This window comes from Muntiacus reevesi, chromosome 15 (assembly GCF_963930625.1).
Source record: "Muntiacus reevesi chromosome 15, mMunRee1.1, whole genome shotgun sequence".
Classification (NCBI taxonomy): Eukaryota; Metazoa; Chordata; class Mammalia; order Artiodactyla; family Cervidae; genus Muntiacus; species Muntiacus reevesi.
In genome coordinates this window covers 19,914,621-19,975,568 of record NC_089263.1, presented here as the reverse complement: position 1 = coordinate 19,975,568, position 60,948 = coordinate 19,914,621, and the positions used below count along the sequence as shown (strand labels likewise).

The window sequence follows — 60,948 nt, the reverse complement described above, 5'->3', positions numbered from 1 at the left end:
TCCTTGCGGTTTTAATTTGCATTTGCCTAATGGCTAATGATGATGAACATCTTTTCAGGTGCTTATTTGCCATCCCTATCTCCTCCTTAGTGAAACGTCTGTGGCCCATTTTCTAATTGGACTGTTTTGTATTTTTAATTTACATAAATAGCATTTTGTCATATGCCTCATTCTGGTTTTTTTGTTTGTTTGCTTTTTTGTTCTACAGACCCACCCATACTGCTCTGGACACATCTTTTAAAAAAATTCTTGGGGGGCTCTGCTAGGTGGCTTGGGCTTTGTCACTGCTTGGGCTTTTCTCTAGTTGCGGCGAGCAGGGGCTACTCTCTAGTTGTGGTGCACAGGCTTCTCGCTGCAGCGGCCTCTCTTGTTGCGGAGCATAGCCTCCGGGGCACGCGGGCTCGGCAGCTGTGGCTCCCCGGCTCTGTAGGCGTAGTGCGCTTAGTCGCTCCACTACATGTGGGATCCTCCCAGATCAGGGATTGAACCCTTGTCTCCTGCATTGGCAGGCGGATTCTTTACCACTGAGCCACCAGGAAACCCTGGACACATCTCATCTACTGCATCTAGCTGCTGCGGGGTATTTCAAAGTGTGGATCTGCCGCATTTTATCCATCTACTCCCCGAACTGCCTACAACCTCCCACCCCCATGAAGAAGTCTGCAGTGACTGTCTTCTTCCCTCTTTACCGTATGGGCCATGTGAGAATCTCTTGCAGATTCTTCTAAGGGTATGACTTGCTGTGGGTCACAGGGCACCCTGTCCACATGCACACCAGCCATGGACCCCTGCCCTCTGCCAACTCCTAGCATTATCCAGCTGCCTAACTTTTCCAGTTTAAATGATATGAAGTTTTAACATTGTATTTTTAAATCTCTTTATTATTTCTTTTATTTTAAAAAAGATTATTTATTTTTGGCTGCACTGGGTCTTCACTTTGCTCAGGCTTTGTCTAGTTGTGGTGAACTGGGGCTTCTATTCGCTGTGGTACTCGGGCTTCTCATTTCGGGGGCTTCTCTTGTCTTGGAACATAGGCTCGAGGCACACAGGCTTCAGTAGTTGTGGCTTAGCTGCTCCGCAGCACGTGGAATCCTCCTGGATCAGGGATTGAACCTATGTCTCCTGCATTGGCAGGTGGATTCTTTACCACTGAGCCACCAGGGAAACTGCAACATTTTATTTTTAAAATTAAGTTTGTATGCATGCTAAATCCCTTCAGTGGTATTTCTGACTCTTTGTGAACCTATGGGCTGTAGGGTTCCTCTGTCCATGGGATTCTCCAGGCAAGAATACTGGAGTGGGTTGCCATGCCCTCCTCCAAGTTTACCAAGGCATAATTTACACACAATGATAGTGACACATTTTACACTCATTTCCTTGAATTTTGACAAGTGGATATATCTGTAAACATAAGACAAATCAGTCCCATCAACCCTAAGCGTTCCCTTTGTGATCAGTCTACCCTCCCCATCTCCACAACCAGTGATCTGATTTTTATCACTAAATTTTTCAGCCTCTTCTAGAACTCCATACAAATAGAAGCATACAGTATGTACTCTTGCGTCCAACTGCTTTCACTAAGCATAATGCTTTTGAGAGCTGTATCAATAGTTCATTCTTTATTTTTTAATCACTGAGTAGTATTTATTGTATGAACATCAGTTTGTTTCACCTACTAATGGACATTTGGGTTGTTTCCTCTTTGGGAAGTTTGGGGCTATTATAACTAAAACTGCTAACATCTGTTGCTTTAATTTATATTTCTCTGATTTCCAATACATCTTAACATCTCCTCCTGTATTTGTTAACTTTTAAATTCCTCCTGTAAATCACCTTTTTATCTTTGCCCATTTTCCTGCCATTTGACTTGCAAGAAGATTTTCTTACTGACTTGCAGAAATCACTAGCATATTCTGAATCTAGATATTAGTTCTTTGCTGGCTTTAGATATCATAAATATATTCTCCCAATTTTGTCATTTGTTAACCTTGTCAATGAACTCATACTTGGGCAGTAATCAAATCAATTGATTTTTTTTTGCCTTATGGTTTATGCTTTTGAAATTTTGCTTAATAAGTTAATTCCTATCCCAAGGTCACAAAGATATTCTTCATTATTTTATATTATTAACTTCATAGTCTTCTGGACACATTTATGTCTTTAACCCAAAATTCACTTTTTCATGTGGTGGTAGATTTCATGAGATTCAGTTTTGTTTGTTTTTCATAAGGTGAATCACTTTTCCCACTCTCATATTCCTGTGGCTCTCAAACTTGAACATATATAAAGATCACCAAAACCTTGTTGAAAGCACAGATTGCTTCTCACTCTTGGGCATATACCCAGTGTTCAGTCGCTCAGTCGTGTCCAGCTCCTTATGACCTGATGGACTGCAGCCAGCCAGGTTCTTCTGTCCGTGGAATTTTCCAGGCAAGAATACTGGAGTGGGTTGCCATTTCCTATGCCAGGGGGCATATACCCAGATAAAATTATAATTCAAAAAGATACATGAACCTTTATGTTCATAGAAGCACTACTTCCATTAGCCAAGATATGGGAACAACCTAAATGTCCATGGACAGATGAGTGGATAAAGAAGATGTGATACACACATACAACACACACACAAAGATACACACAATGGAATATTACTCAGCCTTAAAAAGAGTGAAATAATGCCATTTGAAGCAACAGGGATGGACCTAGAGATTTTCATACTAAGCAAAGTCAGTCAAAAAGAGAAAGACAAATGTCATATGATATCACTTATATCAACATATAGAACCTAAAATATGACACAAATGACCTTATTTATGAAACAGAAACAGATTCACAGACATAGAGAGCAGACTTGTCATTGCCAAAGGAGAGGGGGTGGGAGAAGGAAGAACTGGGAGTTTGGGATTAGCAGGTTCAAACTATTGTATATAGGATGGATAAACAAGGCCCTACTGGACAGCACAGGATATTGTCTATTCAATATCCTGTGATAAACCATAGTGGAAAAGAATACAAAAAAGAATATATATATAAAACAGGGTCACTTTACTGTATAGCAGAAATTAACACAACATTGTAAATCAACCATACTTCAGTAGATTTTCTTTTTAAAAAGCACAGATTTCAGAGTTCTCTGGTGGTCCAGTGGTTAAGAATCCACCTGCCAATGCAGGGTACACGGGTCTGATCCCTAGTCTGGGAAGATCCCACATGCCACAGGGAACTAAACCTGTGCACCACAATTACTGACCCCAAGCTCTAGAGCTCACGAGCCTCAACTACTGAAGTCCCTGCACCCCACAGCCATGCTCCACAAGAGAAGTCACCACATTGAGAAGCTCACACACCACAACTAGAGAGTATCCCCCACTCACTGCAACTAGAGAAAGCCCTCACATAGGAACAAAGTCCAAGCCATAAATAAATAAATAAGTAGCACAGATTTCTGGGCTCCACCCAGCTGATAAATTTGGGACCCCAAAATTTACATATCTAATAAGTTTCCAAAAGATGAAACCACTGCTACAGGTGGAAAAAGCAAACTTTGAGAACAACTGCCAAAAGAAAAAAAGTAAGAAAAATAATTTAAAAATAGAAAGAAAAAAAAAAAGAAAGAGAAAGAAACAAATAGGAAAAAAAATGAGAACAACTGCTATATACTTAAAACCTTTACCTCACCGGGTTTTTTTCCCTGCCTCACTGGCATCCTCCATAATACTGGGCACTTCTTGGCTCTCCTCCATCCTGCACAACCTCCCACCCCCCGCCATCTCCCCCGGGTCTCTTGGAACATGAATCCACATCCACACATTTCAGGATCACATCCCCATGGCTCTCCTGAACCACACTCTTCCATCCTCTGGAAATGCCCTGAGGTTGGAGACTTCGGCACGTGGCTCCCCGTTTTTCTCTCCAGCCAAAGCCCTGTCATTGTCCTTGATGACTTCAGCACCCACGTGGGAGACACGTCCTAAATCTGGTTCCTCAAGTCTCCAAGGACCTCTCTCACTCACATCAGCCACCGCGCCCAGTTACTGGAAGTAATTGGCCCCATTACCAAGGTCCTCAGTTCAGGAATCGCTTTCTCTGGCACAGTCTCTTTTCCTTCCAGCTTTCTTCTTTAGCATACTCCCCCTGAGCCTCCTTGGCTTCCCAGGCGGCTCAGGGTTAAAGAATCCACCTGCCAGTGCAGGAGATACAGGAGTCACGGGTTCAGTCCCTGTGTCAGAAAGATCCCCTGGAGAAGGAAATGGCAACCCACTGCAGTATAGTTGCCTGGAGAATTCCATGGACAGAGAAGCTACATGGACTGGTGTGCTATATAGTCCATGAGGCTGAAGAGTCAGACACAATTTAGGGATTAAATGACAGTGACAATCCATGGTTCTATATCCCCATATTCAACCAACCACAGATTATGTAGTATTGTACATATTTATTGAAAAAAATGTGCATATAAGCAGACCTTCACATTTCAAACTCTTGTTGTTGTTCCTGGGTCCACTGTACATGCATACACTAATAGCCTTTGACTCCCATCCCTCCCATTCCACTGCCTGCTCCTTCCCATCCCAGAGCTCTTACCTGGAAGGTTCTCCTCCAGTTTTAAAGTATACCGAGACTGGGAACTCCTAGTTCAACCCTTAGCAACGCTTCTCAAACTTTCATATATAGCCGGATCACCTGGGTATGTGTATCACTGCTAAGTTGCTTCAGTCATGTCCGACATTTTGCAACCCCATGGACTGTAGCCCTCCAGGCTCCTCTGTCCCTGGGATTCTCCAAGCAAGAATACTGCTATGGCTGATTCATATCAATGTATGACAAAACCCACTGAAAAATAAAAATTAAAAAAAAGAATACTGGAGGGAGTAGCCATCTCCAGGGGATCTTCCTGACCCAGGAATCACCTGGGGGATCTGATTAAAATGCAGATTTAGATTCTGAAGATCTGGAGTGGGGACTAAGATCCTGCATTTTAATAAGCTTCTGGGTGCTGCCTGCAGGGGTTGTGCTCAATCATCAAGCAGTAACCCTTTGGACCCCCGCTCCCAGGTCTCAGGAACGCCTCCTCTGACCTTCCCATATTATATCTCCACCATCAGACACCCTTAGCACCATTTGTCTCCTCCCTAGCACTTTACCCTATTGTCATTTGACATTTGAGCTTGTGATTATTTTTTTAACTTTTTTTAAAAAATAAAAAATATATATTTTTAAATTTTTTGACCACATGGCATGTGGGATCTTAGATCCCCAGCCAGGGACTGCACTGGAAGGTGGATTCTTAACCACTGAACCGTCAGGGGGGTCCCCGTGCTTGTGATTATTTCATCACAGCCCACGCCCTCAGAGGGCTTCCCAGGTGGCACAGTAGTAAAGAATCCGCTTGCCAACGCAGCAGATGCAAGAGAAGTGGGTTCGATCCCTGGGTTGGGGAGGTTCCCTGGAGGAGGAAATGGCAACCCACTGCAGGATTCTTGCCTGGGGGGTCCATGGACAGAGGAGTCTGGCGGGCTGCAGTCCATGGGGTCGCAGAGTCGAACACGACTGCCTGACTCAGCACACACACACTCTCCCAGAAAATGAACCTTTCCGAAGGCATAGAACATTTCTCTCTGGGTTTGTTTGCCATTGTGTTGGCCTCGCATCACCTCACTTGCTGCCTGATACCCAGCAGGCGCCCTGCTGTACCCAAATGTAAACTTTCGTAGGAAATATGAGGGCATATACTGTTCAGTCGGTCAGAAGAGCAGTTCCCATTCCCACCCTGAAGTCCCAGGCCCCTTTGTTCTCCTTTCAGCCCCTCTCCTCCCTCTAAGCTCAGGCTCCTGAGACCAGGAACTGAGCAAGTGAGGCAGGAGACTTCTGGGCTCAAAATCTCTGCTCTGCACCCCAGACAATGCCAAGGAGAGAGACCCAACGAACCTTTCCTGTTCCTTGGAAACTGATCTCCTTTTTTGTTGTGGATGTTAGGATTGTTGTCCAGGATTGTGTGGAAAGGGTTAAAGCACTTACAGAAAGGGAAGGACCGCCCTCCAGCCCTGCCTGAGATGCTCTGCGAAAGGTCAGATGTTTCCAGAATCTTAACAGACAGCCTGTGTCTGTTTAAAGGGAAAGACAACAAGTTCTTGGGCTCCCAGCCAGCCCTCGTGGGCAATTTTCGCCCGGTTCTGCAGGCACCCAGCCAGACGCCTGGTCAGAGAGCACACCCACCCACCCGCTGCCCCCTCTAGATGGCCGTGGGCAGGCCAGGAGCTCTCTCCAACCCCCAGCCTGGAGCCCCTTCCCCTGGGGAAGGCTGGCATCTGACAAACAGGGCATGCATACCAACTCTGGGGCCTGTGATACACAAGGAATGATGGGGGAGGGGCGACTTCCTTCAGACACTGAATCTTTTCAGCTGAAAGGGACTGTATTCTGACCCTGTCATTTTAGAGATGAGACTCAGAAAGGGGTGGCTGTGATGTAATGTAAGAATATCCTGACCCAGAATCAGGAAAACCCCGGGTTCAAAATGCAGTTCAGGAGCCATGAGCTGTGTGATCTCAAGTACAAGCCTTTCTATGTGTCTGTATCTATTTGTAAAAAGTTCGTACAAATGCTTCCCATCCCAGGTAGCTTGCCCAAGGTCATACACGGCACACACACACCAAGGTTTTCTGACTCCCAGACAAGGGCCAAGTCCCCTCCGGAGGTGAGCAGGTTACATTAAATGATCACAAAATGTAGCTGGAGACACAGTTAAACTTGGCCTTTTACTACTTAATCATGTTCTTTGTGCGAAGAAAAAAATTCCTACTCTTCCTACTCCCTGGAGGGAATAATCGCTAATATTCTGGTTTTCCTAGTGGCTCAGATGGTAAAGAATTTGCCTGCAATGCAGGAGACCTGACTTCAATCCCTGGGTCTGGAAGATCCCTTGCAGAAGGGAATGGCTACCCCCTCCCGTATTCTTGCCTGGAGAATTCCATGGACAGAGGAATCTGGCGGGCTACAGTTCATGGGGTCACAAAGAGTCGGATATGACTGAAGGACTTTCACTTTCCTACCCCTTGCAGGCAATAATCACTAATATTCTGGCATTTATCCTTTCAGAATGTCAAAGCATATATAAGGTATATATTCTTTTTTTTTTTCCCCCCGAGCTAAGCAGTCTGTGAGATTCAACCTGAAACAGGAATTGAACCTTGGCCCTCAGCAGTGAAAGCATAGTCATCACCACCAAGAAATCACCAGGGAATTCCCTATATATTCTTTTCAACAATGAGATCATAGGAGATCTATCTATCTATGTACTCATCCATCTACACTGTTACATATATATTGCTCTTTCTCATGTAACTTTTCAATGGACAACTGACATCCTTTCATGTCTGGATATAGTTGGATAAACAAAAAGCATTCTATAGTTTGTTTCAACCCCCATGTCAAGACATTTAAGTGTTCAATTTTCCATTATGAGTAGTACAGATCCATCTTTACTCATTTGTTCTGTCATTTTCTTAGGATGAATTCCTCACTGAGGACTGCTGGATCAGAGGGTCTGATACATGCTGCAAAATTGTGCTCAACAAATGCTGTGAGGATCATTATTTCCTGAAACAACAGATTTAATATGAATGCCAGTCCTCCTTTAAATAGAAAGTGTTCTCCCTCACCAGCACACTCAGCTTCAGATGGGAAGCAGCAGAGCCCAGATGGGCTGAATGGGGCCGGTTGATGCAGGGCAGATATTTTGCACCTGACCCTTGGCTACATCTAAGCAGGCAGTAGCCTGGCTAATAAGATGCTCCCATCTCCAAGCCCACAGCATGTCTAGGGCCATGGGATACACAAGAAACTGATCCAGATACTTTCCATCTAATAGATGGAAAGGGGCTTTCTTTCCCCATATTTCCTGGTCCACCTGACCTCCAGCCCACCAAACCACCACCCTCAAGCACTCTTTATTTCCTAGTTAGATAGCACTACTTGTGTAAACTACTGTTTATTACAGGTTTCATTTCCACTATTACATTTCATCTCTACGTTGGCCCGGAAAGCAGGTGCATGCGTGTTCAGTCATGTCCGACTCTTTGCAAGATCATGGACTGTAGCCCGCCAGGCTCCTCTGTCCATGAAATTCTCCAGGTGGAAATACTGGAGTGGGAAGCCATTTCCTTCTCCAAGGAAGCAGGTACAGGTGGGAAAATTGAGTCTTGGGCAGATAAAGATCTTGTCTAAAGGAACACAGCAGGTAATTAACCTACTTGGGATTCAAACCTAGGTCTTACTACTAAACCTGTGTTTTACTTTAAAATTACTGTAGAACTAGTATGTATATCAGTTCAGTCCAGTTCAGTTCAGTTGCTCAGTTGTGTCTGACTCTTTGCGACCCCATGAACTGTAGCACGCCAGGCCTCCCTGTCCATCACCAACTCCAAGAGTTTACCCAAACCCATGTCCATTGAGTCGGTGGTGCCATCCAACCATCTCATTCTCTGTCGTCCCCTTCTCCTGCCCTCAATCTTTCCCAGCATCAGGGTGTTTTCCAATGAGTCAGCTCTTCGCATCAGGTGGCCAAAGTACTGGAGTTTCAGCTTCAACATCAGTCCTTCCAATGAACACCCAGGACTGATCTCCTTTAGGATGGACTGGTTGGATCTCCTTGCAGTCCAACGGACTCTCAAGAGTCTTCTCCAGCACCACAGTTCAAAAGCATCAATTCTTCAGCGCTCAGCTTTCTTTATAGTCCAACTCTCACATCCATACATGACCACTGGAAAAACCATAGCCTTGACTAGACGAACTTGTGTTGGCAAAGTAATGTCTCTGCTTTTTAATATGCTGTCTAGGTTAGCCATAGCTTTCCTTGCAAGGAGTAAGTGTCTTTTAATTTCATGGCTGCAATCACCATCTGCAGTGATTATGGAGCCCAGAAAAATAAGGTCTGTCACTGTTTCCACTGTTTCCCCATCTATTTGCCATGAAGTGATGGGACTGGATGCCAGGATCTTAGTTTTCTGAATGTTGAGCTTTAAGCCAACTTTTCCACTCTCCTCTTTCACTTTCATCAAGAGGCTCTTTAGTTCTTCACTTTCTGCCCTAAGGGTGGTGTCATCTGCATATCTGAGGTTATTGATACATCAACGTAAACACAAAAGCCTCGAAAGATGCAGCTGGTTTGTGGTGGCTAGTAGACATTACAGGGCTCACCAGTATTTCCAGCCTCCTTTTTCTGGATACATAGGAGGACTGTACTCTCTGAAAGTTAGGTGCAGCCACATGACTTGATCTGGCCAGTGAAATGTGAGGGAAAGTGACACATGTCCCTTTGGGGTTGGGGGCGGGATTTGAGAACCCCTGTGCGGTTCTCATGCCTTCTTCCATGGCAGTGGTGAACCCTGAAGCCTCTTGTAGGGATGGTGACTTCATAAAAGTCTAATGATGACTAAGGTGCTGAAAACAAAGTCCTGAGCCTATGCAAGCCACATTGGGAATTCAAGTATGGGCAAGAAATAAATCTTGGTTGTTTTAAGCCAAAGATGTTTAGAGGTGTTTGTTACCACCTATAACCTAGTCTATCCTGACTGCTGCAAGTGATGATGGGACGTTTCATGTCTTGGTCTAAATTCTTCTGTAGTTTTTATCCTTTAACAAGATATCGATTTATAATTTAAAAAAATGAGTCATAAATGGATACCAGGCAAGAACCTACGGTCTAACACAGGGAACTCTGCACAATGTTATAGGGCAGCCTGGATGGGAGGGGAGTTTGGGGAAAAATGGACACATGTATAGATAGCTGAGTCTCTTCCATGTTCACCTGAAACTATTACAACATTGTTAATCATCAATACCCCAATACAAAATGAAAAGTTAAAAAAAGAGTCCTAATACACATTCACACAATTGAGAGCATAATACACACCCTGCTATGCAACTTCTCTTATTCTTTTTTTATTTTTTATTTTATTTTTTGCAGCACTTGGTCTTCCTTGCTGTTCTCGGGCTTTCTCTAGTTGTGGCAAGTGGGGGTTACTCAAGTTACAGCATGTGGGCTTCTCATTGCCGTGGCTTCTCTTATTGTGGAACTAACACTGGCTTAGTTGCTCCGAGGCGTGTGGGATCCTCCTGTACCAGGGATCACACCTGTGTCCCCGGCACTGGTGGATGGATTCTTATCCACTGTGTCACCAGGGAAGTCCCTATTTCATTAATTTTAATGGCTTTATAGTATTCTATTCTCTGAATATACCATAATGTTTTACAACTGACTACTATTGACAAATACGTTGGTTGTTTCTGGTTATTCTCGAAATACATGCTCCAAGCTATAGCTAGGCTGTTGCAACATTTATGAAAAGGAAGGATTACTTTTTACTTTCTCTTTTTTTGGTTCAGATCTTGCGGTTAGTTTCCAGCCTGAGCTCAGCCCTCTTAAGAGGGCTGAGGGCACCTCCTGAAGAGAGATGAATAAGTCAAGCCTGCCCGCACCCCTCCCAGGATGTACGGAGGAGGAGGCTGAAGGGCACCTGTGCGTGTGCATGCGTGAAGGCTGGGTGCTGGCCCGGAAGAGCAGGGCAGGCGAAGCACGTACCGGTACTACCTGGGCTGGACTGACCCTGACTCATATGTTCAGGAAGATAAGTTAACGGCCTGGAAACTCCAGAGCTCTGTGTGAGCTCTGACTCACTGACAACTCTCCATAAACAAGTCATCTCACCTTTCAGTTTTCTTCCCAGTGCCACCACACGATCTTTGGGGAAGGGCTGTGACATACATCCTTAGGAGCTTGAGAAAGATGAGAGCTGTTCAAAGAGAGTGCCAAGAGGGTTAGAATTGTTGGTCTCATTCATTGGAAGGTGTCGAATAACTCATCACATTCGTAATTTTGAATGGCCCCCCAGTGGAGGGTCTATGAGTGGCTGATGCAGGCTTTACCTGCATTACATTCCCAGAGTGATTAGACTGAAAACAATGGTCACATGCCTATCAAGACCTCTTTCCACCCTTTCTCTTCAGTGCGTGAGTGCCAAGTTGCTTCAGCCATGTCCGACTCTTTGAGACCGCGTGGACTGTAGCCCGCCAGGCTCCTCTGTCCATGGAGATTCTCCAGGTGAGAATACTGGAGTGGGTTGCCATGCCCTCCTCCAGGGGATCTTCCCAACCCGAGTCTCTCATGTCTTCTGCAGTAGCAGGTGGATTCTTTACCATTAGCACCATGTGGGAAGCCTGTACTATTTAGAGACACTGCTATAATTCCATGGTAGGGAAGAAACTGGGGTTTCTCAGCCAAGAAAGAGGGCATACTTTAGAGTTTCCCTGGATGTGACTCAGGGTTACATATAGATCACAGAGTTCAAGAAAAACTTAGAATCAACTGTACTTCAATTAAAAAATAATTTCTAAAAAAATAAAATGAAATAAATAAATTAAAAAAAATAAAATGAGGAAAAGAACATTGGAGACCAGAGTACTACCCCCTCATGCAGTAATTCTGAGTATGTGCTTATCTGTAAGACAACCTAAGGGAAAAATAGGTTTGGAATGTGGATTTTTCTCTTTTAAGACATTCTCATATCTGGTCTGGAGTCCTGAAAAGAGTTTCTGAAGTCTCTAGTCCTGGTTTGGCACCTATGACGCATATGACCTTAGGCATGTTCCTTAAGCCTCTGGGCACCTCAATTTTCTCATCTATGAAACGGGGCTTCTGAGCTTGCCCGACCTGTCTTACAGGTAGGTGTGACATGCGGTTTAGATGAGGCACCAGGTAAGAAAGTGTTTTGGAAATCAAAGCAACTTCATATCTGCAGAGCTCCTTCACTGCAGCTCCGGTCCACTGCCCAGACCACAGAGGCATGAGGGACACCGAGACCTTCATTCAAAATGGGTCTTAGGACCTCCCTGGTGGCCCAGTGGCTAAGACGTTGTGCTCCCAGTGCAGGGGGCCTGGGTTTGATCCCTGGACCAGGAACTAGATCCCACATGCTGCAATTAAAATATCCCTTGAGCAGCCAAATAAACAAATAATAATAATAAAAATATTTTAAGTGAGTCTTATATAGGACTTCCCTGGTGGTCCAGTGGCTAAGAGTCCACCTTCCCAGTGCAGGGGGCCTGAGTTTGATCCTTGGTCAGGGAACTAGATCCCACTTGCTGCAACTAAAGATCCTGCATGCTGCAACTAAGACCCAGGACAGCCAAATAAATAAACATATTTTTTAAAGTGAGTTTTACAGAGTGTGTATCTAGAGAGAGTCCCTGAGCACCAGGGACTGTTTTAGAACTGGGGAGGCAGCAGAAAGAAATAAAGACTAGCCCCTTCGCTCTTGGAGTTTATGTTCCAGTGGGGAGGCAGACAACAGAAAGGGAGACAAATTAAAAACAAGGACAGAAGAGCCTGGCAGGCTACAGTCCATGGGGTCGCAAAGAAGTCAGGCCTGACTGAGCGACACACACAGACACACAGCTTCAGAGAGAGGTGAGTGCTTCGAGTGACTGGAACAGGATGAGGTTGTTAGGGAGGGATGAAACAGGGGCTAGGTTAGGGGGTGACCAAAGCAGGCTTCCCTGAGGAGGTGACACCTGAGAACTAGGATCCAAGTGACAAGGACAGCCCTGAGAAGACCCAGAGCACGAAGCGTCCCAGTGCCAAGGGACGGCCAGTGCAAAAGCCCCGAAGCAGGAAGAGACTCCCGTTCACAGAACCTGCAGAAGCTGACGGCTTGGAGCTGCAGTGGGATAGGGCGGGCAGGGCCACAAGCCAGGGCTTGCAGCGTGTTTTCTGGAGAGGGGAATGACACAGGATCTCGTTTTGTGTTGTGCTAAGATCAGCCTCCAAAGGGTTGGGAGTTCTGTCTCTCACAGGCTGTGTTGGGGGCCCTGAGAAATGTTTAGGGCCTTCAAGGGCTTTATCCAGGAACCAGCCCAACTTCCTGAACAGTCCATGGGGTCCCTAGTTCCTACTAGGGAAACTGAGAGGTAGAGAAAAAGTCACTTGCCTAGAGGGACCCACTATTTCCTTCCCCAGCTGGCATTCAACCCCAGGTCTCAGATACTGGCCCCCAGGCCCAGCCTCTCTCTGCCCCACGGGGCCACCCCATAGATGGAGGATGGGAAAGGAGCCAGAAGATGGGCCCAGTGCCCCAAGGCTTCCTGCTTCAGCCAGTGAGATCCCTGGGCTGGGCTCCAGAAAGGAAGGGCCTTGTCCAGCTGGGCCCTGTCCTGCATCACCAGGCCCAGTCCTCAGCCCTCAGCTGGCAGGGATGGGGGGGGGGGGGGCGAGGGGGGGGCAGTCAGCTCCAGGAGCTGAGCCAGCCGAGAGCAACCTGATCGAGCAGGAAACAGGCCTGCCGCCAGACAAAGCATCACCCAGCACCTGGAGCCTTTGTTCTCTAGCTGCCCGTTGCAAACTTTCCCAGGCACCTGCAGCCGGGCCTCAGGAGCACCTGGGCCAGGAAGGGGCTCCCACGGGATCTGGTTTTTCTGCAAAAGGGAGTGGCCTGACTTGTGACCCGGAGGGAGGTCTTGTGACATAATAATAACAACAAACAACAATAGGTCCTCTACGTGTAAGAGGCAATTCATCTAACCCTCCCAACAAACCCAGGAGGTCTCTACTAATTATTCACATACTACAGATTACGAAATGGAAGCACATGGAGATAAAGTGACCTGGGCCAGGTCATGCAGTATCAGGAAGAGAAAATAATATGGGCTTTTAAATCAATGAATCCCAGCCCTTCTTGTGCCTGTGACCCTCGGCAAGGCATTTAAAATTTTCCAAGCTTGTCATCTTGTTCTGGTCTCAGAGGACTGCAGTGCAGATTAAATGATATGAGATATACAAAGTCTCTGGCACATGGCTCCCCATCCAGACAGGTTTTGCTCCCCACCTCCTATAGCTCTGTGACCATGCTACCATCACTGGGCCTCAGTTTCCTCATCAACAAAATAGGTACAATAACATCACCCAATAGGGCTATTGAAAGCCTCATGCTCTTCTGATAGGAGTGCCTCATCTTTTGAAAGGAGGCGACAGAGGATGAGATGGTTGGATGACATCACCAACTCTAAGGACATGAGTTTGGGAGATGGTGAAGGGCAGGAAAGCCTGGCGTGCTGCAGTTTGTGTGGTGGCAAAGAGTCGTGCACGTAACAACTGAACAATATCTTTTCAAAAGGCCCCATTCCTGAGACCATCCTAACAAGACTCCATTTTACAAAATTGCCATCTCTGCTTTTTACCAAAACAAACAAAGAAACACAAATAGAAAAACCAATCTTAGAGCCATTCTCCTTTTTGAGACAAAAAACCAATATTACTCACACTGCTCGGCTTGGAAGATTTTCTCAGAAGGAAAACCAGAAGTCACGGGTTCCAGGATTGTCTCGTTTCACACTCTGAGACCGACGACCCACCCATAGCAGCTGTGACAGGACAGACAGCTCATGCAAAGTGCAGGGAAGATCCACTGGGGATTCCAGCCCAAAACAAAACAAGACACTAAACTCCTTTTCCTGTAAATGAGCCAATATTGACCAAGATTTTGCTATCAGCAAAGGCACTATGTACATGTATGTTTCCCCAGGATCACGGAATATATTGATACGTGAGAACACAGTACCACCACTGTTGTGGATACCCATCAGGGTGGTGGCCTCAGCTCTTCCCAAAGGCCACATCTGTTTTTCTCAATCACCTTTTGGGGGATCAACTGCCCTTTTTCTAGTCCAACTCAGCCAATCATGTAAGGGCTGCCAATCAACCTACCTCACTGCCCCTGGTTAGCGTGACTGGTCCAAGAGAAAGGTAGGGAATAAAAAAAAAAAAAAAATCTAGCAGAGTTTTTACCAGAATTTCAAAATTGGAGCTGGAGAGGAAAATCCTATTCTTCTTGGATTTGGTGAGCTTGAAGGATGTAAGTCCGGACCACTGACAGCCATCTTCTGGATGGAGAAAGCCTGTTTGCAAAAGCAAGGGATAAAGATATCAAAGAGAGAAGCCATTGTGAATAGTAGGGGATCCTGATATAGTCCCAGATTGCTGTTGTCCCCTAAGAAAGTGAAAGTGAAAGTCGCTCAGTCATGCCTGATTCTTTGTGACCCCATGGACTGTAGTCCATGGAATTCTCCAGGCCAGAATGTTGGAGTAGGTAGCCTTTCCCTTCTCCAGGGGATCTTCTCAACCCAGGAATCAAACCGGGGTCTCCTGCACTGCAGGCGAATTCTTTACCAACTGAGCTCTCAGGGAAGCCAGGTCATCCCGTAAGGTAGGCTCAACCCTTCCTGCCCATCTCCTAGTATGTGTTTAAATGAGCCAATAAATTCCTTCCCATCCCTTGTGAGTGAAGAGACCTGCCTAACCCAGCCACAAAGCATCGGGTGGTAATAAACACAGCAGTTGAGTAGGAGAGATGTCACAGGCATACCTGATGACTTGCCAAGTGAAAGTTTTAGGCAATCTGGACTGTGAAATCTGAGACAGACAAGATCACCTGATTCATTCAAATCAACAAACACTTATCGAGCCCCTCCTTACACCAGGGATGGTATTAGGCATTCAGGATGTAACAGTGAATGGGACAAACCAGGTACTTTTCCTCCCCGTGGAGTAATCAGAAGGGACTTCCTGGAGCTGGTGAGGTTTGAGGAAGTCTCCAAGAGTGGTAAAACCTGGCCAGACTGAAGGTGATGGGGAGAAAAGCGTGAATAAAAATATGGAATATGGAGACATAGGACTTCCCAATGGTCCAGTGGCTAAAACTCTGAGCTCCCAATGCAGGGGGCCCAGCTTCAACCCTTGGTCAGGGGGCTAGCTCCCCCATGCCATAACTAAAAGATCCCACATGATGCAACTAAGACCTGGAGCCACCAAATAAGTATTTTTTAAAAAGAATGAAAAAAACAAAAAAAAGATATGGTAGCACAACATACATGTCCATGAGGGCCCACTGTCTTGTATTTCCATGGTGCCTGGCTACAGGCCACACTCAGCACAGGTTGATGGCCTGGTATGAGTAAGTGAATGAATACGTGAATGAAGCAAAGTGCAAGTCATTTGGAGGAAGAGCAGCCATTCAGCTTGACTGCAGAAGAGCTACTTTTAGACAAGGTAATGCCAGACCGTAGTGGACCTCAATGAAAACCATGGTCTCTGCCTGGACCACAGCACACCATCCCAGTTCCGGCTAGGCTGGGCAGGGCTGGCAGGGCAGCACAGTGGATCCCACAGGCCCCTTCGGGCTCCCATCTCTGTTGTGGTTGCCACACCCACGCGCTCTCAGCGTCACCAGCCAGGCTCTGCCCAACACCCTAACCAGCACCCCAGCCACCCAAGGTCATGCCCCAGACACCACCGCCCTCCTGGCTCCTGGGCGAAGCTGCCAACACAGCACTCCTGCCACAGTCTGTAATTTGAACAGGACCTCCTCCCAGCCTGACCGCTCCTGGCCTTCTGCACCCCAGATGTACCCGCTGTGGGAGCAGCCCAGAGAGGAGTGGTCTGTTGTCCATCAAACCCCTGCACCTGGGCTGCCGACAGGAGGGGATTGAAGTCCCTGCTAGGCTGAGCCTGGGCACCGTGGGGTCATCAGGGGCCTCTCCTTAGCCCAGAACTAGGGAGACTACGCCCCCTTGTGGCCAGGAGCCACCCAGCACCTTGGTCTTCCCAGTTCAGTTCAGTCGCCCAGTTGTGTTGGACTCTTTTGGACCCAATGAATCGCAGCACGCCAGGCCTCCCTGTCCATCACCAACTCCCGGAAGTACTCAAACTCATGTCCATCGAGTCGGTGATGCCATCCAACCCTCTCATCCTCTGTCGTCCCCTTCTCCTCCAGCCTTCAATCTTTCCCAGCATCAGGATCTTTTCCAATGAGTCAGTTCCTTGCATCAGATGGCCAAGGTATTGGAGTTTCAGCTTCAGCATCAGTCCTTCCAATGAATATTCAGGACTGGTGGGATCTCCTTGCAGTCCAAGAGACTCTCAAGAGTCTTCTCCAAACCCACAGTTCAAAAGCATCAATTCTTCAGCGCTCAGCTTTCTTTATAGTCCAACTCTCACATCCATACATGACTACTGGAGAAACCATAGCTTTGACTAGACAGACCTTTGTTAGCAAAGGAATGTCTCTGCTTTTTAATATGCTATCTAGGTTTCTTCCAAGAAGTAAGCGTTTTTAAATTTCATGGCTGCAGTTATCATCTGCAGTGATATTGGATCTCAAGAAAATAAAGTCTGTCATTGTTTCCGTTGTTTCCCCATCTATTTGCCATGAAGTGATGGGACCGGATGCCAGGATCTTAGTTTTCTGAATGTTGAGTTTTAAGTCAGTTTTTTCACTCTCCTCTTTCAGTTTCATCAAGAGCCTCTTTAGTTTCTCTTCGCTTTCTGCCATAAGGGTGGTGTCATCTGCATATCTGAGGTTTTGATATTTCTCCTAGCAATCTTGATTCTAGCTTGTGTTTCATCCAGCCTGACATTTCACATGATGTTCTCTGCATATTAGTTAAATAAGCAGAGTGACAATATGTAGCCTTGATGTACTCCTTTCCTGATTTGGAACCAGTCTGTTGTTCCATGTACAGTTCTAACTGTTGCTTCTTAACCTGCATACAGATTTCTTAGGAGGCAGGTCAGGTGTTCTGGTATTCCTGTCTCTTGAAGAATTTTCCAGTTTGTTGTGATCCACACAGTCAGGTCTTCCCAGATTATGAAAATTTGCACCGTTAATTTGGTGTGTATGTGTGAGCTCAGTTGTGACCAACGCTTGCGACCCCATGGACTATAGCCTGCCAGGTTTCTCTGTTTATAGAATTTTCCAGGCAAGAATACTGCAGTACGTTGCCATTTCCTCCTCCAGGAATCTTCCCAACCGAGAGATCAAACTCATATCTCTTAAGTGGTTCTAACTAGCAGACGGGTTCTTTACCACCAGTGCCACCTGGGAATTTTTATTTTTATTTTTTGGCCCAGTCACATGGCATTCAGAGCTTCCCTGCCCAGGGATCAAATCCACATCCCCTGCATTGGAAGCTCAGAGTTCTAACCACTAGACCACCAGGGAAGTCCAGGGGAGTTTTTAAAAAAGAAATAACAATTTTGAAAAGCTGAGAACACAAATCACTTAAGTGGATATCTCAAGGAAACTCATGGTAAAGACTCTGGGGAAAAAAATAAAGCAGACTGTTGGAAAAAGCTATTTTAGAATTTCCAATGCCAAAGTAAAATTACTGTAATTTCTTTTACATTTATCTGCTAAGGCAGGACGATGTGATGTCTGAAGATTGTTCTGAAAGAACAATGCTTTCCAGTTCTATGCAGTCTTCTCATGTTCCATGTTCTTATGGAACATACCTCCCACTTCTGTGATTCTTAACAGCCCTGTCAGGCCAGATGGACGGTAAAGAACTCCTCTCCCCCACATTCTTCAGCTTTGAAAACTCAGTTTTCCACCTCCATAGTGTTTGTTTGCAATGGGGGCAAGCCTCTGAGCATCTTTATGAGCATTTTTGTCTGTGATACGTAATACTCTGTACTCGATGCTCATTGTTATTGCTGGTAGTGTTTATGGGGGAGGAGAATGGAGATTAAAAAACAAAACAAAACGAGAAGACAGATCTTGATCTCAGGGGCCTGTCTACCTTAGAGACAATACACACACATGACACAACTTGCAAACAGTCACAAATTAACAGCAGGGTGTAAACTAAACATACCAGTGCTGAGAGCAGTAATCAGCGTGAGTGGAAGGCTGCAGGCAGGACACTTGCTGGAAATAGAGTCTGAGAGGAGTCTGGAAGAATGCCAGGCCCGCAGACTGAGGCTATTTGGGCTTGGATAGATGTTAAAGAGGCTACCATGGACTTCCGTAGTGGTTCAGGGGTTAAAAATCTGCCTTCCAACACAGTGGACATGGGTTTGATCACTGGTTGGGGGACTAAGATCCAACCTGTTACAGGACAACTAAGCCTGTGTGCCCCAACCACTGAGCCTGTGATCTAGGGCCCGGCAGCAGCAACTACTGAAACCTGTGTGCCCTAGAGCCTGTGATCGGAAACAAGAGAAGCCACCACAGAGAGAAATCTATGCACTGCGATTAGAGAGTAGCCCTCACTCCCTACAACTAGAGAAAAGCCCTTGCAGCAACAAAGGCTCAGTGCAGCAAAAAAAGAAGAAGACAGTCAGATGAACCAAATAGCTGAAGACATCAGGCCAAGAAAGCCTAGTGGTCTAGTGGCTAAGAAAGACTCCGTGCTCCCAATGTAGGGGGCCTGGGTTCGATCCCTACTCAAGGAACTAGATCTGCACATGCAACAAATGAGTTGGCCAGCTCCAACTAAAAGGTCCTGCATGCCGCAACTAAGACAGCTAAATAAATAAGTAAACAATATTAAGAAAGCCCAAGGCAGTCATCTTACCACCCCAAGTTCCAACTTTTTAGGATCATCTCTACATTTGGATTCCACCAGTCTTCTTAACCACTCAGGAGGCAGCTCCTGCTCACAACGGTAAGGACTGTCTATTACCCTAGGCAGTTGCCCACCCACTGCTTTTGGAACAGCTCACAGTTCATTCTCTGGGCGAGATGTTGCTGTCAGCAATGATCTCAGCATTTGGACTTATACCTGTCTGGATCTGGCTAGTCCCTGGATGACCCAGTGAGATTCTGTGATCTGGCTTCTGGACAGACCCAACTTTGCTCCTGGCCTCAGGGCAGGGGGCAGGGTATGATTTGGGATATTTTTGGTTCTCGGTAACAAACATCCTACTTGAGCCGGTAGAATCAGTGAGGACATTTATTGTGTCACTTAATAGGACGTCCCACAGACGGGTGGTCTCCAGGTAAGTTGATACAGCATCTCAGTGAGGACGTAAAGACCAAAATTCATGAGGTTCTTTGTTTACTCCTCCCCTGACATTGCAGATTGTGCCATTCTGCCCTTCATGCATGAAAACACCTGCTTGCTCACGGCCTTACCAACAGAATGTATTGTCAAACATTTGGAATTTTGCCAATCTGATAGGGGAAAAGTGGTATAACAGTGTCATTTCAATTTTAATTGCTCTTACTATGAGCGAATTGAGCATTTTTTCATATACTTAAGGGCTACTTGTTTTTCCTTTTCTGTGACCTTTGTCTTCACCTACCTTGCTCATTTGCCATTCAGGTTGTTGACCTTGGATGCAGGTTTTTTTCCATCTCTCTGCTCTGGCTTTTTCAGTGCTTGCTTCCTGCTCAGGTTGGAACCAAGAGGGCAGCAGCAGTTTCCCGACCTTGAGATGTTCAGAAATCAGGAGCGTCACTTTCTGTTTGTCCCTAACCCAGTTCTACTTCCCAACCCTCTCTCCCTTTTCTGTTTCTTCTTTGTTGTTGTTGTTGTTGTTGTTATTTGTTTTTTTCGGCTGCAAACCGTGTGGTTTGCAGGATCTTAGTTCCCTGACCAGGGTTGGAAACTGGGTCCTCTGCAGTGGAAGCTCCGACTCCTAACCACTGGACTGCCAGGGAAGTCCCATCCTGTTTTTCCTTTGGCTAAGGAGAAACTGACTTGCCCAGTTTGCTTTGCAGTGAGGAGTGGCCACGGGACACAGTCCTGCCCAATGAGATGAAGGTGGGAACATGTGAGGGACTTTTGGGGAAAGATGTGGTTAAAAAAGCACAGGTGTCAGGCTTCCCTGCTGGTCCAGTGCTTATGAATCGCCTGCCAATGCAGGGGAACATGGGTTCGAAGACCCCGCATGCCATGGAACAACAAATCCCATGAGCTACAACTACAGAGCCCACACTCTAGAGTCCTCGAGCTGAAACCACTGAAGCCCATGTGCCTAGAGCCTGGGCTCCTCAACAAGAGAAGCCACTGCAGTGAGAAGCCTGTTCTCTGCCAACTAGAGAGTAGCCCCCGTGCTTCACAACTAGAGAAAGCAACGAAGACCCAGCACAGCCAAAAATAAAATAAAATAACACAGGTGTCATGAGCATAGCCCCTTTCTTCTTGTCTTAATATGGACAGAATGGCTGGAGTGGCAGCCTTCTTGACACCACAAACAAAGACAAAGACGGTCACAGAGATGTTGATCTTAGTATCACTAGAACCACCAAACCAATGCCAAGAACCACCTAGCCCCAGACTTTGTATACAGCTCACTGAGTATCTTCACTCCTAAACTATATTTGTTGGTGTGTAGGTGGAAGGAGGTATGTTCTGTTAACTGCCGATGAAAACATCTCTAACCAGTGCACTGTGGCTTCCTCTTAGCAGAAAAAACTTCCCAGAAGTTCACCCTTCCTCATTCCCTGGACTTTTCCTCCGGATATTGGTCACACTGGTCCCGAACCAACCACCTCAAGGGGCATAGGATTTCCCTTAGGCTGATGGGGTCACTCATCACTCCTGGGCTGGGGGCAACATTCCCTGAGGCATACGGACATGGGGAGGAGAGGTGAAAACCAGAGGCGAGAGGTTTGTGGCATTTTCAGACACGAATGGGGTGAGAAATGGCTGCTGCGTGGCCAGGCACGGGGTCTCCTGCAGTGAGTGAGACAGTGGGCTCAGCTCGGGGCTGTGCCTGGGGGAGCGACTTGTGTGTTGCCTCCGTGGACCCACTGCCCCGTCATCCTGCTCTAGGGCACTGCTGGCTCCACCTGTGTGCAGAGGTTTGCAACCTGTCCCATCTGTCCGGCAATCGGGTCTTGTAAACCATGAATGCACAGTTACATGAACTACATACACCTCTCTCAGTGAGGTCAAAGAAATAGTTGTATTTCTTTAAGACAAAAATTTTCCTTGATAAATGAATAGATTATATTAGTTTATAAAGTCCATGAGGACAGGGGTGTATCTTTCCTGTTTTCTGCTATACCTCTAATCCCTAGCAATTGGTTAAAATTGTTGAACAGAACAGCGCTTTTTGACATAGTTTTTTTTGGGGGGGTGGGGGGTGCCAAGCAGCATGCAGGATTTTAGTTTCCTAACCAGGGATCAAGCCCATGCCCCTTGCGTTGGGAGTTCAAGTCTTATTTTAAAAATATTTGTATTTATTTATTTGGCTGCACCAGGTCTTCATTGCGGCACGAGCAATCTTAGTTGTGGCATGTGGGATCTGGTTTCCTGACCAGGGATTGAATCTGGGTCTCCTGCATTGGCAGCACAGAGTCTTAGGCCACTGGATCACCAGGGAAGTCACCAACATAGACATTGACATCAGTCGACCCACTAATCTGGGGCTCTGGTAATTCAGTCTGCTATCCTCTGACTGCTATCCTTATACTGGTACCTGCTCTGTACTTCAGCCTCTCCACTACCAGACAACAAAAAGAAGTCTGTTTGGAGACCTACTAAATCTAGGATATCTGCTTTTAGCATTTCAAGCCAAGGGTGCTATGGAGCTGGGGATGATGAACCCATTCTGGCGCCCAGGGAGCATCGTTTCCTTTTCCGGGCCTTCCCAAATCACCCCTTTGTTCCTGTTCAGCCCTCTGGCTCAATGTTTGAAGTCCCCCTTTTCTTTCCTTTTAAAATTAAGACCGGCCTTTCCACTCTCTCCAACCCTCCAGCTCATTTTCTGTTGGAATATTTCCAAGACCACAGGCACTGACTCAGTGTCCCATTTCTCGGTGGGAGGGATATAATTAGTCCAGGCCAAAGGACCTTGGGGGCTTCCCTGGTAGCTCAGCTGGTAAAGAATCTGCCTGCAATGCAGGAGACCCCAGTTCGATTCCTTGATCCCGAGATGCCTGGTGGGCTACAGTCCATGGGGTCGCAAATAGCTGGACACGACTGAGCACCTAAGCACAGCACGCAGCACAACAGACCTTGTTTCAAGGAGCTTGAGGTTCATTCTCAAACTCTCCAACCCACCTTGGGGATAGCTAAGAGCTAGTTCCTCCCTGAGTTGCTCACACCCTTTACCGGGTCTGAAAGGCAAAGGTCCCATTGCTGACAGGTTCCGACCTTCCAAGATTCCACTCCTAGCATCTAACGCAGGCCTGCTCTTCCTTTCATCTCTTTGGTCTAAACAAAAGCTCCTTTTCTTTGTCCTCCCTGACAATGTTCTATTACATTTGTTTATTTCCTCCATTATAAAAAATAATATAAGTTCAGGGACCAGTGGTTAAGACTCCAGTGGTCCAGTGGTTAAGATAATTCTGCGCTTCCAGTACAGAGGGCATGGGTTTGATCCCTGGTCAGGGAACCAAGATCCCACATGCTGCACAGCATGGCTCAGAAAAATAAATAAATTAATTAATTAAAAACTTTTAAAAAAAGGTAATATAAACTTATAAGCTCATTTAAGAAAATGTAGGATATCCAGCTGGGCTTCCCCGATAGCTTGGTTGGTAAAGAATCAGCATTGCAATGCAGGAGACCCAGGTTCAATTCCTGGGTCAGGAAGATCCCCTTAAGAAGGGATAGGCTACCCACTCCAGTATTCTTGGCTTCCCTTGTGGCTCAGCTGGTAAAGAATCCGCCTGCAATGCAGGAGACCTGGGTTTGATCCCTGGGTTGGGAAGATCCCCTGGAGAAGGGAAAGGCTACCCACTCCAGTATCCTGGCCTAGAGAATTCCATGGACTGTAGAGTCCATGGGGTCGCAAAGAGTCAGGCACAGCCGAGCGACTTTCACTTTCAGAAAAGCCAGCTAAGTAGGAAGATGGAGTAAGGAAAACAACATACTTCCCCTTTTACCTAAAGTCAAGCACAGTCAATGACGAGCTGTTGAGGCAAGCAATATTTTCGTGGTCCGGGCACGGGTTGGAAAAGAATTTCCAGACATGAGACAGAATGTGAGGGAAATAAAGTTTATTAGAATGGAAACGTTGTTAGGACAGTGGACCAGTTCAAGGGAGAACTGATATTGAACAGGGGTCCTTAGTCCATTTTTATACCCAGGGTACAAGGAGTGGGATAAGGGTCTTGCGGGTCATTTGGTGATTGGATGAGGCACGTATACTGGGTGGGGGAAGAGTAAGGCAAACAACTTCTCCCTATGGGGTAGGAGGGGAGACAGGTTATACTGCTCAGGAGGACCTGAAATCTGTTAATAGTTACAACATGGGGGACAGAAGGACAATAAGGGTCTGGTTTCTCCATTCCTGCATTCTAAGACTCTCTTTGGTTTTATCTGCTCTTTAGTCCTTGGGTTACCACAAACATGGCTCTATTTGGAAAGTCCACAGATGGAGAAGATGGCAGACTAAAGTCTCAAAATAACCATCTAGTTGGGGTCTGGATGCCAGATTCTTTTACAGAACCAGAGAGAGAAGTGAGGAACCAAAATCAAAAGGCAGAATAAAGATGGAGAGGCAATGAGGAAGTAAAGTAAAAAGAGCCATCAGTCTTGCAAAACATCTCAGGAAATGGCCAGCCTTGGGGAAGGGTGTGTCAGTCTTTTCTTTCATGCAGCCAGTCACAGGTGGGCAGGGTCAGATTATCTCCCTGTGAGCTCAACAAAGGCACTTTTAGTCCAACAGTCAGGCTGATGGGCCGGGTTTTCTGAGGCAGGCCATTATGTATGATGATAATAACAACAGCCACGAAAAGCAAGTCAAAGAAACAGTTCCAACATGAAATCAGAATTAGTTTTTCTCTGCATTGGGAGCACAGAGTCTTAGCTACTGTAAAATAGGAGGGAAGGGGGCCAGGCAGAATTTTTGAAACAATGACATAGCCCAAGGACACAACATAAACCGATTGAAATCAAATGGGTCCAAGATGGCAGACAAGTCAACTTTGACTAGACCTTGATCCTCAATCAGCAAGCTAAATGACACACTCAGATGTGCCATGATGGTTCCAAAGTTGACCATCAAAGACCAAAAAGCAGGCAGTAGTCCAACCCCTGGAAATCCCCTCCCTTTCCTCAAAATAGTTGGAATAATCCTCACAATCATTAGCCTATGAAATTATCCAGCCCATAAAAGCTAACCACAACCCCTTTCAAGACCACTGTATTCACCCTCTGCGATGGTGATGGCCCATGCTCTGTGGAGTGTGTTTCTCTCTGAATAAATTCACTTGTTACCTATCACTTTGTTTCTCACTGAATTCTTTCTGCTATGAGACATCAAGAACCTGAGCCTGGCCTTTCTTACTCCCCGGCCGCCTTGGTGGCTGCTCTTGGTTGGAGGCATCCCGCACCTAAGACAGGGAGATGGTGGCCTCCAAGAAGATGAAAAAGTCACTGGAGTCAATCAACTCTAGGCTCCAACTGGTTATGAAAAGTGGAAAGTATGTGCTGGGGTACAAGCAGACTCTGAAAATGATCAGACAAGGCAAAGTGAAACCGGTCATCCTCAGCAACAACTGCTCAGCCTTGAGGAAATCTGAAATAGAGTACCATGCCATGTTGACCAAAACTGGTTTCCATCACTACCATGGCAATAATACTGAATTGGGCACAGATGTGAAAATACAACAGAGGTATGCACATTGGCTATGATTGATCCTGGTGATTCTGATATCATTAGAAGCATGCCAGAACAGACTGGTGAAAAGTGAATCATATACAATTTTTCTTTAATAAAACTGGCAAGAAAGCGCTTGTTAAAAAACAAACAAACAAACAAACAAAAAAACCTGAGCTTGTGACCAGGTCTGTGATCTCAGTTTGAAGACTGTGGGTTTTGGGTCAGTTCAAGTTCCAATCTGGGTTTTGGCTGGGTGTGAGTCCCAGTACATGGGTTCAAGTCTCAATCTAAGGTAAATGGCTTCAACTGAACCACCAGAGAAGTCCCTTGCAGAGATTCTTACCTTAGTTTCTTCACCTCTGGAAATTTTCTATGGTGACCCATATGTTGCTTTTGTAATCACAGAAATGTAACACGTGTTACAGGTTGAACCATGCCCCTCAAATTCATATGCTGAAGTGCTAACCCCCAGTACCTCAGTATGTGGCTGGATTTGGAGAAAGGGCCTTTAAGTAGGTATTTAAGTGAAAAAGGAGGTCATTAGGGTGGGCCCTACTCTGATATGGACCCTACTCCACACTTCCCAAGTGGCACTAGTGGTAAAGAACCTGGCTGCCAATGCAGGAGACATAAGAGACGTGGTTCGACCACTGGGTAGGAAAAATCCCCTGGAGGAGGGCATGGCAACCGACTCCAGTATTCTTGCCAGGAGAATCCCATGGACAGAGGAGCCTGAGGGCTACAGCCTATGGGATTGCAAAGAGTCACACATGACTGAAGCGACTTAGCAGGCATGCAGCACTACTCCAATGTGACCGGTGTCCTTCTAAGAAGAGGGGATTAGGACACAGATACTCATAGAAAGAGGCCCAGGGAGAAGATGTTGTTCAGTCATTCAATTGTGTCCAACTCTTTGCCACCCCATGGACTGCAGCATGCCAGGCTTCCCTGTCCTTCACCAACTCCCAGAGCTTACTCAAACTCATGTCCATTGAGTTGGTGATACCATACAACCATTTCATCCTCTGTCGTCCTCTCCTCTGCCTGCCTTCAATATTTCCCAGCATCAGAGTCTTTTCCAGTGAGTCAGTTCTTCACATCAGGTGGCCAATGTATTGGAGTTTCAGCTTCAGCATCAGTCCTTTCAATGAATATTCAGGACTGATTTCTTTAGGATTGACTGGTTGGGTCTCCTTGCAGTCTAAGGGACTCTCAAGACTCTTCTCCAACACCACAGTTTGAAACTATCAATTCTTCTGCACTCAGCCTTCTTTATGGCCCAACTCTCACACCTATACATGACTCCTGGAAAACACCATTTTGACTATACTGACCTTTGTTGGCAAAGGAATGTCTCTGTTTTTTAATATGCTGTTTAGGTTTTTCATGGCTGCAATCACTGTTCACAGTGATTTTGAAACCCGAGAAAATAAAGTCAATCTTTGTTTCCCCATCTATTTGTCATGCAGTGATGGTATCAGATGTCATGATCTTTGTTTTTTGAATGTTGAGTTTTAAGCCAGCTTTTTCACTCTCCACTTTCATTTTCATCAAGAGGCTCTTTAGTTTCTCTTCTCTTTCTGCCATATGAATGGTGTCATCTGCAAATCTTAGGTTATTGATATTTCTCCTGGCAATCTTGATTCCAGCTTGTGCTTCATCCAACCTGGCATTTCGCATGATGTACTCTGTAAGTTAAATAAGCAGGGTGACAATATAGAGCCTTGACATACTCCTTTCCCAGTTTTGAACCAGTCCATTGTTCCATGTCTGGTTCTAACTGTTGTTTCTTGACCTGCATACAGGTTTCTCAGGAGGCAGGTAAGGTGGTCCGGTATTCCCATCCCTTTTTTTTTTTTTTTAGTAATTCCAAATATTTATTTTACTCCATTATTCAAATTCTTTTGTTTGCCTTCAGGCTGAGACTTTACAGACTGTTTTGCAGCCCTCTGTATAAAATACGTCCCAAGATGGACACCTATGAAGGAAATCACAGCTACAAGAAGCCAGTTCTTTCTGATCCAACTGCTATTTTTCATCTTGTCTTTCTAGCTCAAGCTCTGACTCAGAGCTGCTTCTTTCTGAAACTTGCAAGCCTGCTACTTCCCTGGGAGGTGGTTCTTCTTAGGACTTGTAATTGCCAGAGTGTCTGGTTCAGAGAGGTTGTCCTTACTAGGAATTTGGAAAACAGGGCTGCTTTTGATCCTGTGCCACCCCAAATGCATGAACCCAATCAGAGGTACCATAACAACCAAAACTTTATAGTTTTTCCAGAAGTTCTGAAAGCTCATAGCACTTCAGCATCAGTGTACCTGCCCGCCGGCCACTGCCCGCAGCCCCCGAGGCCGCACCCTGCGCCGCCGCCGCTCCTGGAGATCTAGTCCCATCTCTTGAAGAATTTTCCACAATTTGTTGTGATCCACAGAGTCAAAGGCTTTAGAGTAGTCAATGAAGCAGAAGTAGATGTTTTTCTGGAGTTCTCTTACTTTTTCTAATATCCAATGGATGTTGGCAATTTGATCTCTTGTTCCTATACTGTTTCTAAATCCAGCTTGAACATCTGGAAGTTCTTGGTTCACATACTGTTGAAGTCTAGCATGGAGGATTTTGAGCATGAACTTGCTAGCATGTGAAATGAGTACAATTGTGTGTCAGTTTGAACTTTCTTTGGCATTGCCTTTCTTTGGGATTGGAATGAAAACTGACCTTTTCTAGTCCTGTGGCCACTGCTAAGTTTTTCAAATTTGCTGGCATATTGAGTGCAGCACTTTCACAGCATCATCTTTCAGGATTTGAAACAGCTCAACTGGAATTCCATCACCACTACTAGCTTTGTTCGTAGTGATGCTTCCTAAGGACCACTTGACTTCGCACTCCAAGATGTCTGACTCTAGGTGAATGATCACACCATCGTGGTTACCTGGGTCATTAAGATCTTTTTTGTACAGTTCTTCTGTGTATTATTGCCACTTCTTCTTAATATCTTCTGCTTCTATTAGGTCCATAACGTTTCGGTCCTTTATTGTGCCCCGGTTTGCATGAAATGTTCCCTTGGTATCTCTAATTTTCTTGAAGAGATCTCTAGTCTTTCCCATTCTATTGTTTTCTTCTATTTCTTTGCATTGTTCACTTAGGAAGGCTTTCTTGTCTCTGCTTGCTACTCTTTGGAACTCTGCATTCGGATGGGTATAGCTTTCCTTTTCTCCTTTGCCTTTCACTTCTCTTCTTTTCTCAGCCATTTGTAAGGTCTCCTCAGTCAACCATCTTACCTTTTGCATTTCTTTATCTTAGGGATGATTTTAATCATTGCTTCCTGTACAATGTTATGAACCTCTGTCCATAGTTCTTCAGGCACTCTGTCTATCAGACCTAATGCCTTGAATCTATTTGTCACTTCCACTGTATATGCATAAGGGATTTGATTTCCATCATACCTGAATAGCCTAGTGGTTTTCCTTACTTTCTTCAATTTAAGTCTGAATTTTGTAATAAGGAGTTCATAATCTGAGCTATCCTCAGCGATCAATGCAAAGAAATAGAGGAAAACAACAGAATGGGAAAGACTAGAGATCTCTTCAAGAAAATTAGAGATACCAAGGGAACATTTCATGCAAAGGTGGGTTCGATAAAGGACAGAAATGGTATGGACCTAACAGAAGCAGAAGATATTAAGAAGATGTGGCAAGAATACACAGAAGGACTGTACAAAAAAGATCTTCACGACCCAGATAATCACGATGGTGTGATCACTCACCTAGAGCCAGACATCCTGGAATGTGAAGTCAGGTGGGCCTTAGAAAGCATCACTACGAACAAAGCTAGTAGTGGTGATGGAATTCCAGTTGAGCTGTTTCAAATCCTGAAAGATGAAGCTGTGAAAGTGCTGCACTCAATATGCCAGCAAATTGGGAAAACTCAGTAGTGGCCACAGGACTAGAAAAGGTCAGTTTTCATTCCAATCCCAAAGAAAGGCAACGCCAAAGAATGCTCAAACTACTGCACAATTGCACTCATCTCACACGCTAGTAGAGTAATGCTCAAATTCTCCAAACCAGGTTTCAGCAATACATGAACCGTGAACTTCCAGATGTTCAAGCTGGTTTTAGAAAAGGAAGAGGAACCAGAGGTCAAATTGCCAACATCCAATGGATCATAAAAAAAAAAAAAGGGAGTTCCAGAAAAACATCTATTTCTGCTTTATTGACTATGCCAAAGCCTTTGACTGTGTGGATCACAATAAACTGTGGAAAATTCTGAAAGAGATGTGAATACCAGACCACCTGACCCACCTCTTGAGAAACCTATACGCAGGTCAGGAAGCAATAGTTAGAACTGGACATGGACCAACAGACTGGTTCCAAATAGGAAAAGGAGTACGTCAAGGCTGTATATTGTCACCCTGCTTATTTAACTTATATGCAGAGTACATCATGAGAAACGCTGGGCTGGAAGAAGCACAAGCTGGAATCAAGATTGCCAGGAGAAATATCAATAACCTCAGATATGCAGATGACACCACCCTTATGGCAGAAAGTGAAGAGGAACTAAAAAGCCTCTTGATGAAAGTGAAAGAGGAGAGTGAAAAAGTTGGCTTAAAGCTCAACATTCAGAAAACTAAGATCATGGCATCTGGTTCCATCACTTCATGGGAAATAGATGGGGAAACAGTGGAAGCACTGTCAGACTTTATTTTCTGGGGCTCCAAAATCACTGCAGATGGTGACTGCAGCCATGAAATTAAAAGACGCTTACTCCTTGAAAGGAAAGTTATGCCCAACCTAGATAGCATATTAAAAAGCAGAGACATTACTTTGCCAACAAGGTCCATTTCGTCAAGGCTATGGTTTTTCCAGTGGTCATGTATGGATGTGAGAGTTGGACTGTGAAGAAAGCTGAGTGCCAAAAATTGATGCTTTTGAACTGTGGTGTTGGAGAAGACTCTTGAGAGTCCCTTGGACTGCAAGGAGATCCAACCAGTCCATCCTAGGGGAGATCAGTCCTGGGTGTTCATTGGAAGGACTGATGCTGAAGCTGAAACTCCAATACTTTGGCCACCTCATGAGAAGAGTTGACTCATTGGAAAATACCCTGATGCTGGGAGGGATTGGGGGCAGGAGGAGAAGGGGACGACGGAGGATGAGATGGCTGGATGGCATCACCGACTCGATGGGCATGAGTTTGAGTAAACTCCGGGAGTTGGTGATGGACAGGGAGGCCTGGCGTGCTGCAATTCATGGGGTCGCAAAGAGTCAGACACGACTGAGTGACTGAGCTGAACTGAATCTGAGCCATCACCAGCTCCCAGTCTTGTTTCTGATGACTGTACAGAACTTCTCTATCTTCGGCTGCAAAGAATATAATCAATCTGGTTTCGATACTGACCATCTGGGATGTCCATGTGTAGAGTCATCTCTTGTGTTGTTGGAAGAGGGGGTTTGTTACGACCAGTGCATAGGACTGGAGAAGATGGCCATCTGCAAATAGAAGCCTCAGAAGGAGCCAACACCTTAATATTGAACTTCTAAGCTTCAGAAGTGTAAGAAAATAAATTTCTGTTGTTGAACCACCCAGTCTCTGGTATTTGTTACAGTAACACTAGCAGACGAATATACCATGTCATTAAAAAGAGGGAGAAGGCAATCAATACAACAAGTTCTTGGCATTTCAGATGTTCACACTGGAGGTTACCGCTGGTAATGAGAAAGGCATGGGGTTAGGAAGTAATTTTTAACTTTTTTTTCCAGGCTTGAATTTGAGCCTCAGCCTGTGGGGCAAGCAGAGGATCCAGCAGAGCCAAGGTGAGGCATCTTTACTACAAGCTGCCACTGGCATCCACCTACGCAGGCACTGTAGGCAGGTCTCTTCCTGATGAATGGGCCTGAGTAGAAAGCCTGCCCCTGGGGCCGGGAAGAGAAAGGGAGGAACAAAGAGAAGGGTGGTTCTTTTGAAAAAGTCTTCAAAAGAGCAGACAGTGCAAGGTCCAATCTGGTGATGACTCAGGCCCACCACGTTCTCCAGTCATGGTTCTGATTATCCTGTGGGTCCCCGTTGTTGTTGTTCAGTCACTAAGTCATGTCCGACTCTTTGCGACCCCGTGGACTGCAGCATGCCAGGCTTCCCTGTCCTTCACCATCTCCCAGAGTTTGCTGAAATTCATATCCATCGAGTGAGTGATACCATCCAACCATCTCATCCTCTGTCGTCCCCTTCTCCTCCTGCCTTCAATCTTTCCCAGCATCAGGGTCTTTTCCAGTGAGTTGATTCTTCCCATCAGGTGGCCAAAGTATTGCAGCTTCAGCTTCAGTATCAGTTCTTCCAACGAATATTCAAGGTTGAGTGGGCCCCAGACTTCTAGAAATTGAGCAAAAGTAAGAGAAAGATGCCTAGGCATAAATCGGGCAGGGGTTGTGTCTTTCCCTTCCAATATTCATGTACCCTAATTGAACTTCCTTTCTAGTTAAAAACATAGAAAGGCAATTAATGGCACTGTTTCAGCTGAGATCCTGTCAGCAAAAAAAGTGCCCACCAAGAGATAAAACCTGACTGAAGGGTAAAAGGGCAGTCAGATGGAAACTGGGAAGAAGCCAGGAACCAGAACAAACATTTCCACGAAACAGGAGGCAAAGGCTCCATGGAGGTCTATCCTGATTCTCCAGAGAGCAAAGCTGAATGGAGGACCTGAAAAACTATCTTTTTTGCATACTGTGCCCTAGGAGAGGGGCTTCCCAGGTGGCGCTAGTGGTAAAGAATCCCTCTGCCAGTGTAGGAGTCACAGGAGACATGGTTCCATCCCTGGGTTGGGAAGATCCCCTGGAGGAGGAAATGGCAACCTACTCCAGTATTTTTGCCTGGGAAATCCCATGGACAGAGGAGCCTGGTGGGGCACAGTCCACGGGGTTGCAAAGAGTCAGACACGACTGAGCAACCGAACACGCACGCTGTAGCGGGGTCACCCTGGGCTGACCTTGTAGCCCAGAAGTGTTTCCTCTTGAGCAGAAGCACATCAGAGAGCAGGAAGCTAGGTGGAGCCAAGTGTTGGACACAGGTGAGATGGGGCTGTGCGATGAGAAAGTGAAATTACAAATATACAGGTAAGTGGCCAAGTTAAGGGATTCTTCTATACATGGGAACATGTGAGGCTTGCTACGCTCACTGGACTCCCTCCTATACGCCTTGAACACCAGACAATGAAGTAGTGGAGATTAAAATCTTTTTGCCTTGTTGGCAAACTGGAAAGTACAAGAATGTTCATCCCAGAGCTATTTATATTTGTGAAAAAATTGTCCTCAACTAGGGGCTGCTGAAATAAATGACTGTGCATTGTTTGAATGACTTTCAGGCAGCCATCTAAAATGATGGTGTAAAAAATGGTCTAAAGAGCTTTCTCACTCCTACTTTGAGCCATGGGGTTATTTTTCCTTTGAAACTTTTTTTGGGGGGGAGTTGGCAAGAGGCATGTGGGATCTTAGTTCCACGTCCAAGAATCAAACTTGTGCCCTCCACAATGGAGAGGCAGCGTTTTAACCACTGGACCACCAGGAAAGTCCCTCCATTGAACTTTTCAAAGCAGATTTAACCTTCAGGGTGGGATGCAAGTAGCCACACACTTCCCTTCCTGGACACTCACTGCAGTGTGAGATGATGTCTCCCAAGTGTTCACTCCACGTCGGTTAAGATCACACTGGGACCACCTACAGGGCAAGACCCTTTAGCTTCTCTTATGCTCTGTTCTGGGCTTCCTTGGTGGCTCAGTCAGTAAAGAATCCACCAGCAATGCGGGAGACTTGGGTTCAGTTCCTGGATTGGGAGGATCCCCTGGAGAAGGAAATGGCAACCCACTCCAGTATTCTTGTCTGGCAAAATCCCATTCTGGACAGAGGAGCCAGGCGGGCTACAGTCCGTGGAGTTGCAAGAGTCAGACATGATTTACCAACTAAACCACCACCAGCATCCTTTGTTCCACTCTGTAAAGCAGAGGGAATAAGCACAGATAGCCTTTTACTTTATGTCCTAAGGGAGATGAGAGGCATAGTGGTGACAGCCCAGAATGTTTATTATAGGAGACCAGGTCCCCATCCCAGTCTTGCTGAGCTTGTGGCTCAGATCCTGACTTAGCTACCTTCCTCCCGGGTGGCCTTGGACAAAGAACTTCTGCCCTCTGTAAAATGAGGATAACCAAACATGATGATGGGGGCTAAATGCTGTATGTAGCTGAAGTGCTTATATTGAGAATTAATATTAATGTATCTAAACTATTCTGTCCAGCAGAGTAATCATCAGCTACCTGCATCCATGGAGCACTTGAAAAGGTGGCTCCTTCACACTGAGGTGTGCCCTGAGTATAAATTCACGTTGGATTTTGAAGACTTAATAAGAAAAGAGAGTGCAAAATATCTCACAGATAATTTTTTTCTTTTTTTTTCCACAGATAATTAATATTTTACATCTTTTAAGTTAAATAGAATATATTTTAGAGTTACTTTCACTTAAAAAAAAACTTTTAATAATACAGAGCAGTTACTAATTTTCCCCTGGATATCTCCCATATTTTCATTAGGTGTACATGTTTATTACTTGGAGAGTTGAACATGACTGAGAAACTAGTACTTTCACTTTTCTTCCTCATACATGCTTGTATTAACATACATGTCTGCTTGTATTTCTTCCTATTTAAAATGTTTTTGGCCATGCTAAACAGCATGTGGGATCCTAGTTCCCAGGATCTGAACAGGAATTGAATCTGCACCCTTTGCATTAGAAGCTTGAAGTTTAACCAATGCAATGGACCACTAGTGAAGTCCCCAGAGACATTTTGTGTTTTTTTGAGGGGGTTAGGGTTAGGGATCTTACTTCCCTGACCAAGGATCGAATTTGAGTCCCCTGAAGTGGAAATGTAGCATCCCAATCACTGGACCACCAGGGAAGTGCCCTGTTTGTATTTCTTAAACAGTAAATAAAATAACATGCAGCTACTAGACTATTTTAAATCACCTAATTGGCTGGCACTGCAAGTTTATTAACTGGCTTAGAACGCGGCCAACCTGGCATGTAGCAGGAGTAGTTGAAGCTACTATCAGACAGTAAAGAATCCGCCTGCAATGTGGGAGACCTGGGTTCGATCCCTGAGTTGGAAAGATCTCTTGGAGGAGGGCATGGCAACCCACTCCAGTATTCTTGCCTGGAGAATCCCCATGGACAGAGGAGCCTGATGGGCTATGGTCCATGGGTTTGCAAAGAGTTGGACACGACTAGTGACTAAGCACGTTAGTGCTCAGTGCTTGGCACTTGGTAAGCACTTATCAAGTAGCAGTTTCTGTTCTGAAGACTTCTCAGGGGCCCTCCCCTGCCTCTGCTTTGGAGATCAATGCCTAGGAGACACTGTCTGTTTCCCTGCAGGGATTTGTCATAATCACCCAGCCACCCAACGGGAGAGCTTCCCCATTTTTCCTTTAATCTTCCCCACCCCCAAGACCTCTCCAGGGATGTCTACACACACAGGCGCACGCGCGCACACACACACACATATACACGTAGGTGCAGACTTTCTTGATGTCCAGTCCTCCATCATCTCCTGTCATTCCTGTGGTTCTGGTCCCCAGTCACTTCGTCCCATACTGAGTTCACCTGGCCTGGGCTTGGGGATTCTTCATTCTCTGCTTTACGCTCAGGTTCTGTGCTTCTGAGGCTTGATCCCTGATGCTCAGACAGATGGAACGTTGCCAGCAGGGGCTGTTTGCAAACTGCCCAAAGGATGCCCAGAGAGGCCTTTACTCTGACAAATTCACACCTAGGGCCCTCAGGTCTATCCTCAGCCTGGCAGCTGGTGGAGAGAAGATGGCATCTCAACTGTGGACTTGGACGACTCAATTCTTCAGGGGGCCAAAGTATACACCAGATGCCACGTTTCCATGGCATTTAGCAGCATGAGAACTGTTATTGTTTTGGTGAGTATCTGGATCAGTCACTTTGGCTGAGGAAAGGGAGGTGCCAGGGACATGGTTAAACATAGGAGGAACTGAACAGCTTTACTGGGGTCTTAACAGGAACTTGGGGGAAAGGGACCCCCCATAAAAGAGGAGAAGACAGGGGAGAAGATCAGAAAAATGAAAAGGGGCCAGAACAAAATAGCAGGAGCCTCAGCCTGGGAGGTGTGTGTCCAGTGAGAAGTCCCCAGTGGCAGGAACAAAGGACATTTTTAAAACAAGTGCGGTAAAATACACATGGCTTCCCCGATGGTTCATCAGGAAGACACAGGAGATGTGGGTTCAATCCCTGGGTCAGGAAGATTCCCTTGGAGGAGGAAATGGCAACCCACATAATACACATAACATAAAATTTATGTTTTTAACCATTTCTAGGTGCACATCCTCCTTGTTTAGAGCCATCACCCCATTCCGTCTCCAGAATTCTTTTCATCTTCCCCAAACAAAATTCTGTACCAATTAAACAATAACTTTCCATTCCTCCAGCCCCTGGCAACCACCATTCTATTTTCTGTCTATGTGGCCATTCTCAGTACCTCATATAAGTGGAAACTACTGTATTATGTTTGGCTTATTTCACTTAGCATACTGTCGTCAAGGTTAATCCATGGTGCAGCATCTGTCAGAATATTCTTTCTTTTTAAGGCTGAATAACATTCCATCGTATTGTTGTTGTTGTTCAGTCACTAAGTTTTGTGCGACTCTTTGCGACCCCACAAACAGCAGCACACCACCCTTCCCGGTCCTTCACCAGTATAAGCACATTTTGTTTATCCATTCACCCATTAGTAAACACTTGGGTTGCTTCCATCTTTTGGCTGTTACGATTAATGCTGCTCTATGAACATGGGTATACAAATATCTCTTTGAAACCCTGCTTTCAATTCTTTTAGGTATCCACCTAGAAGTGGAATTGCTGTATCATATGGTAAATCTACTTTTAATTTTTGAGGACTGGTATCCTATTGTCTACAGTGGCTGTGTTAGGGGAAGCACACTGACTGAAACTGCCCACCCTGGCCAGGCACCCTAGTAACCATCTGCATGAGCTGTTTTACAATAGGAGGTCCTAGTAAGGAACATGGAACTAATAAGCCACCAGCAACCAGAAGAGTTCAGGAAAGGTCAAAAGGAGACACCACGTGTCCGCCCACCTCCCAGAATCCCTTTCTCTGGCATCCATCTTGGCTGAGCGATGCATGTGCCACCAGGAAGGACTCTGAGTCAGAATGATTAGCTAAAGACAACCCGGAAACTAATCCCATCAACATAAAACCCAAGATTGCGATCCAGTGGCAAAGCAGTCCTCCCGGGTTCCCTCACCCTCCTGCTCGCTGCCTGGGTGCCTCTTCCCAATAAAACCTCTTGCTTTGTCAGCACATATGTCTCTTCAGACAATTTATTTCCGAGTGTTAGACAAGAGCTCACTTTCGGGCCCTGGAAGGGGTCCCCCTTCCTGCAACAGCTGTTTCATTTTACATTCTCACCAACAGTGCATAAAAGTTCCGATTTCTGAAAAGACAACCTATTGAATGGGAGAAAATATTTGCAAATGATATGACCAATAAGAGTTAATATCAAATGAACATAAAGAGCTCATGCATCTCAACATAAAAAACCCCCAAACAACCCCATTGAAAAATGGGTGGAAGAGTCGAATAGACATTTTTCCAAAGGAGACTTACAGATGGCCAACAGGCACATGAAAAGATGCTCAACATCATTAATCATCAGAGAAATGCAAATTAAAGCCACAGTGAGAGATCACCAAGCATCTGTCAGAATGGTTATCATCAAAAAGACACAAATAGATGATGGTGAGGATGTGGAGAAAAGGGAATCTTCATACACCAGTGGTGGGCATATAAACTGGTGTAGTCACTGTAGAAAATGACATTGAGGTTTCTCGAAAAACTAAAAATAGAACTACCAAACGACCCAGCAATTCCACTCCTAGGTATACCTCCTAAAAAAATTAAAACACTAATCTGAAAAAGTGCACACACCACAATGTTCACAGCAGCATTATTTATAATTGCCTAGATATAAAAGCAACCCAGGCGTCCATCAACAGATGAATGGATAAGGAAGATGTAGTATAAAACAACAACAACAATACAATGGAATATTACTCAGCCATAAAAAAGAAAGAGAATCTGCCAGTTGCAACAACATGGTTGGACCTATAGGGTATAATGCTAGGTGAAATAAGTCAGACGATATCATTTATATGTGTAATCTAAAAAATAAACTAGTGAATATAACAAAAAGAAACAGACTCATAGAGATTAATCTAGTAGGTTAACTATGGGAAGAGGGACAGGGGAGGGAAAAGATAGGGGTATGGAATTAAGAGGAACAAACTTCTAAGTATAAAATAAATAAGCTGCAAGAATATATTGTAGGAAACAAGGAATACAGCCAGTATTTTGAAATAACTATAAATGGAATACAGCCTTTAAAAATTGTGAATCAAGGCCTTCCCTTGTGACTGAGTGGTAAAGAATCCTCCTGCCAGTGCAGAAGATACAAGTTCAATCTGGGAAGGTCCCACATGACTCAGAGAATCTAAGCTGGAGTGCCACGACTATTGAGTCTGTGCACACTAGAGTTGGGAGCTGCAACTACTGAGCCCACAGGCCACAGCTGCTGAAGCCTAAATGCCCTAGCGCCCGTGCTCTGCAATAAGAGGAGCTACTGCAATGAGAAGTCTGCCAAAGCAACTAGTGAGTAGCACCCACTTGCTGATAAAACCCCTCACAGCAACGAAGACCCGGCACTGCCAAAAATAAATAAATAAATAAAATTTATTAAAAAAAATTGTGAGTCACTGTGTTGGACACCTGAAGCTTATATAATATTTTACATCAAGTAATACCTCAATAAAACACAAAAGAGTTATGGGAATTCCCTGGTGGCCCAGTGGTTAGGACTGGGCGCTTTCACTGCTGTGGCCCACATTCAATCCCTGATTGAACTAAGACGCCTCAAGCCACACAGTGCACCAAAGCGGAAGAAAAATGTTCCAATTACTCCACATCCTCACCCACATTTGTCATTTTCTTTTTCTTCTTCCCTGACTCTGAGTCCAGGATGGGTGGACAGCAGAGGAAAGAGAGAGGATGGAGAAGTGAGAGGAAGGGGCTTGGGAGGGCAGTGGCGCTGGACTCTGGTCACCAGGGCCTGGAACACAAGGCGTCTTGAACCCTTGAACCTGGGAAACAGTTAGGAAGATGATAGGGGTCCCACTTCCTGTGATGGGAGTAAGAGGAGATTCTATTTAGATCTCAGGGGCCAGGGCCATCCCAGCTGGCACACAGCTCATGGCCTGGGCACTTGGTCCCTGCCTGAACTCACCTCGTGGGTAGACCATCTCCAGGCCAAGGGAGGAAGGCCTGGGCGGGATGGAATCAGAGCAAGGGGCCATAAGGGGCTGCACACCGGGGTGACTGTGGCTGTGGTCGGGTGAGACACCACAGCCAGGGGCCTGCCCACCGCCCCTCCCTGAGTAGACACTGCCACCTTCTGGCCCTTCGCTGACCAACTGCCCCACTCCATCCCAGGAAGAGCTTTGTCTTAATCAAGAAAGGGAACTGAAATGAGGGTTCCTTTACGTAAGTGAACGTGTGTGTGTGTGTTTAGTCACTGACTGTGACCCTATGGACTGTGGCCCACTAGGCTCCTCTGGCCATGGGATTCTCCAGGCAAGAATACTGGAGTGGGTTGCCATGCCCTCCTCCAGGCATGGCATCTTCCCCTTCTCCAGGGGATCTTCCCAAGCCAGGGATCAAACCTGTCTACTGAGTCTCCTGTAATGGTGCCACTGAGCCACCTGGGAAGCCTGAGGTTTCCTCTACTTGTTTACAATCCTGTCTTCCTGGGGCCCACCCAGGTTGCCTGCCTCAGAGCCTTTTCAACCTGTTGGTCCCACCCACTAAGAGCTTAGCACAACTGCTGCAGCTATACTCTTCCAGAGATAGCTTTGTCTGCCTTAATTTTCCATTGACTGGGGGCAGGGTCTGACTGTGGACTGCCATCATTGCTGGGGTGAAGGGTCCAGCCACAGCCGCTGTTTCCAGGGTCTCTCCATTGTTTGTTTGTTTGCTGGCTGGGTGGTTGGTGTGTGGTTTTGTTTTTTTTTTGGAGGGGGTGGAAATCCTCAACTATTGTTCCCTCTTAGGCAGGCCCGCTGGGATTCCATGACTAGTTAACCAGTTTCTCAAGGTGTTTATCTCTCTTTTTTTTTTTAAAAACAGTTTAACTTCCCCCCTCCCCCCTGCTGCCCCCCCCCTCATCCCCGCTCTTTGTCTCATTACTTGAAGTGTGGACAAACACTTTCCTCCAGGTCCCATAAGAACCAAGGTGACTTGGCCCCAAGTCCTTTGAGGGGCTTCCCTGGTGGTCCAGGAATGGACCACGTGGCTAAGTCGCTGAGCTTCCAATGCACGGTGCCAGGGGTTAGAGCCTTGGTCATGGAAATAGTAGTAGCTCCCACATGTTGCAACTTAAGATCTTCTTGAATGCCGCAACTAAGACCTGGTGCAGCCAAATAAGTACATACTGAAAAAAAAATTTTTTTTTTTTAGGAAACCCTTTGTTTGGATGTCTCAAACTCAGTGTTAAAACCCAATTCCTATCCAGCAGCAGACCCCACTGAAAGACCAGCTCTTCAATCTTCACCAAGACCAGTTCCTGGGTCTTCCCATTCCCGAGTCCCAAATCGCTGGACTACCATGTTGACTGGTTTCTTGTCTTAGATCCCAGGATGTCCAATAATGTAATCCTGGCCTTGTCCAAGGAGGCCCTGAGTCCCTGGGGATTCAGTGGGGGAAAGGAGGAACCTGGCGGAGAGGCCAAGGCTTCCCGGGTAAACACCGCATCCACCGATGGTCTGACCCCACTGCCCACCTCCTTCCCTGACTTGAAGATTCTCTTCCCGCTCCACATTTCCTCCCTCCTCACCACAGGGCAGATCTATTCATTAGCCACCTGCAGCAATGCAATTCCTTCTTCTCCTTCCCCTAGGCGGCATGTTTCAGAGGTTCCTATGGAAATCGACCTTCTGGAGGTTGAGAGGTCATGGTCAGACCACATGTCCCAGCCAGATCGCAGCCAGTTGTTCGGAGGGTGTCCTTCCCTTCTACCCAAAGGTGGTGGCTGTCAGATACTCTGGAAACAAGAGCGCTTCCCAGGTGGTGCTATTGTTAAAGAATCTGCCTTCCAAAGCAGGAGATATAAGAGATGTGGGTTCTATCTCTGGGTTGGGAAGATCCCATGGAGGAGGGCATGGTAACCCACTGCAGTATTCTTGCCTGGAAAATTCCATGGACAGAGGAGCCTGGAGGGCCACAGTCCATAAGATCACACAGAGGCAGACATAACTGAAGCGACTTTGCATGCACACATACAAGGGCACTCTGAGGTTGTCTCCATTCCGCAGGTCGACCCAGGGCTTCAGAAGCTGTCCAGACTGTGACGGCCAGCAATGCAGACACAGATCAGCCCTTTTGCTCCCCAAGGGCCCGTGGGGTGAACATGAGTGACAGTAACAGGGAAAGAGACATGGCAGGAGATGGGAGGAACCACCCCTCTGTTCCTGGGGCCTGCCCCTCTGACCATCAGACCTAGAAGGACCAGGTCCTGCTAACACACCCCCGCCCCCACTGGCCATCCTCTTTCTGGAATTTTCTGCAAGCCATTTTCTTTTTTTAATGGTCTTTCAGCCATGTCTGACCGTTTGCAACCCCATGGACTGTAGACCACCAGGCTCTTCTGGCCATGGGATTCTCCAGGCAAGAATACTGTAGTGGGGTTGTCATGCCCTCCTCCAGGTGATCTTCCTAACCCAGGGATCGAACTCAGGTCTCCTGCAGTGCAGGTGGATTCTTTACCATCTGAGCCTCCAGGAAACACCACTATAAAGCTCTTTAAAAAAAAAGAAAAAATATATAATATATATATTTCATACCTAAGTACGTGGGACTGGAATTGGGTTTATAAAGTTTCCTTAGTTTATTTATTTTTTGGCTGCACCTTGGGGCATGCTGGATCATAGTTTCTGGACCAGGGATTGAACCCTTGCCCCATGCATTGAAGTCTTAACCACTGGACCACCAGGGAAGTCCCTTTAATGTTGATTTTATATTTAGTCTCACTTAAAAGTTTTCAACAGCTTCCCGCAGATCCTGGAATAACGGAGTCCTTACCAAGTCTTCAAGGCCCAAGAGGAACCAGCCCCTGCCCCGTCCCCTGAACTCACCACCCAGCCCTCTCCCCTGGCTCAACAAACTCCAGGCACACGCATCTTCTCGCGGTCCTACCATTCCAAGCCTGATCCGGCCCCAGGGACTTGGCACTGTTCCTTCTGCTCAGAATGTTCTTCACACCGGTGGCCTCATGGCCGGCTCCTTGTTGTTTGGTTTGTAGCTCAGACGTCAGCCTCCCCAGACTACTCCAGTCTAGAGTAGCCTCCCCTTCCGTAAGCTCTATCTCCTCATCCTATTTCACTTTCTTCTCCACACATAACCCTCTCTGAAGCTTATACTTCAGGATCCCTCATTCAATAGGCTCCTTTCAAGGGTCTCCCTAATTTTGTATTATTTTCTCAAAAAGGATCCTCTTCTTGGCCAACCCAACTGTGTAAGCTCCAGGCCCCTCAGAATCTAGACTCATCTGCACCCAGAGCAAAGGACCAGGCTGTATTTGGTACATCCTGTGCCTACCACTGGCAGGAAGACAGACTCAGCATTCCTCCTGCCAGGCTATTTCAACAACCGTGGCCTCCCTGATCTCTTCAGGTCTGGATGCCAAGAGGAAACCTTGCCCAGAAAACTGGGTAACTGCCCAGCTCACTGTACCCAGTATTCAAGGTTGGGGTAGGAGGCAGAGTGGGAGTGATAGGGGGAAGAGAAGGAGGGATGTCCAAACTCCAAAGGCGGCTCTCTGTGCATCTCCCTTCTGGACACCCCTGCCCTGACTCCCCCAAACAGACATAAACATTCTCAATCAGCAGCCATATCGCTCTCTATTTAGTGAGGAGACTGAAAAACCTACACTTCTGTAGAATCTTTAATCTCTTTTTTTTCTAAGATTTTTTGGCAAAGCTAATCCTAAGGTCTATCCCTGACTCCTCCTCTCACCAGCTTGAGCATATATTCAGTGCACAGGTTTTAACCCTCCTCCTGCCTCACCCTTGGCGGACCTGGCTAAGTGATCACACAACTTTTCCACTGGGCCTTCTGCATAACCACCACCAATTAATTGGAGAGGAAACCTAATTACCTCCTAATGAAGTTCAGGTCTAAATGATTGAAGATGTTCCTGGTGGTCTGGTGGCTAAGACTCTGTGCTCCCAATGCAGGGGGTCTGGGTTCAATCCCTGGTCAGGGAACTAGATCCCACATGCCACAACTAAAGATCCTGCATGCCCCAACTAAGACCCGGTGCAGCCAGATAAATAAAAATAAATAGTTACATATTTTTTTAAATGACTAAAGAGGTAAATCTGGTTCAAAGGAAAAGAGCTAATGCATCCAATTAATTTCTATATCTATGCTGAATTCAGGGAGGCAGGTTCCAAAGACATATTTTCTATTTAATTAAGTGAGGGGAGTCTTGGAGAGACCACAATACCTTGTGGTACATCCCATGACACAGTGGAAAACTCACTAACCTGAAGTTGAAAGTCCTACTCTGTTCTGGGCAAAATGATTACCTTCTTCATGAAGTTACTATGCACGTTGTCTCAGTCAGCTCAGGCTGCTGTAACAAATCACCCCAGACAGGTGGCTGAGACAGGTAACTTGTACTTCTCACATTCCTGGAGGCTGGGATTCCAAGAACAAGATGCTGGCTCATTCCATGTCTCATGAGAACACATTTCCAATCTGCAGACACATGGCTTCCCCTTGTAACCTTACATGGTGGAAAGAAATTCGGAGACACCCTCAAGCCGTTACTGGGAGCCACGGTGAGCTGTCCTTAGAATCCAGAGAGACTGTCACCTCCTGGTGGCCAAAGCAGTAAGAAAGTTGATGGTGAATGAATTTATTGAGCTTAAGGACTGCAGACACATAGCATTCACAAAGACTCCCGTCTGTGATGTTGGACAGTGACTCCTACGAGGACTGTGCCTGACTCCACCCCACACACGTGTTACTTCCGACTTCAGCTCATCTCTTCTTAACTTCCACTGCCCAACTGGTTGTCACAAACTCCACCAGTCTCCTTCATGTTCCCAACTATTCATCCCCTCACTCTCTGCTTCCCATTTGTCAGAGGAAATAGATGCCAACAGACAGCCACCTCCTCCCCAGGAAAGAAGGGGGAGACGCTCCCGTCTGCCGTCGGGGGCTCAGACCCCTCAGGGGCTGGGGTCTCAGCCACCTCTCGCCTTCACCCTTCTCTCTCACTGGCATATTCAGCCTCACCTCGGCCAGCTCCTTTTCCTATGCATTTAAATTTGCCAAAGGTTGGGAGCTCTCTGGCAGTCCATTAGTTAGGACTCTGACCTCTCAGGGCTGAGTCGGGGCCAGGGTTCAATCCCTGATGTTGTTGTTGTTGTTGTTGTCGTTGTTGTTCAGTGGCTTAGTCGTGTCTGACTGTCTTAAAACCCAAATTCCCAAAGCCCTCCCTCCACCTCAGCTCTCCCGTCTGATTCCTTTTCCCTGAAAGAGGTCTACACTGGTTGACCCACTTTGCTAACTCCTAGCCTTTCCTCAACCCACCGCTGGGAAAGCACCTGCTTTCCCTGCAGCAGCCACCGTACCACCCAGCAGAGAAATAGAGGAGTGCCCACTGCCAAGGTCAGAGATGGCCTTTGATTTTTCTTTTTGGTTGAGCTACATCTTTGTTGCAGCACACAGGCTTTCCTCTAGTTGCAGTGAATGGGCTCAGTAGTTGAGGAACTGGAGCCTAGTTGCCGTGCAGCAATTGGGATCTTAGTTCTATGACCAGGGATCGAACATGTGTCGACTGGTTTGGAAGGCAGCTTCTTAACCACTGGCTCACGAGGGAAGTCCCACAGATGGTCTCTGGATGGCTAAACCCAGGGAACACCTCTCAGCACTCCATTTCTTGTCCATTCTGCAGTTTCCCCACTTCCATCCTTTGGGATTCTCACACTTTCTGTGACAGCCCTTCTGGGTCTCCTGTTCCTCCAGGGCCCTCAGATGTTGCTGCCCTGCAGGGTCTCACCCACATTCCCGCCTCCCCTCATCTCCTCCATCCTCACAGCACATTGTCTTCCTGAGCAATCTTTTCAGACCCAAGGCTTCCACCACTATCTCTAGGCTGAGAACATTTAAGAGGAAGTAAGATGTTGAAGGTGCTTCCCAGGTGGTGCAGCGGTCAAGAATCTATCTGCCAATGCAGGAGACATGGGTTCGATCCCTGGGTCAGGAAACTCCCTTGGAGGAGAAAATGATAACCTTCTTCAGTATTCTTGTCTGGGAGATCCCATGGACAGAGGAGCCTGGTGGGCTACAGTCCATGGGGTCACAAAGACTTGGACATGATTAGAGACCAAACCCACTCACAGTATGCTGAAGAATGCAAAATAAGCATATATGGGACTTCCCTGGAGGTCTAGTGGTTAAGATTCCATGCTTCCAATGCAGTGGGCACAGGTTTGACCCCTGGTTGGGGAACTAAGATCCCACATACCACATGACTCAGCCAAAAATGAAAAAAAAAAAAAAAAAAAGCACAAGAACTGAGACTACTTTGTGAAGGAAGACAGTTGAGGGAGAAAGGAAAAACACTGGGTCCTTCCCTTACGACTGTGGGCAGATGAGTATGCCACCCTACGTCCTGGATTTCTCACAGAACTGGAATAAAAATAGTACACACTTCATAGTGTTGTTATGAGGCTTAAGCGGGATAATTCTAGAATAAGCACCCAGGGTCAGTACTTGTCAACATCATGACTCTATTATTTGCAGGGGTAGAGAAGCAATAGGGAGAAGAGAGGTTAAGCTGAGAAATGGTAGCTTGGATCCAGGTTTTTTGAAATATATGAAGGCAGTAGACTGGTGGGGTCTCTTTGCCAAGGGGATTCCTAACCCAAAAACGCAGGCACCATGGGGCTCAGAGCCCAGGAGCTGGAAGCTCCTTCCCAGGCCTGCTGCTCTCCTTCTGGCCATCTGGTTGACCTTGTGAGCCCCTGATGTGGGTTCAGCAAGCGGGTGGCTACAATGCCCTACGTGCATGTCCCAGGCATTCCCCAGACAGTCTGCCCTGAAGCAGGGGGAGGTGCTGGGAATGATAAACAGCTTAGAGTCAGGGAAGGAAAAGTCACCTTTGGGCTGTGACCTGGGGGAAGGGACACTTGGACAAGCACTAGTCCTTAAGAAGTACACTGAGCCTGCCCTTGGCACTTGTCCAGTTTCCAGGTCTTACACACAAATGCTACTTGTCGGTGACACAGGCTTCAGATGAGGACTCGTAGGCTAGTTTGTGCTAAGTGTGCTAAGTCACTTCAGTTGTGTCTGACTCTGCAATCCTATGGACCATAGCCCACCAGGTTCCTCTGTCCATGGGGTTCTCCAGGCAGGAATACTGGAATGGGTTGCCATGCCCTCCTCCAGGGAATCTTCCCCACCCAGGGTTTGAACCTGAGTCTCTTATATTGCCTGCATTGGTAGGTCGGTTCTTTAACACTAGCTCCACCATCAGCCTGCAATGCAGCAGACCTGGATTCAATCCCTGGGTTGGGAAGATCCCCTGGCGGAGGGCAAGGCAACCCACTAACAGTACTCTTGCTAGAGAATCCCCATGGACAGAGGAGCCTGGAGGGCTACAGTCAGCAGGGTTGCAAAAAGTCAGACATGACTGAGTAAGCACAACACACAGGCCACCAATTCCATGATGGCTGCAGCCAACTTATACAGGCTCAAGAGAGCCAGCTGTTAAATTTTCAGGAATTCTGTAAGGCAGTTATTAAACACAGGCACTATCAAAAATTAAATTATGTAAACTTACAATGAAACCATATTGAAAAACTCTAAACTCATTGATTCTTATTTTATGGTATTTTACTAGTATTTCTCCTCTTCAGGATATTTACATGTATTGTATCTATCTGATGGAAAACTGTAACGTGGAAATACTATACAACTCTGTGTTCAGTGATGTTATATTAGTAGTTCGAAATTGGCCATGGTGGAAGTATCTATACTACAGAAATGCTACAAATCAACATATATACCACACCCTCCATAGAGCTGGCTGTTAACATTTACTGGGGACTTTCCTGGTGGTCCAGCTGTTAAGAATCTGCCTTGCAATACAGGGGATACAGATCTGATCCCTGGTGGGGGAACTAAGATCCCACATGCCTTGGAGCAACTAAGCTTGCCATCCGTTGCAACTACTGAACTCATGCGCACCAGAGCCCACACATCACAGCTAGAGAGTCCATGCACCGCAACGCAGAGCCTATGTGCTGCAAAACTAAGACCCGATGCAGCAAATTAATTAATTAAAAAAACAGAACATTTACCAGTACCTCCCTGGATAAACTGATGTCTAGGAAAAAAAATTTTTTTTTGGCCATGTGAATTGTGGGATCTCAGTTCTCAGACCAAGGATTTTTGTCTTTAGCCACTTCTTATGGGCTTCCCTGGTGGCTCAGCTGGTAAAGAATCTGCCTGCAATGTGGGAGACCTGGATTTGATCCCTGGGTTGGGAAGATCCCCTGGAGAAGGGAACAGTTATCCACTCCAGTATTCTGGCCTGGAGAATTCCATGGATTGTACTGTCCATGGGGTCGAAAAGAGTCAGGCATGACTGAACGACTTTTACTTCTTATGAGTTTCAGTAGTCTCCATCAGCTCCACAGAAACAGGACCTCCTAGTTTTGGTAGTGCAGTAGTGTTAGCTGCTCAGTCACGTCTGACTCCTTGCGATCCCATGGACTGTAGCCTGCCATGCTACTTTGTCCATGGGACTCTTCAGGCAAGACTCCTGGAGTGGGTTGCCATTTCCTTCTCCAGGGGATCTTCCTAACCTAGGGACTGAACCTGGGTCTCCTCCATTGCAGGCAGATCATTTACCGTCTGAGCCAACAGTTAATCTCACTGGACTACATCCCACAGAATGTGAATGTTATTGTGTTCAGTCACTAAGTCATATCCAATGCTTTGGAACTGTAAAGAGTTGCAAATGGACTGCAGTATGCCAGGCTTCCCTGTCTTTCACTGTCTCCTGAAGTTTGCTCAAACTCATGTCCATTGATTTGGTGATGCTATCCAACCATTTCATCTTCTGTCACCCCCTTCTCCTCCTGCCCTCAATCTGTCCCAGCATCAAGGTCTTTTCCAGTGAGTCAGCTCTTCACATCAGGTGGCCACAGTGTTGGAGCTTCAGCTTCAGCATCAGTCCTTCCAATGAAAATAATGGTAGTCATTACTGATCACTTAACATTTGTCTCATCCTCCTTCAGGTCTCCCTTACAACATCACCATGAGCTTGGTATTAAATTTTACTCTACCATTTTACAATGATAAGGTGAGCCACAGAGAAAGTAAATAATTCTCTTTCAAGGTAACCAGAAAAAATAAGGTGGAATTCTCTCCTAACCACTACAGATAAAGAATAATCTGATAAAGAATTGTGATTAAGTGGCTCAACTGCCACTCCTTCATGGCGCCAGCCCTGACTTTAGTTTTTCCTACCAAAGGGCATTCATCTTGATATTATTTTATGGTCCTTAGTCACATTAAATTAAACAGAATATGTCCTGTCCCAGAACTTTAGACTTTACTGAATATATAAGACTGTTCTGGAGTTAACTGATCCACTCTTTCAGTTGGTGTGTTATTATTCAGTCTCTCAGTTGTATCCAACTCTTTTCGACCCCGTGGACTTGCAGCACACCAGGCTTCCCTGTCCTTCAGCATCTCCTAGAGTTTGCTCAAACTCACGTCCATTGAGTTGGTAATGCTATCCAACCAATTCATCCTCTGTCATCCCCTTCTCCTCCTGCCTTCAATCTTTCCCAGCATCAGGGTCTTTTCCAATGAGTTGGCTCTTCGCATCAGGTGGCCAAAGTATTGGAGCTTCAGCTTCAGCACCAGCCCTTCCAATAAATATTCAGGGTTGATTTCTTTTAGAATTGACTGGTTTGATCTCCTTTCAGTTGATGCAGTACTTCTAAACAATCAATTATTAATTAGGAATTGAGATCAAGCTACGAAACCAACTCTGTTCAAGACCTGCACACCTCTCATGAAAGCTAAAGACCAGAGTCTTTGAAGTTCCCACAACTTGTAAAAGGTTACAGAGCTTGTAAGAGATGAAGACAAGATATTAACCAGGCCTGCCTGGATTCCAGAATCCCTGCTCCAGTAAGAGGCAGGTGATGACTGGGTTAAAAGGCAAAATTCAACTGAGTAAATTTGAAGATTTAATTGTCCTTACTTAATGATTCATGAATTGAGCAGCACTCCATCTGGCAAAGGAGCTCTGAGGAACTGTTCAAAAGGGTGGACTTTACAGGCAGAAGGAGGTAGGGCAAGGAAGTTATTCTAGCTGAGAGTGGATTGTTTCAGGCAAGGTCACCTTCCTTATAGGGAAGGCTGGTACTATCAGGCAGGTTACCCTCACTAGTGCTGACCAGGTAATTCCAGATTGGCTGATTAAAGATCACATTCCTGGGAGAGGCTGAAAATGCCAAGAGGTCAGGGCTTTTTATTTTTTTATTTTATTGAAGTATAGTTGATTTGCAGTGTTGTGTTAGGGGCTTCCCTGGTAGCTCAGCTGGTAAAGAATCTGCCTGCAAAGCAGGAGACCCCAGTTTAATTCCTGGGTTGGGAAGATCCCCTGGAGAAGGGATAGGCTACCCACTCCAGTATTCTTGGGCTTCCCTGGTGGCTCAGTTGGTAAAGAATCAGCCTCAATGGCTATCCTGGTAAAGAATCAGCCTCAGTATCAGTATTCTGGTGTGGAAAATTCCATGGATTGCAGTTTGGGAGAAGGAAATGGCAACCTACTCCAATATTCTAGCCTGGAGAATCACATGGACAGAGGAACCTGGTGGGTACAGTCCCTGGCGTCACAAAGAGTCAGATACAAGTGAGTGACTAATTTTCTTTTTCAGTGTCATGTTATAGGTTAGTTACTAAGTCTTGACTTGCTGATATGGGGTTTAGTGCAAGGGAATTCATTTGGAGTCTGTTGTCTCTTTTTCAACACTATGAGGCATTTACTTTAAAAAGTCTTGTAGAAGAATATTTGTGCTAGGTTGCTTCAGTCATGTCTGACTTTTTGCAACCCTATGACCATAGCCCACCAGGCTCCTTTGTCCATGGGTTTCTCCTGGTAAGAATACTGGAGTGGATTGCCATGCCCTCCTCTGGGGGATCTTCCCAGAAGAAGATTTAATGGTAAAGAAAAATGCCTGTTAAGTATTAAATTAAGGGACTTACCTGGTGGTCCAGTGGCTGAGATCCTGAACTCCCAACACACAGGGTCCCAGTTTCATCCCTGGTCAGGGAACTAGATCCCAAATGCTGCAACCTGCATGCCACAACTAAGACCCAGTGCAGCCAAATAAATAAAATACATTTTTAAAAGCATTAAGTTAAAAATGGAAGTTTAAAAATCCTAAATTTTATCAATTCTTGGATACATATTGTTTTTCACATTTAACGTGTCTGAAATAGGGTATATCAAAAATCAATTCCAGGGGAATTAGAGCTATCAATGTGAAAGGTAAAACAATAAAGCTTTTAGAAGGTATTATAGGGCTAAGAAAAGATTTATCAAATAGGAAATAAGACATAAACATAAAAGGCTAATAAGGTGGACTAAATTAAAATTAAGATTTTTTTTTTTTGCATCAAAAGACATTTTAAGTGAATGAGAAGGTGAGCCAGTGAATGGGAGAGAAAACTTTTGCAATACATGTATCCAAAAAGGGGACTCATATCAGAATGTATATTGAACTCCTAAAACCACAAACTGGCAAACAATCCAATGGGAAAAAAATAAGCAAAAAGCTTGAAACAGGCACTTCACAAAAGAGAATATTCAAATGGACAATAAGGATATGAAAAGAAACTCAATCTCATTAGTCTCCAGGGACCTGAAACTTGTTAGTCTAACACACTGACCAATTGCTCCCGAGAGAACATAAGAAATGCAATTTAAAACCACCGTGAGACCCACAATACACCCACAAGAATGCCTAAAACTGAAAAGAATGAGAATGTCGACTGTTAGCACGAGATGTAGAGAAACCAAAGCTCTCTTTCGTTGCAGGAAGAATATTAATTAGACACTCAGAAAATTGTCTGGCAGTGTCTGTTACAGTCAAATGCTTGTCAGTATCATCCAACAGAATTTCATACAAGTGTGCAGCAAAAGACGAGAATCAGAATATTCATATTCATAGAAGCATCATTAATAATAGCCCCTACCTGGAAACCACCCAAATGCCATCTGTAGTAGAATGGATGCATTGTGGCAGATTCATAAACAGAATTTTATATAGAAGCAGAACTAATAAATTATAGCTACCTGCAAAAACATGGATGAATTTTACAAACACAGCATTGAGAACAAGACACAACATAGTACATACAGAATGATTCCATTTACAGAAAAACAAAAATAGGCAAAAGCAATCTATTTCATTAGAAGTTAGGATAGCAAATGGGAAGTTGGGAAAGGTAGTGCCTAGAGGGTGGCTTAAGGAGGGTTTGGGGGACCCTGGTGATGTTATGTTTCCTGATCTGGGTAGTGATTCAGTCAACATTCATAAGTTGTATACTAATAATTTTTATACTTTCTGTATATGAGTTAGTCACTCAGTCGTGTCCAACTCTGCAACCCCATGGACTGTAGCCCACCAGGCTCCTCTGTCCGTGGGATTCTCTAGGCAAGAATACCAGAGACAGTTCTTTCTCCAGGGCATCTTCCTGACCCACGGATCAAACCCGGGTTTCCTGCACTGGCAGGCAGATTCCTTACCCTCTGAGCCACCATATGTGTGTATAGATACATATTATACTTCAGTAAAAAGTATACAAAATGAAGATAAAATCGAACAATTTGAGAGAGAGAAGATTAATTACTCACAGATCTTTGTTGAAAGACCTGTTCAGTGATGTCATCCAGTTATCAGGAAATTGAACTCAGCAGGTAGGAGTGGAATGTAAGAACCCCTGCAGAGCCAAGAAACAGGCAAACACGTGGATAAATCTATTTGGAAAAAAATGAAGGGACTTAGAAAACCCAGTGGAACCTAAAATGCTGTGGAATAATAACATGGAAAACAGGAGAGGAGAAATTGGACAGAAATTATCTAAGTTTCACATAGTTCTAAGAAGGACAAAGACAATGAGTTGTAAACTTTGTTCAATCAGGTCAAGAATTTAATTTCTAAGCAAGTAAAAATAGAATGTATAATTTCTAAACCAGTGAAAAGGGTGAGAAAGAATAAAGAAGTCTGCATTGTTATAGTAGAAAACTAAAAAGGGGGGACTTTCTGGCAGTCCAGTGGTTAAGACTCCGTGCTGCCAATGCTGGGGACACAGGTTCAATCCCTGGCTGGAGAACCAGGATCTTGCATGCTGCGTGGCGCAGCCAAAAATAAAAAAGAAGAAGAAGCACTTGAAGACTGAGGGTGGAAAATAGAAAATGCAAAATAAAGTGACAAAATAAGTTTAAAATTTTCAGTAATCCCTATAAATGTAAACAGTATAAATGTGTCTGTTAAAAGACAGAGACTTTTAAATTTGTTACAAAAACAAAATTCAACTACATGTGATTACATATAAAACCTAATGACAGAAAAGATGAAAGTAAGAAGCATGAAAAAAAAATATATACCAAGCAAATACCAACGAAAATAAAGCTGGTGTTGCAATACAAGATAAATCTTAAAGAAAAAAGCAATATTAAGTATAAGGATTATCATAGGTCAATGATGTAAGGAAAAATTCTCTAGAAAAATATTGCACATAAACCTACACTTTACAACATAGCTTGAAAATATATATAGCACAAATAGATGGAATTACAAAGAGAAATAAACATGTTCACAACCATGCTGGGAGAGCTTAACATCTCTTTCAGAAACGAAGAGATCAAGCTTATAAAAATTTATAAGAATAGAGACTGGGAGAACACAGTGACAAGAATGTTGTAACGTGCAGACACAGAATGCTTTATCTTACAATTGCACGTGTGTGTTCTGTGGCTCAGTCATCTCCAACTGTTTGCAAACCCATGGACTGTAGACTGCCAGGCTCCTCTGTTCTTGGGATTTTCCAGGCAAGAATACTGGAGTGGGTTGACATTTCTTCCTCCAGGGGATCTTTCCAACCCAGCAATCAAACCTGAGTCTCCTGGGTCTCCCGCATTGACAGGCAGATTTTTACTTAGTGCCACCTGGGAAGTCTTAGGGAACTATATTTTTTGTCTTCAAGAACACATGGAAGTTACAAATGTGGCTACACGTGGGACCACAAAGGAAGAGTCAATAAGTGCTGAATAAGCATTAAACCCTGTGTGATAAAACATAAAATCACTATCAAGAAGAAAGTCCCCAAACCTACTCTGGCATAACAAAAATAGGACAAACTAACATCAGGGCCTTCCCGATGCAATGGGAATGACACCCTTTACATAAAATTTTGGTTAACTTTTTTTTAACTTGAATCTAATGATAAGGAAACCATCAGACAAAAGAAATAAGGCAATTGTGAAGGACAGTCTACAAAACAACTGCCCTGGAATTCTTCAAAAATAGTGAGATTATACACCTCCCACTGTTTCTCCCACAAAAGAAGAAGGTACTGCTTTAGATCAGAGAAAGCTAATGAAGGACTTCCCTGGTGGTCCAGTGGTTAAGACTGTGAACTCTCAATGCAGAGGACCTGGCTTTGATCCCTGGTCAGGGAACTAAGTCCCACATGCTACAACTAAGACTCAGTGCAGCCAAATAAATAAATATTAAAAAAAAAAAAAAATCTAATGCGACGTGACAACCAAATGCCATGCCTGAGCCTTGATTCTGGATCCCAGACCACCTTCCCAAATTTAAAGGAATGACTGGGACAGTCTTGGGACAATTTAATACAGACTACAGATTATATAGCATTACCGTATAAACATTAAATTTCTCGTGTTCGATAACATGGCCCCCACTTTTTTTTTTTTTTTTTTTTGAGCTCTTAGTGCTTTCCTCTAGGATAATTATCCAACTTCTTGGTCTTAGGACCCCTTTACACCCTGAGAAGTTGTTGAGAACTCCAAAGGGCATTTGTTTACATAGATTGTATAAAACCCGATTTGGAGCTTCATAGGTGGCACAGTGGTAAGGAATTAGCCTGCCAATGCAGGAGACCTGGGTTCACTCTCTTGTCTGGGAAGGTGCCCCGGGGGAGGAAATGGCAACCCACTCCAACATTCTGCCTGGGAAATCCCATGGATGAGGAGTCTGGCAGGCTACAGTCCACTGGGTCACAAATAGTTGGATGTGACTGAGCACACACACAAAAACCTATTTACTGAATTAAAAGTTAAAACAAAATTTGAAACATGTTTATATATTCACTTAAAAATAACTACATTTTCCAAAATAAAAGAGCTAATGAGGGGAGCTGTTTTGCTTACATTTGGCAACTCTCTTCAGATCTGACTTCTCAGAAGTAGCAGTAGCTGGATTCTCACACCCGCTCCAGCATTCTGTCTGTTGCTGTATTTTGTTTTGGCTTAAGTGTTTAAAGAACACCCAGCCTCATGCAGATAAGTAGTTGGAAAAAAGAGGAGTGCTTCAGGAGCTTTTTCAGATGTTAGGATTCTTCTCCCCTCCTCCATGCTCTCATTATCAAACACCATTTAATTTTTAAAGATCAACAATACCAAAAACACAAAGTAGAATAAAAGAAAAGTTTTTTTTTAATAAGTACAATTTAACTAAAGCTGTTTACAACTACTATCTCCCACAGGAGTTACTCATGAATTTTAAAAGTATAAGAGGAATAAAATAAACGGGGAAAAAAAAGTATAAGAGGAGTGGCCCAGTGGTTAAGACTCTGTGCTTCCACTGCAGGAGGCACGGGATTAATCCCACATGCCTTGCAGAATGGCCAAGAAAAAAAGAGAGAGAGATGAGAGAAACAGCACAAGCAGCACACAGGGTTAGACAAGCCAGCAGGAGTCTGCGGAACTTGAGATTTCACTGCCACAGGAAGGGAGACCAGGCATGAGCGGCTTTCTGTTTTTAAGATTTACTTTGAATGGGAAAGTGGTAAGCAGCACAAGCAACTGAGAGTGTGCCCCGAATATGAGCACCCTTCCCCCCCCCACTTCTCTCTCTGCTGTGCTCAGTCCTGTCTGACTCTGCGACCCCATTGACTGTAGCCCACCAGGCTCCTCTGGCCATGGGATTCTTCAGGCAAGAATCCTGGAGTGGGTTTTCATGCCCTCCTTCGGGGAATCTTCCCAATCCGGGGATTGAACCCATGTTCCTTGCATCTCCTGCATTGGCAGATGGGCTCTTTACCACTAGCGCCAGCTGGGAAGCCCTTCCACTCCTCACTCCAAGGTATAATTTTTTGGGGAAAACAAAGTGTCCAATATCTAGTTAGTTGTGTTATCTACTATTATATCTATTACCTACGATTATCTACCTGTATCTCTAGTCTGTTTTCTTACACTGAACAATTCAGCAGGACTGAAATTCCTGCAGTTTAACTAATTCTGACACTATCTGCTTGCAGAAAGCATTAGATCCTACAGATTAAGAGCTCAGATCTGCAACACTGGTGTTTATCACCAACCAGGGACAGTTGCATTTTTGATTCACCCGCTAAAAACTGGGGATTTACATGACCCCTTCCTTGGGCCCCATAATTCCTTAGGACAACTCACAAAACTCAGGAAATGTTGATTCACATTTCTCAATTTATTATAAAGGATATATAAAGGCCTCAGATAAACAGCCAGATGAAGAGGTACATAGGGTGAGGTCCAAAGGGGTCCCAGGCACAGGAGATTCTGTCTCAGTGGACCTGAGATGCTCAAAAAGAATTACCTGTGAATAACAGAAGGAAACTCCTATCTCTCAGGAAATTTCAACAGTTTTGTGAGCTCTGTGCCAGGAACTAGGGGCAAAGATCAAATATATTCTCTACCACAGCTTTCTTATAAGGCAGGAATGGCATTGACTGATGTCTGGCTTAAAGTCTAAAAATCATGCCCAGATAACACATGTAAGCATTTATAGTTCAGCAGATAAAATTTTCATTTCAGTTAAAATTGAACACGTGTCTGAACCATTGATTTTGATCAAGTTAGGGCCAATGACTGTGATTTGTTCATATCCCCGCAGTTGTGTATCAGAAAATATTCTGATCAAATAATCTGCAAAGGAGATAATCTAGCTTCGAATCTATAATATAAAAGCAAAGAGACAATGATTTTCTGCTCAATTATCACGTTTAGGATCTTTACGAGGAATGTAATAGGACCCAGGAAGCACCTCTTGCTGTTGGTGCCAAAAGTTTCATGTACTGTCCTTGAGCATGGAAATGGTCAGCTGACTGGCTGTATGCAGTCCACACTGGTTCTCCCACAAACATCCACACAATAGTCACACAGTTCTTTTCATCCAGTGTGAAGCAGTGATAAATGATTGCAAGAAGCATTATCACCTTTCCTTTCTTCATAAAAATCTGAATCCATGTTATTGTTGTTGTTCAGTTGCTAAGTTGTGTCCGACGCTTTTCGACCCCATGGATTGCCTCACGCCAGGCTTCTGTGTCCTCCACTATCTCCCAGAGTTTGCTCAAATTCATGTCCATTGAGTCCATGATGCAATCTAACTATCTCATTCTCTGCCATCCCCTTTTTATTGTGTCCTCAATCTTTTCCAGCATGAGGGTCTTTTCCAATGAGTCGATTCTTCGAATCCAGTGGCCAAAGTATTGGAGCTTCAGCTGCAGCATCAGGCCTTTCAATGAATACTCAGGCTTGATTTCCTTTAAGATTGACTGGTTTGACTTCCTTGCAGTCCAAGGGACTCTCAAGAGTCTTCAGCACCACAATTCAAAAGCATCAAGTCTTCAGCACTCAGCCTTCTTTATGGTTCAACTCTCACACCTGTAAATAACTTGGAAAAAACCACAGCTTTGACTATACAGACCTTTGTCAGCAAAATGATGTCTCTGCTTTTTTAATACACTATCTAGGTTTGTCATAGCTTTCTTTCCAAGGAGCAAGTATCTTTTAATTTCATGGCTTGTAGTCCCCATCTGAATCCATGAGTCCTCTTTATCTCTCTTTCATAGTAGTATCCACTGCCATCCAAACTGTAGCAAATTTTACATCCTAGTGCAAATGTTCCCAGAAAAACACCTTTTTTTCCCCAATACTTTTAAATGTATTGAAAAGTAGACTTTTAATTTATTTGGCTTTTAATTTAAATTTATTTGGCTATGCAGGGTCTTAGTTGTGGCAGGTGGGCTCTTAGTTGTAGCATACAGGATCTAGTTCACTAACCAGGGGTCAAACCCAGGCCCACTGGGCTGGGAGCGAAGAGTCTTAAAAACTTGATCACCAGGGAAGTTTCAAAACATCTTAACCTTTTCTTCATAATCGGGAAGTTTATTTTGGGGTATGGTTATTATGTCTCTCTAGGAGTGGTTTTTATGATTTTTTTCTAATTCTGGATCATTCTCGTATTTGTCAACTTCCAGTAAAGGACTCCAAGCTGGCACAGCTGCTGCAGACTGGAGTCCAGGCCATGGGGATACCTCAGGTCATCTTGGGACTTGTCCATGTACCAGACCTGCACCGTACTCTGGGCCTGGGGGGCTCCAGGGCGGTGCTTCCCACCACAGTAGGCATTGCAAGCACCAGGTGCTCTGTGACCTGCGTGCGCTGAGCTGGGCGGAGTCCCTGGTGGCCTCTTTCAGGGTGCATTCCAGTCTGGGCCACTGCCCAATCCTGGTTTGCCAGTCATTGAGGCTGTGTAAGACCTGACCCAGGGTATTCACTTACTATAACAAAATGTATGAGTGATACTTTCTCAAAGGTTAATTGCAATGTGGAATCTGAAACCATACAAATGTGCTTTTCTCCTCTGTTACATTCAGACCTCTCACATTCAAATCCATTCTCTTTACCCATGCAAGACTTTTTAACATCATGCGTTGATCATTTGGAAAAGACTGGCTCACTGAGTTATGCAGATCTTCCCAAAGTTGACACAGTTCCTTATACAACATGAAAAAGAAAAAATCACATTTGTTAGCATCACTAATCTCATTAGAAACACTGTTAAGTATTGGAAAGCACTCAACTCACTGTATCCACAAGTTTTCTAAAATTTCAGTTTTCCCTTGAAAGCTCCAGTTTAAAAAAATCATTGGAGCCGATTCACTTTGCTGGACAGCAGAAACTAACACAACCTTTATAAAGTAACTATAATGCAATAAAAATAAAACTAGAAAGGGGAAAATGATTGTCTTTCTGAAAGCAAAATATTTTAATTTTAATAAAATTCAATTTCATTTTTGTTGCAAAAAAATCCACATTGGTAACAGACACTACAAGCTATTCTCTTGAAGTGACTGGTTCATTTCATTCATTTTTGAGAAAATATCTGCCAGATACTTGTGTCTGAATGGCTTCTCTATCAGTTGTTCTTTCCAGTTAAAATGATGTTCTGTGAAGAAAGCAGCTGGTACAGCTCACAACTTAAATAAAGCACTCCAGTTCCAAGTTCTTCTCCAGGAGACAACCATCTTACATGGGTCTGCAGCACAAGTGTTTTGTATGTATTTCCATTTATATTATATATATATATAGATATATATATTATATAAGATATTAGAAAGAGCTATACCCGAGTTATGATCTAATCACATAATTTTTACTGCTTTATTAAGATCTTATTAATGGACTTTAAAAAAAGAAAATAGAGTGCATGTGGTGAGCAATAAAATCACCACAGTTTGGTGCCTCTTGTCATGACTCTGGCTAAGTTGTAAGAAGTTATCCCCACCGTTGCTTTTGCATCATTTGGGCAAATGTTAGCACAGTGAGAAATGTAACTGATCATATTACTACTATGATCATAATTTAGATCTCGTGGTCCCCCCTCTTCCTCAGGGTCCGTGGACCACACCCTGAGAACCGTTGGTTGCTGCTAGATTGCACCCTCTCGTCCTAACCTTCACCTAACTTTACATTCATTGAGTTCTGAATTTTCCTCCTCGGGTGTCCCAGGAACAGCCCAGCACCTTAGCTAGCGGCTTCCAGTCGGAGCCGGATCCGCTGGGGAGGCGGGGCGGGGGAAGGCGTGGCGGGGAGGGAGGCGTGGTGTGGCGGGGGGCGTGGCGGGGGAGGGAGGCGGGGCGTGGCGGGGGAGGGAGGCGGGGCGTGGCGGGGGAGGGAGGCGGGGCGTGGCGGGGGAGGGAGGCGGGGCGGGGGAGGGGTGGGGTGTATGTTTGAGGCGGGAGGCGGGCAGCCGGGCACCGCAGCTGTACCCCAGCGGCCCTCGCCGCTCTTTCCCTTACCTCACTTCCTCTTTCCCTCCCCCAGCCTCTTTAACCCTTCGCTTTCCCCCAAGGACGGAGGAAAAGCTTCAATCTAAAGAAAGGTGCCAGAGTGAATAATGCTGGGATAAGAGGCACTCTGCACAGCACATACACTACTGTGACAATTTGTTACAAAATTAAAAAGAATCTAATTATCTATATCCATAGATATCTTTTTAAAGACAATTTATTTATTATTTATTTATTTGGGCTGCGCTGGGTCATGCGTGCTATGAACAGACCTTCTCTACGGTGGGGCTTCTACTGTTTTGGAGCACAGGCTCTAGGCGCTCTGGCTTAGCTGCTCTGCAGCCTGTGAGATCTTGCCAAGAACAGAGATGGATAGCGCCTCCCCTGCATGGCCCCTGGACCACCAGGGAAGGCCTATCTACAGATATCTTGATTGTTCTTTTTCTGGTTTCATATTTTCTTATGTAATTGTCAACCCCCATAGAATTGTATAAAGTAAAAAATCGGGAGTCTCTGACTATACCCCTCTCCCAGACTGTCTTTGGTATCTGTGCCTCTTATTTTTCCTATATATGTATGTATGATAAGATAGGATGCATGTGCGTAATAACTCACTTTAGTCGTAGCTTGTCAGGCTCCTCTGTCCATAGGATATACCAGGCAAGAATACTGGAATGGGTTGCTCTACCTTCCTCCAGGGGATCTTCTCAACCCAGGGATTGAACCAATACCACCTCAGTTCAGTTCAGTCACTCAGTCATGTCTGATTCTTTGCGACCCCATGGACTGCAGCACCCCAGGCCTCCCTGTCCATCACCAACTCCCAGAGTTTACTCAAACTCATGTCCATTGAGTTGGTGATGCCATCCAACCATCTCATCCTCTGTCATCCCCTTTTCTTCCAGTACCATCTGGGAAGCCCTAAAAAAGGATATTTATCTGCAACTTTCTATTTTCACTTAATATGTCACAATGTGTTTTTCTATATCAGCAAATATCTACTTCATTCTTTCTTATTTGTTCATTTATTTATTCGGCTGTGCTGTGTTTTAGTTGCAGTACTCGAGATCTTTAGTTGCGACATGTGGGATCTTTTCTTTCTCTCTTTTTTTTTTAGTTGCAGCATGTGGGATCCAGTTCCCTCACCAGGGACTGGACCTGGGCCCCCTGCATTGGGAGGAAGGAGTCTCAGCCTCCGGACCAGCAGGAAAGTTCCCATTCTAAGCGTTTTATCTGCATGAATTTATTTAATCTTAAGAATCTGCCTACAATGCAGGAGACAGCCTGCAATGCAGGAGACCCAGGTTCAATCCTTGGGTAAGGAAGATCCCCTGGTGAAGGAAATGGCAACCCACTCCAGTATTCTTGCCTGGTATATCCCAAAGACAGAGGAGCTGGGAGGGCTATGGTCCATGGGGTCACATGCTAAGTCGGACACGACTTAGTGACTAAACCACCCATAACTGCTAGGAGTAGGTATTGTTATTATCCCCATTTGTACTTGAAGAAACTGAGGCTCAGACTTAAACAGGCAATAAGAATCATAACAAAAGATTTGTACAAACAGGGAGAAAACTTTATGCTCTGGGATTCTGTTACCAATAGAGTAACGAAGCCTCTGGTTCTTTTTAATGCCTTTCAATCATTTCACCTTCCGCCAACTTTGGATCTCTGGTTTTATTAGGAATTTTGAGGATTAACTTAAGTAACCTAAGAGAAAATTTCATGAAATTAGTGTTTTAAAATCTTCCAAATTTGTTTCTGGACTTCGCCTGTTACTGTCCATAGATTTATTTTACAAAGTTAAAATCAGAGTAGTAGTTCGTTTTCTTTTTTTATGAGGGAGGGGTCTGTTTACCTTTCAATATGATTCAAGTGTAAATGAATGTTGTGTCCCTGCCCCTTATCCCCAAGGGACAGTGCAGGCTTGAGAAGTTGAACTTGTACTTGGCCAACAAGGATGAGTTGGGTCTGGCTATTGGGGGGGGGCGGGTGGTGGCGGCGGTGAAAAGAACCCACCTGATGGAAGGAAGGGACAGTGCAGCGGCTCAGA

The 60,948-nt window shown here is 45.1% G+C and overlaps 1 long non-coding RNA gene and 1 pseudogene across 3 annotated transcripts; one reads left to right on the top strand and one right to left on the bottom strand.

The window, feature by feature from the left end:
• Positions 1-880: 880 nt before the first annotated feature.
• LOC136147411 (uncharacterized) lies at positions 881-42,041 on the bottom strand. 3 transcript variants are annotated; one of them, XR_010659186.1, is made up of 6 exons: positions 41,633-42,041; positions 20,135-20,260; positions 14,840-14,949; positions 14,315-14,505; positions 10,709-10,793; positions 881-1,166 (listed from the first exon to the last, which is right to left on the bottom strand). It is a non-coding gene; the product is annotated as an uncharacterized lncRNA (long non-coding RNA). The 3 variants fall into 3 exon arrangements; XR_010659187.1 differs by lacking the exon at positions 881-1,166 and adding an exon at positions 6,333-7,599; XR_010659185.1 differs by lacking the exon at positions 881-1,166 and having other exon boundaries at positions 8,034-10,793.
• Positions 24,281-25,515, top strand: LOC136147093 (large ribosomal subunit protein eL30 pseudogene; annotated as a pseudogene).
• Positions 42,042-60,948: the final 18,907 nt, after the last annotated feature.